At 46.4% G+C, this 72,089-nt stretch overlaps 1 protein-coding gene across 2 annotated transcripts; it reads right to left on the bottom strand.

Annotated features, from left to right (window-relative positions):
* Nucleotides 1-1,380: 1,380 nt before the first annotated feature.
* Nucleotides 1,381-58,952, bottom strand: Dap (death associated protein). 2 transcript variants are annotated; one of them, XM_021651757.2, is made up of 4 exons: nucleotides 58,735-58,923; nucleotides 47,037-47,133; nucleotides 3,621-3,663; nucleotides 1,381-2,480 (listed from the first exon to the last, which is right to left on the bottom strand). In XM_021651757.2, exons 1-4 carry the CDS (start codon nucleotides 58,787-58,789, stop codon nucleotides 2,367-2,369), a joined length of 309 nt encoding a protein of 102 aa, XP_021507432.1. In that variant the 5' UTR covers nucleotides 58,790-58,923; the 3' UTR covers nucleotides 1,381-2,366. The 2 variants fall into 2 exon arrangements, with proteins under 2 accessions (XP_021507432.1, XP_060236381.1); XM_060380398.1 differs by lacking the exons at nucleotides 1,381-2,480; nucleotides 3,621-3,663; nucleotides 47,037-47,133 and adding an exon at nucleotides 56,240-56,512 and having other exon boundaries at nucleotides 58,637-58,952.
* Nucleotides 58,953-72,089: the final 13,137 nt, after the last annotated feature.

A 72,089-nucleotide genomic window follows, 5' to 3' on the forward strand; every position in this document is an offset into this window, starting at 1 on the left:
ATGACTAAAGATATGACCATCTTTTTTACTATTTTCAAAATCATGCAGTACAATATGGCCTTCAACTCATGATCTCCCTTTGTCAGTCTCTCATATGCTGGGATTCTAGGCATGTGCCAACATGCCCAGCTAGGACATGGATCTTTTTTATGTGCTTACTGGCCATTGGTGTATCTTATCAGAGAACCATTTGCTAATGAGACTTTGACATCAACTATGGATATTTAGTTTGTCTTCCCTGACACTAGGACACACCCACTGATGGGTCATAGTGCAAAGCTGAGCCTGGACCCCTGGGAACCCTGGAACTGCAGACATGTGACTGAACCACTGCACTCAGGGCAGAGGGCTCATAGTGTGGGGTCCTAGCACTTCTGTTCCCTTTGTCTTCTCTGTCTGTCAGTTCGGGGGCTAGCTATGAAACCTATAGCAGGTGATGGTCTCTCAGTAGTTTGGTGTGAATTTGGAGGGAGGCTTCTGGCTGTTAGCATGAGGCTGATGTCCTGGGTTAAATAGTAACTCTCCTGACACCCTAAGAAAAGAAATATGCAAGCCCCTACTCTTGGGATCTGTGGGTGTGACCTTAGCTACAAACAGGGGCCCTGGAGATGTGACTGCTGAAGACCTGGACTTGAGAGAACAGTGTTACTGTTTGAACAGAAAATTTTCCCAACAGGCTCCTGCCCCCAGCTAGCAGTGCTGTTCATGCTGTTATAGTATCTACTGACCACATGTGCTTACCAAGAACAGCTCTCTGTTCCCGGATGCAAAACCAAGATCCACATTGATGTACTTTAGGAGTCAAGACACATGAGTACCCACAGTGGCCTCCATAAGTGGCCAGGCTAGCAGAAGAAGGACAGGGTCAGTGGGAGCCATAGAACCAGGAACATCGGCCATGCAAGGGGGTCTTCAGCTCTTGCTCCTCCTTTATCAGCTTCTCAAGTCTTATGTACAGCCATGGGAGAAAAGACATCAGCGGCCTTGATGCTGGGGCTGTAGCCTTAGCAGTTAAGATGATTTTCTCTTCTAGGAAGGTCTGAAACAGGCGAACGTCCTGCATATAGAAAGCTGTTCAGCATTATCCCTCGGCTTACAACTACCGATTCTCTTTTAAGTCCACCTCTGAAGGCTTTACAAAGCACAGAGCCAACTGCTGTACCCAAGCCTGACATGTCAATCAACTACATTCTGCGCTTCCATCTTCTGACAGTTCCAGAGGCAACTACGCTCTGGTTGCTAGATAGCCAATAGCTCAACTCTGTCTGAGAAATCAGTGCTGAGAATATCCATCATGCATGCCTGCTTGGACTTCCACTGAGACAGCCCTAGGAGGCTGTGAAAAGGAATCTCTGAAACATAAGAGAGAGAGAGAGAGACCAAGGCAGAAATGCAGGGGCTTTATTGTAGTCAATATATTTTCAATGTCAAAGATTAAGAAATTCATTCAGGGAGACTTGTCGCATTCAGTGACCTAGATCCACAGACACACACCAGAGCTAGCTCAGAGTACACAGAGCACAGGGCAGTCCCTAGGGTTGCTGAACTAACAGGAACTGTGAATGCTTCAGGATGTGTGAGAAGGTCTACACAGGGGGACCTGCTGTTGCTGGCTCTAAGGTCTCATCCTATATTTGGCTCCATATGACAGAGCAAGGCTGTGGGTTCCACAGTGCTGCAGCCGAGCGAGGGTCTCCACAGCAACCCTTGGTTCACACCATTTCAGTAATTACAAAGGAAGAGATGGACAACTCGGGGTCTGGAGGTTTATGTCTCACTGTTAAGTTCACTGCCGGGATACCAAATTGCTCATAGAATTCGAGGAGCCCATCCCTCCTTTAACGCCATGGTACAGGCCTGGTGAGTAGTCCCAGAAAGGCTGGTGGTGTACACACTGCTCACAGAGCCGCAGTGACGTACAGCTGGTGACACTGCAGGCCACTGGGACAGCCAGGAGCCCCCTCCATGAGCAGCACTCTAGAAGGTTCTACATCTTGCTAATGGAGCCCTTTGGTTTTTCAGAGAGCAGGGACCTGCAGCCATGAACTGGGGGCAATCCAGGGCATCCTAGGGCAGGACGGCAGCACAACTGTTAAGAAGTACACCGTTGTGTTTTGTTTTTCTTCTGGGGGGTACAATGACCCTCCGGTGACACTCAACTAGGACTCTTAGAAACAAATTTCGGGGTTTGAGCTTCTTCTACTTTTAAGTATGGGGGTCTGAGACAACGAAAGCCCACTTTGCTTTGCCTTAAGTTTCTGAACTTAGTAAACTGTGCGGTAAGGTTGAGTTTCTGGTCAGGGAAGCGTCCTGGGAGGCGGCCCGGGTTGCTGCTGCCGCGGAGGGTGCTGGGGTCTGGGCAGCAGTCACTTGCGAGGCTGTTGGATGTGCTGCGTTCTTGGAGAAACGTGTTTGTCTATGGAGGCGTGTGGCTTCTGGTGAGCCACCTGTGCAGCTGCCGGGGGAAAGTCTTTGTCACCCTGGGAGAACAGCAATATAAAAGCTGGTTAGCAGTAAATGAATGGGCTAGAGAGGAAGCCCTCCAGCCCCCAGCCCCACCAGTTTCCTGCAGGGGTTGGGGATGAGCTGACTGTGGAGCAGGGGCTACCACTGTGGCTAGCAAGTCCTGCAGGCCACCAGAACTGGAGCAGATGGTGGCAAGAGCCCACAGGACATGGAACGGTGATGATGCTTGCAGGCTTTGCTTGGAGAAGCTCCTCAGCTGCCGCCTGGCTTCTCAGTGCTGAGTTGGAGGTGGGCAGGTTTTCCCTGCTAGATCTACTTTTGTGTCATCCTTAACTGGGAGCAAGACAGGCAGAATCTAGAGTCTCAAACTGGGATTTGTCAGCACAGCTGTTAGCAGGCCTGGGAACTGGTGGGGAGGAAAAGCACAGAGCGGGGTGGAGGGGGCGGGCAGGAGATGGGGTCAGATGTGACCTGGAGAAAGGAGGGGTCAGTTGGCTTTTTATTCCAGCAGTGGGTTTTGATCTGGGCAAGGGCAGACAAAACCATGTAACTAAGGAGTGAGTCTGGCCTTACACAGGCATTTACTTTTCCTGTACACAGCAGACCTGTCACAGTTTGACCCTAGGCCTTAGACAGCTGTGACAGTTCTGCTAGCAATGTTGTTCCCAACAATGGTGGTTTCTCTAGACAGTGTCACTTGGATCTTGAGAGAAAAAGGCTCCTCAAAGGTACATGGTGAGGCAGAAAACACGAGTACAGTCCAAGGGCCAGCAAACAAAAGCAGCCAGGGAGGATACAGATGGGCACACCCAAAATGTCAGTCACAAATACCGAACTGGTTTTCACCGAGGTCTCCTGGGGTCATACCCCGTATTGCTGTTGGGAAAATGTTTGTGGGTCAGGCCACTTAAGGCCCAGAGCCATAGTCTGGATGAGTGAGGACCAAGTGAGACTGCAGCATGCAGGCAGGAGCTCAGCTGTAGGAGTCACAAATTCCTGGAAGGAAGGATGTCACCGGAAAAGGCCGCCAGCTCCAGACTGGATGGGTGGCACTGGTGCTTACTGATGGCACAGGCAACGAGAATGCACGGTTGTTCCTTTGCCCACTCACCCCTACCTCCACCACCCACTGCCCACGCACGGAGGCCACTTACCCGGGCAATAACACCAGAGATGAACACCGTTGGTTTAGGTGGGCTGGGAACAGAGAGAGAGGAAATGAGGACTTAATGAATGATTCACACAAGGGAAAAATGAGCAAAGGCACTGCAGAGGAGACCAGCATGAGCAGTGGTGGCTCCTGCCGAGGAAAAGGAGAAACAGGGAAGCTGACCTCGTCCCCTGTGGGGCTCAGGAGCTGTGGAGCTCAGGGGGAGGGGGGCTTCTGAAGTTAGTGCAGGAAAAGTGAGAGCAGAAATGGACTGCAGCAAACAGCAGCTGAATTGACCAAAAGCTCTGACTCTTGCTGCTGAGATGAATGAGAGGATGAGTTTATAGGGCTGGAAACAGGCTTCCCTGAAGCAAGGCAGATGCAGCTTCACACAGGGTATTCCTCTATAGGGTTCCTAGAAGACCATGGCTTCTGGCAATTTCTAACTGGAGAGACTCAGAGTCAATGCAAAATTCTGGCCCTGGTCCCCCTCCTCCTGTCCCACCACCAAGTATCACAAAGGCAAAATCCTGAAGAAGCCACTGCCACTTAAAACTAAAAGTTATGCATGTGTTTTCTTGTATGATCTGTGCACCGCTGTGTGTGTGATGCCCTCAGAGGGACGGGAAGAAGGCCACCAGGAACTGGAACGTGTAATGTGAGCCATCATGTGGGTGATGGGAATGAATCCAGGTCCTCTAGAAGAGCAGCCAGTGCTCTTAACTGTCGAGCCATCTCTTCTGAGATGGCTTAAAACATAAAAAAAAAAAAAAAGTGTGTGTGAATGTACATGCGTGTGTGTGTGTGTGTGTGTGTGTGTGTGTGTGTGTGTGTGTATAGGTCAGAGGTCACCTTCAGGTGCAGTGCACTTGTGTTTGTGAGACAGGGCTCCTCTCCAGCCTGGGAACTTGATGTGAGCCAAGGCTAGGTGGCTGGTGAGGGGCACTGTGTGGTTTTTTAACTTTCCTATTACACATATTAAATGTGTAGGTTTTCTTCGTGTTACCATCAATTCTTAACATCTTAATTCATATTCAGCTCCCTGAAACTGTCATCAGTACCGAGAACCAGAATATAGCATCAAAGTAATCCATGTTCATGGAGGGAAGAGGGCAGAGCCCAAATGTGTTCCAGTGCTGTAATCTCACCCCACCACTGCAATGGCTCTCCTTCCCATCTTCCTATGATCTGCTCACACTCTTTTCTTGCTATATTTTTTTCTTACAAGTGTAGACAGAATGTCTTGGAACCTGCTTTCTGAACTGAGAATAGGGTGAGTACATTTCCACATAGGAGATCCTATTGTGTGCACTGATTATTTTGGAGAGGTGCATGGCACACAGTTTAGAACCACCAGGATGAGTTGGAGGTAGAGAGCAAGGCACCTTGAGCTAATGTTCCCAAGACAGCCACACCTGAGTCAAATGATTTTGGGCTCTCTATTTTAAAGGCCATTCATTATCTACTTCCCCACTTATTCTAACATCCTTTGACTTTTATATGAAATCTTTGGAATATGTTAACTAAGCAAGACCACTAGCTTCCACCAACTCTGGAGCCAAGAATGTATTTAGAGAATGTCTGAAACCTACAGCACAAATGTCCCTGTTTTGCTGTGACTCCCTACCTGATATAACTGATAGATGCACCTTTCCACTCACTTCCTCCTTCTTTCCCTACCTACCCCCCCCTTCTCTGTGTATGTTTGTGTGTAAAAGCTTTGGGTGACATTGTTCAAACACTGCCTATTCTTTGTCTATCTGGGATAGGGCCTCCAGCTGGCTTAGAATCTGTTATGTAGGCTTGGCTGGCTGGCCAGTGAGTCCACAGGATCTGCCTGTAATTGTCTCCCCAGCACTGGATTTCAACTGCCCTCTCCCATATCTCGCTTCTGCACTGGGTTCTGGGAGACAGGCTCTCATGCTTGTGAGGCAAGGGCTTTACCAACTGGCCTCTCTCCCCATGCAAATGCACTGACTTAGGACTTTCTCGTGTGGCTGCTTCCATGAAAGAACATACCATTGGAAGCAGTCAGAACTCATGTTCCTGGACCATTCTCACTTCTTCATAGGCAGACTGGGGACAGGAGTAAGGACAAGGTCACAGTCCAGAAAGACTGGGGCAGAACGTGGGACCAAAAGGAGGTCTTTGGATGCAGCTGTGCCTAACACCAAACCTGGATGGCAGAGGTTGAGGAAGTAACCCATGAGCTTCCAACCTGTCTCCCACAGCTCTGCTGCTTGGCTATGCAGGGGTCTTTTGTGTGGGTTAGGCTTTGTGTGAGTGCAGTGAGGGCCTCAGGATTTAGAAAGTACACTATTGCTTATGTCCTAGAGCCTTTGGTAAAAGCAACTGAAATTTCCTCAAGTGATTTCTGTTGCTCCATAACCTGAAGAAACTTCATCTTACTCAATACTGTAGAAACATCCCTGTGTCACTCGGTTTCGCTGAGTGCTTATGGTGGGACTAAATGGATTAGGGTTTTCTCTATTGTACAGTGATTTAATGACAGAGAGGAGTCAGTTTGCTAAGTCCAAACCTCCTCATGAAGGGCCTGTGGATGTGCAGTCTCAGAACATGCTGGCTTCTGGCAGGAGCTGCAGGTAGGGCGCTAGGACCATCTTTTGCATGCAGCCTGGAGAATTCATGGCCTAGGAAAGCTGACCAAACTGTGCTTCTGCCTGTGGGAATCTGGTTCCTGTCTGGCCCGAGAGCCCACAGGATAAGTGAGGGCAGATGGAGAGGGCTTGTAAGACCTGGGGTCTCACAGCTTAGGAGTTCAATCGCGCCCTTCCTAGAAACTCCCCCAGACCAAGACTCGTTGCAAAAGCAAGAGGTTTATTAACCATTGTACAATGGGGTCACCCCTGCCGGTCAGCAAAGAGTGGCACCGGGAGACAAAGGCCTTTAGGTTTTTAAAAGAAAAATTGCGGGAAATTTGAAGTTGCAGTTTTGGCAATTTAGGATTGGATGAGGAAGTTATAAAGTAAGATAATTGGTTAGTCTTAGGTGTTCAAGCTTGGCCAGTCCTGCCAAGTGTGGATGCAGCTGCAATTGAAGGTGGGGGTGGTTAGCTCATCCTTGAAGATTAGGGGCTACAGACTTTTGGCTGGAGGTCAAAAGCTACTCAGAAGAAGTCTAGGTTCATTGCTAAGAAACGCTATCTCAAGGACAAGGGTCTGGTCCTTCTTTTGCTGAGTGAAGGTCATTGCTTGCTTGCCCTTTTTTTAATATCTGTCCTCACAGATAGGGTCACATTCCTTCACTCTCTGGAAAGGTACTAAGAGGCTTTAGCTTAACCTGGACCTAAAACTCAAAACTATAGGCTTTAGAAGACATATAGGTTACAAAGTTAGTCTAACCCTTTCAGGCTGACTCTAGGCTCCCGGCTCATCATCTTGGCACTGATGGCCAGTGAACTGCTGACCCCGTTCACTGGGGCTGCTGGGCTTGGGTGGGGAGATTTGAGGCTACGAGGTGTGTGGTCTGTGGACCCCAGAGCCTGAAGGCTGTGGACTGGATGCCAACATTTTTCAATCACTTGGGAAGAAATATAGAAATGGCCATTATTTTGGGTGTCCTTTTAAATATCCAGAAGCAACCTGAAACAGGGGCAGTTCCAACTGATAATGAATTCCATGTCATCTTTCCCCAGGGCGCAGCTGTGAACACAGAGCACAACTGCTGTAATCTTATATGAGTCAAGGTACCTAAATGCAGGATCACAGCAAACCCAGCCCTTCAGGGAACCCACAAGGAAGTCATCCTGGCAGTGACTCTAAAAGGACTTAAATACGTGACTGAGGTCATCCCACAGCCGCACTACCAGAGCCCTAAAAACAAGAAGCGTAAAACTTTCTACCCCATCTCTGTACTTAGACACACACACACACACACACACACACACACACACACACACACAAACACACACACAGTTGAGAAGCAGAGAGCCTAAAACAGCTAAAATGGCTCGGAACTCTGAATTACTATGTGACAGCTGCTGCCAAAGTCTCCTGGAAGCCAGGTTTACCAGGGGCCTCCCATCAGCACCTGCTCCTGGGAGTCAAGAACAGCTGGTCATACCCCAAGGTTGCCTTGGGTACCATATCTCTACCAGCCTCCACTATTTACATTCTAGTCACAGACTGGGTATTTGCTGAGTCAAGCATGATGGGTGGGTGAGGCTTTGCACTGTGACTGACAGGAGGTGTGAGAATCAGGATAGGAGGAGAGCTATTCTGTGTGACCCTGGCCACAGGGCAGGCTGGAGACAAGTCTTCTTTTCCCAGCTCCCACTTCAGTACCCAATCACTCGTGACCTTCCCAAGGAAACAGTGCCATAATAACCTTAGATGGCTGCAGAGACTGAGGGCTGGAAGGAGACCCCAGCAGAATGACCTCTCTTGTCCCACTCATCACAGGTGACATTGTGGAGACAATGGTTACAGGTTCTGAGGACCCATAGGAGGCCCAAGGACAACACTGTCTTCGGTGGCCAAATCCTAAAAATGTATCTGGCACTGGACAAGTCACCACTGCATCTCACAGGGACAGTGTCCTGGAAAGGATGCTGGACTTTGAGTAAGAACTGTGGTTGTGAGGACTGCTGAGTGCCAGGTGGAAGAGACCCAGCTGCCTGTGGGGAGCAGTGATGAGTGGATGATGGCCAGTGCCCTATACAACACAGCTTCTCAGGTGTGTGTGGGAGGGGAGGGGGTGTTTCTGGAACACTGTACCTGAAACTGGCTAGGGGCAGGAAGAGAAAAAGGAGTATAACATTCCTAACAGTCCTGGCCTCCCTGGGGGACAGATAGCCCAGAGACCCTATGGGAAGAAATTTGAGAGGAAGTAAACATTGCAAACTGGAGAGGTAAATATTAAATTTTTTTACACTGTATTAACATTAAATATTAAAAGTTAGTAAACACTAAAAACATGAAGTAAAAAGTTCAAATATTATCTTTTCAAATTCATTTTGGCCATATGTCTTAAAATGTGCACTCTGGCAAAGGGCTGTGTACTCTGTGACCCTATCACTAGGGAAGCTGAAGCACATATTTTGGGAGTTGGAGTTGAGGCCTTCTGGGTCACATGGTGCGTTCCAGGCCAACCTGGTCCTCGACAAAACACTACACCCGTGTCACACACCCAGTGATGCACTCACATCAAGACACTTTACATTTCCCAGTGCTGCCAGGGCCTCTGGGAGCCACACAATCTGGTGTGCACAGCAATCCTGCCACAGTGGCCAAGGACACATCTGTGGCCACACCAACCCTACCTTGGACATGCAGCCACAGCAGGGCTCAATTTGTTCTGGTGGGGATGGTTATTTGTGGTTGGTGTGACCCACGGTCTATAGTCCCAGCCAAAGGGATACAGATCAGGGAAGCAAGGAACTTCCATCGTGAGCATGTGGCTCAGCTGATTCTGACCCAGCAGCAGGGGACAGTACCAGCCACAGTCTAGACAAGGAACATCCAAATTACCTTGGGGATGGCCATTCCTAAGACTTTGGTCATGCATGAGCTTTCATTTAAGCTACTCTGTCTTCCAGTGTTCAGAATTAATCCATAAATGTAAGAAACAATCAGTCAGCCATTGATGGTCTGCAGAAAGGGCAGTGATCTTGGAAGGTGTTTTGGCCAATCTTGAGGAATAAATTACCAGGCCAGGCATTGTGCCACATACCTATAATCCCACCATTAAGGAGGTGGAGGAAGGGGTTCAAGGTCAGTTTGAAACTCTGCCTAAAACCCAAAACCAAAAAAACAAACATAAACTAAACTAAAAAAATGCAAGTACCAAGATGAGTTAAAAAACAAAAACAAAACAAAACAAAACAAAACAAAACAAAACAAAACAAAACAAAACTGAAACAATGCAAGTACCAAGATAAGTAGGGGAATTCCCCAAGCCCAGAATGGCTGTGGTAGAGATCCCGGTTTTGAGACTCACATAATTGTGTTCAGAGTCCTGCTGTCTGCTTGGGTCCTCTGTGAGAGATGGGAGAGGCTGTGAGGGTTTGCTCTTCAGGAAAGTCCTTCTAAAAGCACAGCCCCAGGCCTTCTAAGGTGGCTTTGACACTAGATAGTTCAGTTTGCCCCTTTGTCCATTTTTGAAGCATCCAGTTTCATGACATTCACCACCCTCTCCACATTCTGCTAGCATCTCCATCTCCTAGGCTGCTTCATCATCGTCTGTCTCCTTCAGAGAATAGGTCGCCTCCTCCACTCTGCCTGGCACTGCCATCTATGGCCTGAGGCTCTTCCCAGGCAGGGTCTGTGGCATTGGCAACTTCCAACAAACTTCCAAAAGTCCTTCCAAGATCACTGCCCTTTCTGAGGACCATCAATGGCTGACTGATTGTTTCTTACATTTATAAAGTAATTCTGAACACTGGAAGACAGAGTGGATTAAATGAAAGTCCATGACCGAGGGACTCTGCAGCATGGTACAGAGCCAAAGTTGAGGGCTTAAGGCATTTGTTCTTCGCATGCCCCACAAGTCTGAGGTTCTACAGCAACTTGAACTACTTTGGTGGTGGTGGTGGTGATGTCCTTTCCTCTGATGGAAGTCTTTCTGGCAGGTACTGTTTGGAAGATTCACCACTGTTTTCTCTCAGGAAACAACTGTCACCCCTGCCCTTCTTTGGCCTCAAGAGTCTCCAGTCTTAAAATCACTCATTAAGATTTCAAGGTCAGGAAGAGGAGGTCATTTCCATTAGAGAGGGGAGTACTTCCTGCCCACTGCTGGAAGCTGCTGCTTTGTCACACTGGGATGGAGCAGCTGCTCAGTGTCCTGCACTCAGGCCACTACTGTTTGACCATTAAGGACAGCATCCAACTCTCAACAGGGTCACCTGAGACACAGGCTCTTCCTCCGTCACTCCCTACACTTTCTCATTGAACATTCTGGCATTTCAAGGCACCTGCAGAAGGCAGGATAAAACACCCACAATGCCCAGGGAGTCACTGACCCTATGGAATACAGATATCAGGAAGGCTTATATCACATATTCCTAACTGCCCTGAATTCTGGGACAGCAATTTCTGAAATTAATTTCAGTATTTTACTGAATTATATACAAAAGGCTACTCTCCCAACATGTCACGAACATTAAAAATTCCTGCTGACTTCATGTGATTTCTGCATGCTTACCGTGCTTCATAAGCTCCCTTGTAATGATCACTCTGAGAGGCTAAAGTGACAAGCTCTTTCCACTGTGGGACTGGTCGGGATCCTGATGCTGCCTGGCCTAACTTTCTTCCCTGAGGAATAAGGTACACTGTGCTGGGCAACCCAGCGTGGTCAGTCCAGAAGTGACAGATTTGGTTCCCACCTACAGATCAGATCATCTGCTCTAAGGTCACTCACCCTCTGGGCACTGTGGCCATTTTATCCTGCTTGACAAATCCTTTTAGGTTCTCCTCCTCATCTGCATTTCAGGGTGGTATGGGGATTTCCCCAGAGCACCACCAGGAACCTCTAACACCTACTGGGTCTGTGCTTGCGTTTGATACTCCTCTAAGCTGCAGAGGGCAGGTAACCCCGGGCAGATGGCTGAGAAAGTGGCAGCAGCTAGCCACCGGCATACAGGATCCCTTTGCTGGCAGCTTGTGCTCAGGGATCGCGGTATTCACTGCCTGCCCAGCCCTGCTTCCTAGCTGGTAATGTGCGGTCCTGCCCTAGCCATCCTCCTTGAATTCTGGGAAACTTCCACACGACTTTGAAAAATGCTAAGCTCTTTGTCACCCCAAAACAGGAATCTGTGTGGCGAGGTTCCTGGACAAGCAGCTTGTCCTTCTGAAGCATCCTGGCAGGACTGGGGTAGGAGAGTCACCATGTGAGAGCATCTGTCCACACGTGTGTCTGCACACATGCACACACGTCAGAGAGAGTGTGAAGCCAGGAAAGCTGACCTACTGAGAGTCAAAATGGTAACACAGGCATTCTAGAGTTCTATTAGCAGAATCTTTTCCATACTGGTAGTTTTGATCAGAGTTCAAGATGCTGAAGTAAATGCTTTCCTCCATTCACATCAACCCGAATACCAGGATTCAAATGGCCTGATGGTTGCATAGCAGGAAGTGCTGGGAGCCAGACTCAGACCCAAGGTTGTCCTGGGCCCATGACCACTCTCAAAAGCCTTAGTTTGGTAAGCCTCATACTTGAGGTATTCTCTTCTGTACATGACATCAGGATTCAGCTTTTTAAGGTAAGCAATGTAAATGCAACCCAAGAGTCCCCTATTTGGCAGAACTTATTCAAATCTATTTAAATATTTGCTGACTTAGAAATTTTTAAGAAACCACCATTTATGTCTCCAATACTTAGCTAGCACACAAAGACCTCATACATGGGTTTATGACTCATCCAACTCTCCCCATGAAATGCACCTTCAGTGTGATGAAGCGGCTGCAGGCTTGTTCTGAGCCCTGGCACTGAGCTTGGGGGCTCTTCCACAGCGCTCCTGGTGTTCTGCTCCAGCTCAATTCATGAGCTTCAAGTGGACTGAAGGCTCCAAAGTGGGCACAGGATCATGGTAGAGAGGACGGCCCTGAGGGGCAGGACAGGAGGAAAGGTGGCTTCCGGTCACCAGATGGTGTTCTCAGAGGGTCTGATCTGGTGGCAGGCCATGGCTTAACCTCTCTGTGGCTTAGTTTCTCATCTCTAACATGGGTCGGCGACACCCTACCTCCTCAGGTGCTTGTGTGTGGGGCAACGCATGCACAGCTGAGCATTTAGTATGCATGCCATTGTCAGCTGCTAAGACGACAAGTGTGAGGACGCCATGTCCCCAACTGCTCCCCATGCATGTTTCCGTGACCAGCTTGGCTGTGTCATCTTCAGATCATCCAGCCAAACAAGAGTTGCACCCTGCTAATACGGGACAAGAATGGCTGCCACAGAAAGCAGAGAAAGACCTCAAATCAAAAGAGTCGTCATCACAGGGCCACAGACTTCACTTGAAGGAGAGCTCTCCAGGCCTCACTCTACTTGCTGTCTTGTCTGACCTGATTTAAACAGTTGCTACTTTAGTTCTTAGCTCACTGAGGTCAAGACACAAATGAAAGTGACATGGTGCCCAAGAGCAGTGAAAAGCTGTAGCTGGGCCCTGGCTTTGGCCTCCCTGAATATGGGGATTGGGGGTGCCAGCCTGGCTCAGGGAAAAGTAGGGGGTTGTCAGCAATGAGCTACCAGCTCTGCTATCTGAGCAGGAAACAGCCTGAAGGACTGTTGCTTGGATGTGACAGGCCAGCTGCATGTGGCAACATCCAGAGAAGGCTCCAGGGGGAGCTGGGAGGAAGTGTCCTGGTATGAAGTGACATCAGCATTCAGAAAAGGATTGTCCCCTAGAATTCAAAGTTGCCTGGTGACTCAGGGGTGCAGTACCAGGGTCTTGATGTTAGTTTCTAGGAAGAGGCTTAGCAGTTGCATGAGCCGGTGCTCCCAAACCTGCAGCAGAGTGCTCCTTTATCTGAAGCACCCATACAAGGAGTGCCAGGCTGCCCTGACACCCGGAAGCCCATTGTGAGCACGGACATCTAGGTAAAAGATGAGAAGACACTGGTGCCAGCTCCACCAGTGGGCACTCCTAGTGCACAACTGACTCTCCCACTCACACCGACTCAAAAGGACATCCTAGTCCTTCAGAGGGGCCTGCCCACACCTCAGCTGAATCAACTGTACCTTCCCACATGCCGGGCAAAGCTGGTGGGAGCAGCTATTGCCTGTGTGGGACCCAAGTGCAGGGAGGGCTCAGTGTCCCAGGCAGGGATTAGAGTGATTCTAAAAGCTTGGAGGGGACACAGCTGTGCTGCTGGGGACTTCGTGTGTGAGTGTGTGTGAGTTTGGTGAGGGTACAGGGCAGAAGTGCTGACCTGAGGATGTTACAGTTGAGCTCTGAGGGTGTGAACATCTGTCAGAGATCTTTGGACTCCACGCTGAGATCAAGAGAACAGTGGCTGGAAAAAGTGGTATGCTGTAGCCTTTGTCAGGATATACGGAAAGAGGCCTGGTGACTGGGGTACGCAAGGGGGGTGTGTGTCCGGTGGTACCTGCTTTAATTGGCTGCCCTCTGCATGGAAGCAGAGTTAAAATAACTTGGGAGCAAATCCTGGAACTTTGTTTTGGACCTGTGGCCGTGAGTGCTCCCAAAGCATCTCGTAGCAGACAGATGGAAGACGAGTCGTTTCTTGCTACTCTTCATCCTTTTCATACCTTCTTTGCCTGGTCTTCTGTTATCGGGGTTATTAATTTCATGGAAGCCTAAATAATCATTAGCATGGCTGGTGAGTGGAGGCTACCATTTCACTCCACTGCACCCAGTCTGGGCTTTATAATGGCATTCTTCAAATCTGCCGGCCGAGGCTGCTTCCCGCCTGCTGCCCAATGTCCCCACCAGATGGCACTGTCGGTCCTCTCAGGGCTGGTGAAGGCTGTGGCCAGGCACAGCAATAGGAAACCCAGTGTATCCTATGGCCAAATGGCTTCTAAGGAACCCCTGACTGTCAGGCAGTCTTAGTGGAGGTGGAACTCAGCCTGAGTGCTTTCACTGTGACTAACCTGAGAGAGAATGACCCAAGCCCTTTGCCATAGGCGCACACGATTGGTCGTGTTTTTTAACAGGACATGGGCAGGTAGCAGGCTTGCACAGACGGGTGTGGTTCATATTCAGTCTGGTCTAAGAGCAGCTGCTTTGCAGTGAGGAGAAGTTTTGTCCTGGAATTGGTCCTAAGTGCCTGTTCCCTCCTTTGACTTCCCAAACCCAGGGCCAGCCTGTTCTCCCAAGTGTTCAGTGGTCCCGAGTGATGTAGCAGCTCCTGCTTGGGGGACTAGCATGGCTCTCTCTAGATGCCTGGCTCACTGGATCTTGAGGGTAAAGCCTTAGTTTGCTTGCTGTACCTAGGAGAAGCTAACACTCCCAGAGCTGAGTGTGGGGTTAGCCTGGCCTCTATTTCATGCCTCCTGGGCACTTAAAACACAGTGTGAGAGCTACCAGTTGCTTCACGAGGGGTTGTGTGTTTGACATTCACTTGACCTCTAGATAGTTCCAGAGAGTTGCTTTAGGGCTCGGACTCTTTACAATCAGAAAATGGCCTCCCTTCTCTTTCCTGTTTTCTCCTCCTTCCCCTCCTTCCAGAGGACAAACATCATCGCTACTCCATGACTGATCTCTCCTCACAGACTCTACATGCCGTTACGATGTTGGTGCCCAAGAATCACAACCTTCCTCCCCCACAGAGGAGAGAGCCCTGGGTACACGAGCCCAGTGTTGCTCTCCTTATATCTACACGGAAGCATGGCGTGCTGAGTGTAAGTGCATGTGGGTTATGGAAACAGAGGTTCTGGGTCCAGCTGGGGAGCCTCCTGGCCTCATTTTCTATCTGTAAGATGAGAATGAGATCCACCTCACACAACAGTTAGGAATTTACACGAACAAACCTGTGGCCATATGCAGCACACACCTGTTCTCAAGCTCACATTTGGTGGCAATAATGGAATTAATTTTGTCTTCTGAACTGCAACTTACGAATTTTTTTAGGGACTGGAGAGATGGCTCAATGGGTGAGGATGAATACTCTAGTAGAAAACCCAAGTTTGGTTCTCAGCACCCACACTGGGTGGCTCACAACCACCTGTAACTCCAGCTTCAGAGGACTCAACCCTCTGGGGGCACACGCATGGACATGCACTTATCCACACACAAAATAAAAGTCTTTACAGAGAGGGATTTCTCCATCTTTCCTTCCTTTCCTGTCTCCTTCCCTCGCTCTTTCCTTGATTAGAGAATTTCAGGGCTTTCTGGGCTCATTTGAGGAGTCTCAGGATGACCCCTGAGCTCTTACTCTTTACCATAAGCTTCACTGGTAGCAGAGGACTGGCAGGAATTGCAAGGAGAAAGCCTCCTCCAGTGCAAAGCCCTATCTGTCCTACTCCCAGCATGCTCTGTATTTCCAACAGGACAAGCTGCCTTCCTTGCTGGTGTTCCACAGAAAACAACTTTTAGGAAGAATGTGGTCCAACACCAAAGGTAGGAACATATTTACAAATAAACCAGATGGGTATGTGTTCTGTGTTCCATCACAAGCCACAGTGGGAGCAAGAAGCTGCAGGGCAGGTGGCTACCCTGGGTAGCTCCAGAGCCACATGGCGAAGGGTTTTGGTTGATGGAAAGCAGCCCCTGCACATGCTGAATCAGGAGTTGGACCTGTCAGTAGTGATGTCTGGAAAGCCTCCTGAACTGGGTGGGAACTGCCTGCATTACTGAGAGCAGCCTGAGAATAATCGGTGTGATCATCAGCCTGTGTATAAAACCATTTGTGCATTAAAAGCTTTACAAGTTACTTGATTTCAGTAAGCAACACATTTAAAGCTATCCCATCTTTGATTCTGAAAGCAGGGATGTTTTTAGGTGCATTCTTTGGAATTTCAATTACGAGGGCGTACCAGGGAATAGTCAATGCTGATTAGGCAGGGCCTGAAAACTCAAGCGTTAATTGTTACATCTGGAAATAAATTTCAGGCTCAAGGGTCATAGTTTACTATGGTATGGTTTCTTGGGGCAGGGTGTTCACAGTGCAAAGGACAAAGTATGTGGTTTTAGACTGAGCTGAACTATGGCTCCTAAAAGGAGAAGAACCTGACCAGACAAGTACAAAGTTCCCACCAGAAAGGACATGATGGCCAAACTCAGAAAAGGCCACCCATCTGCATCTGCTTCCATCTCCAGGGTATCGGTCACCAGGAGGCAGAAGCCAGAAATCAGAGCAGAGAAATGATGGTTTCACCTCCTCACTGTACCTTCTGCCAACCACTAGGCCATGAAGCTATTCATCCAGTAAGAACCAAAGCATGGCCAAGAGGACAAATCACAGCAGGGTCAAAGTCTGGTGCACGCATACACACCCAGTGTTGAGGGCTTCCTTACTTCTTTATTGCTGGATCCACAGGATTATGTATCTGTAACCCCTGTCGTCACTTGAGGTGGAGAGGGATTGGGTGAGCTGAGAATCATCAATCACTTCCTGTGTCTGAGATGACAGATTGGCGGCCTGGGCACACTTCACACATAGAAGATGATTTGATTTCCCCCAGGTTACTCTGAGCTCTGGAAAGGATGCTTGGCTCCTTGTTTCTTAAGGAAAAGGAACCCAAAGACTAGTACCATTGTGCTTGGCTGTGGGTTAGAATGCAGCAATCTTTCCTGTTGGCGTTAGCTTTTTTCAGCCTTTGGGAATGCCTCTCAGACATCTTTTGCCATCTCACTTTGCAACAATAAAGCCCATTTGTGAGATCAACTGTCCCACGGAAAGTACCTGCTAGCATGAAAGTGAGGCAGGTTCCAGAGGACAGGAGCAGCAAGGGAAGCAGAGTGCATTGCCCTTAGCACACAAGGGCAGCAGGCTGCAGGACAAATGTGGCCCTTCTGGTGCTTTACAGAAAGAACTGAACCCACAGTGACCTGGGCAGCTCCTCTGCAGAGCTGAGACATGACTAGGGAGATGGCCATAGCATAAAAAGGGCAATGCTGGACCGACCCCTCCGCATCCAGGAAACATTCAGGTTAAAAGAAAGGTTACTCTTTAAGCAGCTAGAGAGGAATTCATATCTATAATCCCTCTGAGATTTACAACCACCTTTGAGATGAACAGGCATTTTCCTCTCCCACCATGTCTCTGTCTCTCTGTCTTTCCCTTTCTCCCTCTCTCCCTCCCTCCCTCTGGCCCCTGTCTCTCTGTCCTTCCCTTCCTCCCTCCTCTCTCCCTCTCTCCCTCTCTTCCTCTGGCCCATCCATTCTGAGTGAAGAAAATGTAAGCCCAGTGTGGCTGCACTGCAGGAGTTTATGAATTGCCATCACTGTCAGCAATGAGCTGATGACGTTTGCCAACGAGGACAGCAAGAATGAATGATGAAGGATACAGACTAGGTTGAAGCTAAACTTGAGTAGGATGCAGGGAGTGCCAGGGTTGGGGAGAAGGAGGTTCAGGGGAGAAGAGCAGCTCCTGGCTGGGAGCTGTACCATGCACGTGGGGCTCTAGCATGGCCTTGGTGTACTGAGCACAGCAGCCAGCCTGTGGAGACCCCAATGCATCCATAGTCACCGAGCAAATCCTAGTGTCCACCACAGTGTGGACCAAGCAGCAGCAACACAGACAAGGTTGACCTAATGATGCAAAACCTCAGTGCTGGGATCTAAGGGATGTGTGGACTCAGGGCAGACTGATCCACTATGCAAACGGACTCAGGGCTTGTCTCTCAGGGCTGAGGGGCAGGCTTGCTCTACAGAAAGCTAATTCTATAGTTCTGCATTTTGTCATCCTTAAACAGACAGCCTGCCTCAAGTGTTGTGTGGACAGTCAGGGAGAATGTCTGATGGTGGAACTGCCCCTGAAGATGTGGGCCATGTGTCCCCTGATCTGTAGAGGTGGGGGTCTGAATCCCCTGTGCTTGCACTGTATGTATGTCCCAGAAATGAACCTGAAATCCAGGAAGGAGGACTATAAGGAGAGGCGAAAATAGTGAGAACCAGTGTGTGGTGGGATGTGTGAGTGTACGGCTCTGACCTGAAACATTTCTTTTCTTAAAGGAAAAAATTCACATTTATTTTGTGTGTATGTTCTGTGTATTTGTGTATGTACATGTGTGTAAAGATGTGCATGCCATGGCACATACAAGAGGAAAATTTGCAGGAGTTGGTTCTCTCCTTCCACTAGTTTTGTCCCAGGGATCAAACTCAGGTCACCAGGCTTGGTTGCAAGCGCTCTTATCTACTGGGCCGTCTCACCAGCTCAAGAGTCTGGTTTCTGTGATTTGTCTCTCATCTAAAATGAGGCAATGCTCCGAGATGAAAATGCCTGTATCTTTGTTGCTTGTTTCATAAAGGCTGGTGCAAACAGGACAGGAGGACTAACTCCAAACATGGCTTTGTCACACTCAGGAAGGCAGGGGAAGCAAGGCTTCTTATTCCTGTTCAGGGTGTGGTTTGGTGCATTTCTTTGGGACTTGCCTCAATAAGGAACCAACTGGAACAGAAAGAAAACTCCAGCATCCTCATGGCTTGGTAACAGCGCTGAGAGAGGCCTGGGATGGCCACTGGGGCCATGGGTATGAACATTTTTTTGTTAGTGTAGTTTTCAGAAATGACTGCACTGGAGACAGCACTGTATCTATCATCCATCCTTAAGCACTCCCAACCCCTGCTGTCTGCCTGGTGACCAGCAGAGGGAGAGGACACTTTACTCAGGAAAACACTGTGGAATCTTTGGCAGAGCAGCCTCCACAGCACAGTCTGGGTTTTGATGCCTGTCCAGGTGTCATGGCTGACAGCGTCCTCTTTTATTCTCAAAGGCACTCCATGCTAAACACACTGGAGGCCACTCCAAGTTGTGGCACACCTCTAGACTGATCCTCACCTTTACACAGGCTCTTAATATTTCCGTTTTCTTGTGGAACCGATGCTCAGATTCCCTCTGCCCACTCTGACCTTGATACTGGTGAACACCAACATCAAAGGCGGCCACACATGCTACCTCTCCAATATTTTCCCTGACTCCCCAAGGGTAGAGCTCATGCATTGCCAGCTGTGTTTCCACAAGAACCTCCCACTTGACCAAAACGTGACAGAGGTTTCTACATCATGGCTCCCTCTGAAGGTCAAGGACTGTGGGGAGCCTGTTGTCCACCCAGTGCCCAGTATGTTGCCTGGTACATATACCGATGCTCCTCAGACGCTAAGAACATCATCAGAGAGTGACATTAAGCTTAGCACAGGTTTTCAGTGGCACAGAGTGAGCTAAGGAGCTGGGGGTGGCTAACCCCTGCTCACTTCTTAGAAATGTAAGCGGTTACTTATGCAGTGACTGCCTCAGAGGCTTGGGAAAGAGTGACTGGAGATGTGTGACTTTATTTTTGTTGTCTAACAATCTGGCCAAGCTAGACCCCTGGGCAATGGGTGCCACCCTAGAGCCCAAGTTAATGGGTTCTCTGTCCAGCTTCCTCTCAACTTTCTGCCTCCTGCAATGAGCTCAGCCTAAGACGCATTTCTTCAGAGAACTGGAGAATGCAGATGGGACCAGGAGATGAATCTGTAATAAGGACTGAGGTGGGGGCAGCAAAGAAGAGAAGGAGAAAGCGTGTGCCTACTGATGGTCACATTCAAAAGACTGGGTTAAATTTATTAGGAAATAACCCTGTCTCCCTGCCATATGCTAAGTCATGGCACTGGCCAGCAATGGCTGGGTTCCTTCATAGGACTCTTCTTATATGTTCCTAAAAGTCTGGAATGGTTCTGAAAGTCCCAGTAACCAGCATCAAAGTATGGCACAGAAGTTTATCATGTAAGGAAAATGAAGTCTTTATGTTGTGTGATGTCATCCATGATGAGAAACTCAACTCAAGAAGCAGACCACTACATCCAAGGCCTGTTCTCAAGACAAAGACAAGTGAGTGCTAGCCTTGTCTTCAACTGAAAATCTAAATCTGGTGTGCTCTGTCTCCACAGCCAGTCTCTAATGCCAAAGACTCCCTTCTTATCTGAGGATACCTTCCAACTATTGGGATCAGTTACCTGCATGGAAACAGAGACAGCCATTTCCATGGATCTGTTTGTCAGCATAAGGGCGGGAGGGAGGTTCACAGTCTGTGAGGAATGGCTCGCTTGTGAGTGCTGGACCACAATGAGAAGACAGATGTCCCCCAATGGGAGGCTCACTTGTTGAGTCATGGAAGACTCTTTTCTTCTTACATACAGTGCATTCTTCTTTAGGCCCCTCATCTGTCTCATCTTACACAAAATCCAAGTGTAGAATATGGAATGTTTGTGTACTGATCTCCAGCACTTAAGAGAAAAGCCCGGCTGTTTCTAGACTCATCAAATCCCTGGGTGTGGGCAGAGAATACACCTCAGATTCCTGTACAGTATCCTCCTGTTTGCTGTGCAGCAGGTGCTTCCAACAAGGGACCAGTGTGTGGGATTCTATTTTAGAGTTCTGGAAGTGTCATTCTGAGAGAGTAACGTGGTAGAGTTAGCTCTAAAAAGACTCCCCTAACAATTAAAAGCAACAGACCAAAGGAGCCGTACGGGATGAATAAATTATTAAACTACTAGGAAGTTTCTATAAATATGCATTCAATTCAATAATTCATAATGGACGAGTAGAACAAGGCTCTGCTGCCTTTAGCAGCAGCTAGAGTCCTGGAGCATGTGCCAATGGCTTCCTGACAGACAAGCCTGGGTGCAGGAGCGTGAGGAGCCTTCTAGAGAGAAGCCCTTAGCACTCACGCCCTGCCAGCAAGGAGCACTGGAAACTTGAGAGCCCTTTGCTTAACTGAAGGGCAGAGCCTGTCCCTCAAACACTCAGGCCAGGAAAAGGTACATTTAACTCTCAGCTCTCTGCCTCAGTTTCGATCGCAGCTCCAATCTCTTCTACCAGGAACCACTAGGACTTCCAGAACTCTATTTGTCAATAAAAAAAAAAAAAAAAAAAAAAAAAAAAGAGGGAGGGGCAAGATGGCGGAGCCGGGAGGACTCTCATTCTGAGCAGCAGCACAGCAGGATCAGCACAGTGACCAGCAATCAGAACTATCGGCCATAAAACACAGTCATTGTGTTTCCCAGGTGAGAGGATACCCCACGGTGGGGGATTCAATCAGCTTTTAACTCACCCGGCTAAACCGCGGAAGAGATCTCGGTTCCGCCAGACGCTTGGCTGCTGGCCGCCAGCCCCAGCCCCAGCCCAGAGCCACAAGCCAGTGTCTCTGGTCACGGTCCCAGACTGAACCGTGTGCACCACACTATCAGAGACTGGAATTTTCAGTCGAGAGATAACCCCAGGGTACAGGAAACGATTGGGACCAGCCTTAGGTCACCCAGACATCCCCTGGAAAAGACTCGGGCGGGTTCCACGGGCACCCCAGGAGCCAGCCCGGAGCCAGAGCAGGGGACCCAGGTTCCGGCACAGAGCCCTGCCTGCCTGCGCTCCTGATTCGCCACCAGAGATAGAAACGGCGGGTCTGATCTCAGAGCACTCAGCTCACCCCCAACCTGAAAAGGTCCCCGGAAAATTACCCAGCTTAGGGAGGCACTCAGGCTCCCAAAAGCCGCAAAGGCAGACACAGGCAGTTTCTGCGCACCAGACAGCTGGCAGAGACTGAGCCGCCATCACTCAGCTGTGCTCCAGGCACAGGCAGTTTCTGCGGCCAGCCAGCTGGCGGACACTGAGCAGTGTGCACCAGGGCAAAAAAAGACACTGGGAGTCCGTGTCTCCAGAGAATCCATGGGGAAGGAAGGAAACTGTACTGATCTAAATCACCCAATCCTTCCCTAGAAAAAGTCTAGCAGTCTAGTGGGGCCGAGGCGCCAGCACTCAGCTGTGCTCCAGATACAAGCACAAACAGTTGAGGCGCGCCTGATGTCCAACTGGGTCACAGCAGCTGATCAGTAAATTTACAACAAGAAACCCAGAAACAGGGCAGCTGCCCTCAGGACTTCCCTGGGTGAGAGGAGAACCCTCTCGACTAACAAAGACCACAGTTACCACTCAGGTCTATATCCCTGAGGTGAGCAACTCCTGAAAAAACACCAGCCATCCAGGGACTATACCCAAAAAACTGAGAAGACATCCTTCAGGAAAAACCAGCTTTCTGCAAAGGGGATTCTCTCCACCACAGGATCCCCAGGAACCACCAGAAAATAACCCCAAACACCTAAGATAGCACAATGGGTAGAGGCCAGCGTAAAAGCTCAAGCAACAAAAGACAGAGCAATATGGCATCTCCAGAACCCAGTTACCCAGGGGCAAGTAGCCCTGGACACCCCACCATAACTGAAATCCAAGAAGATGACCTAACAAGTATGCTCATGAAGATGATAACAGAGGAAACAAATAAGATTCGTAAAGACATAGAGGAAGATAAACTCAAACAGAATATTGCCATCCGTAAAGAAATAGAGGAAGCTGCAGCCAAACAGTTTATGGCCTTTAGAAAGGAAATGCTTAAAACACTGAATGAAATCATAGAAACAGAGTTGAAGGAACTAAAAGAAAAACAGGAAAGTACAATCAGACAGGTGAAGGAAGTAAACAAAACAACTCAAGACCTGAAGATAGAATTGGAAAAATTAAAGAAAACACAAATGGAAGAAATAATGGAATAAAGGAAGAATCTAGGGAAGAAAACAGGAACTACAGAGGTAAGCATAACCAACAGACTACAAGAGATGGAAGAAAGAATCTCAGGTGTAGAAGATACAATGGAAGAAATCGATGGATCTGTCAAAGAAAATGTTAAATCCGAAAAATTCCTGACATAGACCGTCCAAGAAATGCAAGACAATATGAAAAGACAAAACCTAAGAATAATAGGTATAGAGGAAAAAGAAGACTCCCTTCTCCAAGGCCCAGAAAATATTTTCAACAAAATCATTGAAGAAAATTTCCCCAAGCTAAAGGAGAGGCCAATTAGAATACATGAGGCCTACAGAACACCCAACAAATTTGACCAGAAAAGAAAATCCTCCCGCCACATAATAATCAAAACAGTAAGTATACAGAACAAAGAAAAAATACTAAAAGCTGCAAGGGAAAAAGGCCAAGTAACATATAATGGCAAACCCATTAGAATCACACCTGACTTTTCAACAGAGACTGAAAGCCAGAAGGGCCTGGACGGATATCATGCAGACCCTAAGAGAACACAGATGTCAGCCCAGGCTACTATACCTCGCAAAACTCTCAGTCCTCATAGATGGAGAAAACAAGATATTCAATGACAAAAACAAATTTCAACAATACCTACAAACAAATCCAGCATTACAGAAGACACTGGAAGGGAAAATACAACCCAAGAAAGCTAGCTACATTCAAGAAAACACAGGAAATAAATAACCTCACTTCAGTAAAACAAAAAGCAACCAAGCACACAACCTGATGACCACAGCCAACATCAAAATCAAGAGATCTAACAGCCACTGGTCATTAATCTCTCTCAACATCAATGGACTCAACTCTCCAATAAAAAGACACAGATTAACAGAATGGATACGTAAACAAAACCCAGCAATCTGTTGCATACAAGAAACACACCTAAGACACAAAGATAGACATTACCTGAGGGTAAAGGGTTGGAAGATGACTTTCCAAGCAAACAGACCCAAGAAGCAAGCAGGAGTAGCCATTCTAATATCTGATAAAATAGACTTTCAACCAAAATTAATCAAAAGAGATGGGGAAGGACACTTCATACTCATCAAGGGAAAATTCCACCAGGAAGACATCAAAATCCTGAACATCTATGCCCCAAATACAAGGGCACCCACATTTGTGAAAGAAACATTGATAAAATTTAAAGCACATATAGATCCACACACATTAATAGTGGGAGACTTCAACACCCCACTCTCAACAAAGGACAGGTCAACCAAACAGAAATTAAACAAAGAAACAATGTCTCTGACAGAGGTCATGAATCAAATGGACCTAACAGACATTTACAGAACTTTACACCCAAACACAAAAGAATTTACCTTCTTCTCAGCACCTCATGGAACCTTCTCAAAAATAGACCATATAGTGGGTCACAAAGCAAGCCTCAACAGATACAAGAAGATTGAAATAATCCCATGTATCTTGTCTGATCACCATGGAATAAAGCTGGACCTCAACAATAACAGAAATAGCAAAAAGCCTGCACAGACATGGAAACTGAACAACTTGTTACTAAATGACAGCTGGGTCAGGGAAGAAATAAAGAAAGAAATTAAAGTCTTTCTAGAAATCAATGAAAATGAAGACACAACATACCCGAACTTGTGGGACACAATGAAAGCAGTGCTAAGAGGAAAGTTCATAGCACTAAGTGCCTTCAAGAAGAAATTCGAGACAGCTCATTCAAGCACCCTAATGACTCACTTAAAAACCCTAGTAAAAGAAGAAGCAGACACACCAAGAAGGAGTAGACGGCTGGAAATAATCAAACTCAGGGCTGAAATCAATCAATTGGAAACAAATAAAACGATTCAAAGAATCAATGAAACCAAGAGCTGGTTCTTTGAGAAAATCAACAAGATCGACAAACCCTTAGCCAGGCTAACTAAAAGGCAGAGAGACACCACCCAAATCAACAAAATCAGAAATGAAAAGGGGGATATAACTACAGACACTGAGGAAATCCAAACAATCATTAGGACTTACTTCAAAAGTCTATATGCCACAAAATTTGAAAATCTAAATGAGATGGACAATTTTCTTGATCGATTCTACTTACCAAAGCTGAATCAGGACCAGGTAAATCAATTAAATAGTCCTATATCCCCCAAAGAAATAGAAGCGGTTATCAAAAATCTCCCATCCAAAAAAAGCCCAGGACCAGATGGCTTCAGCGCAGAATTCTACCAGACCTTCAAAGAAGAGCTAACACCAATTCTCTTCAAACTGTTCCACAAAATAGAAACAGAAGGAATATTACCAAATTCATTCTATGAAGCCACAGTCACCTTGGTACCTAAACCTCACAAAGACTCAACAAAGAAAGAGAATTTCCGGTCAATCTCCCTTATGAACATTGATGCAAAAATACTTAATAAAATACTTGCAAACCGAATCCAAGAATACATCAAAGATATTATCCACTATGACCAAGTAGGCTTCATCCCAGGTATGCAGGGGTGGTTCAATATAAGGAAATCCATCAATGTGATCCACCATATTAACAAACTGAAAGAAAAAAACCACATGATAATCTCCCTAGATGCTGAAAAAGCCTTTGACAAAATCCAACATCCATTCATGTTCAAATTATTGGAGAGATCAGGGATACAAGGCACATATCTAAACATAGTAAAGGCGATATACACCAAGCCTATAGCCAACATCAAACTGAACGGAGAGAAACTTAAAGCAATCCCACTGAAATCAGGGACAAGACAAGGCTGCCCACTCTCTCCATATCTCTTCAACATAGTGCTGGAAGTCCTTGCTAGAGCAATAAGACAGTTGAAGGAGATCAAGGGGATACAAATTGGAAAGGAAGAAGTCAAATTATCACTATTTGCAGATGATATGATAGTATACGTGAGTGACCCCAAAAACTCTACCAGGGAACTCCTACAGCTGATAAACACCTTCAGCAAAGTGGCCAGATACAAAATTAACTCAAAAAAATCAGTAGCCCTCCTGTATACAAAAGACAAAAGGGCTGAGGAAGAAATTAGGGAAACAACACCCTTCACAATAGCCACAAATGACATAAGGTACCTCGGAGTAACCCTAACCAAGGAAGTCAAAGACTTGTATGAAAAAAATTTCAAATCTCTGAAGAAAGAATTAGAAGAAGATATGAGAAGATGGAAAGATCTCCCATGCTCATGGCTTGGCAAGATTAACATAGTAAAAATGGCCATCTTACCAAAAGCAATCTACAGATTCAATGCAATGCCCATCAAATTACCAACACAATTCTTTACAGACCTGGAAAGAAAAATTCTCAACTTCATATGGAATAACAAGAAACCCAGAATTGCTAAAATAATCCTCTACAATAAAAGATCTTCCAGAGGTATCTCCATCCCTGATCTTAAGTTGTACTATAGAGCAACAGTTTTAAAAACTGCATGGTACTGGCATAGAAACAGAATGGTGGATCAATGGAACCGAACAGAGGACCCAGAAATAAACCCACACACTTATGGACACCTGATCTTTGACAAAGACGCCAAAACCATACAATGGAAAAAAGATAGCATCTTCAACAAATGGTGCTGGTCTAACTGGATGTCTACATGTAGAAAAATGAAAATAGATCCATACTTGTCACCCTCCACAAAACTGAAGTCCAAGTGGATCAAAGACCTCAACATAAAACAAGACACATTAAATCGGCTTGAAGAAAAAGTGGGAAATACCCTAGAACTCATTGGTACAGGGGAAAACTTCCTGAACAGAACACCAACAGCACAGGCTCTAAGAGCAACAGTCAATAAATGGGACCTCATGAAACTGAAAAGCTTCTGTAAAGCAAAGGACACCGTCATCAAAACAAAGCGACCACCTACAGATTGGGAAAGAATCTTCACCAACCCTTTATCTGACAGAGGACTCATATCCAGTATATATAAAGAACTAAAGAAGCTGAAAAGCAGCAAACCAAGTAATCCACTTAAAAAATGGGGAACAGAGCTAAACGGAGAATTCTCTGTAGAGGAATATCGAATGGCAGAGAAGCACTTAAAGAAATGCTCAACCTCACTAGCCATTAGGGAAATGCAAATCCAAACAACCCTGAGATTTCACCTTACACCCATGAGAATGGCCAAGATCAAAAACTCAAGTGACAACACATGCTGGAGAGGTTGTGGAGAAAGGGGAACCCTTCTCCACTGCTGGTGGGAATGTAAACTTGTACAACCACTCTGGAAATCAATCTGGCGCTTTCTCAGACAACTAGGAATAGCGCTTCCTCAAGATCCAGCCATACCACTACTGGGCATATATCCAAAAGAGGCTCAAGCACACAAAAAGGACATTTGCTCAACCATGTTTGTAGTAGCTTTATTTGTATTAGCCAGAAGCTGGAAACAACCCAGATGCCCCTCAACTGAAGAATGGATGCAGAAATTGTGGTACATCTACACAATGGAATATTACTCAGCAATGAAAAATAAGGAAATCATGAAATTTGCAGGTAAATGGTGGGATCTGGAAAGGATCATCCTGAGTGAGTTGTCCCAGAAGCAAAAAGACACACATGGTATATACTCACTCATATAGACATACAACATAGGACAAACCCACTAAAACCTGTGCATCTAAAAAGAAACTAAGGAAGAGAGAGGACCCTAACTAAAATGTCCAATCCCCATCCGGAAAGGCAAAGAGGATGGACATCAGAAGAAGAAGAAAACAGGAAACAACCTAGGAACCTACCACAGAGGGCCTCTGAAAGCCTCTGCCCTTCAGACTATCAAAGCAGATGCTGAGCCTGATGGGCAACTGTTGGGCAGAGTGAATGGAATTTTATGTAAGAACTGGGAAATAGTAAGAGCTGGAGAGGACAGGGTCTCCACAAAGAGAGCAACAGAACAAGAAAATTTGAACACAGGGAACTTCCCAGAGACTCATACTCCAACCAAGGACTGTTCATGGAGATAACCCAGAACCCCTGCACAGATGTAGCCCAGGGCAGTTCAGAGTCCAATTGGGTTACATAGTAATGGGAAGAGGGACTGCCTCTGACATAATCTGATTGGCCTGCTCTTTGATCACCTCCCTCTGGGGGGGAGCAGCCTTACCAGGCCATAGTAGAGGAAAATTCAGCCACTTTTGATGTGAACTGACAGACTAAGATCAGAAAGGAGAGGAGAACCTCCCCTATTAGTGGACTTGGGGAGTGGCATGCAAGCAGAGGGAGAAGGGAGGGTGGGGTTGGGAGGGGAGGAGGGAGGGGCTTATGGGGGGATGCAGAATGAATAAAGTGTAATTGATGAAAAATTAAAAAAAAAAAGATTTGTTATTACCGTATGGTGTGTTAGGCAGGAATTGTGTGTGGTGCGGTGTGTGTGGGGAGGTCAAAAGACAGCTTTTGGAAAGTGGTTCTCTTTCCACACTATCTGTTGCTTTGGCTGCTCTGTGATTTTCCTGGTTAGCTGGTTCATGAGCCGCTGGGCGATTCTACAGTCTCCATCTCCTTCCTTGCTATAGGAGCACTGCGATTACAGATGTTACTGCACCTGTAATCTTTGGGGGCCCAGTTCTGAGGACTGAACTTAGTTCATTAGGTTTGCACGGTAAGTGTTGTTACTAACTAAGCCATCTCACTGGCCCCTAATTTCTCAACTTTTATAAAGGGAACCCATTCTCTAAGTATGAAGAGCATCCTTGGGGGAAGGACCTTCACAGCACCCCACTTTTAAATTAATTCTTCTACATAAAAACACAGCATTGCCTTAAGGAGGATTAAGGGCCCTGACAGTGACCTCAGTGGCATTTCATCAGCAGATGCATTTCAGCCTGGAAATGTGAAAATGGTGCAGATTTCCAAGCCCTCTATACTGCTCACCAGGCTGTCTGGTGACACTGGCCTTTCTGCTCTCTGTATCCCTTGTGTTTCTGTGTCACTAACAAGACACATTAAAACAGCAGAATGGACCTGGCAGAGACAAGATGGTAAAACTTTTGGGAAGCATAGAGACTCATGGGCTTTCCCCTGGATTGTTTGGAAAACTTAGGGGCAGTCTCACACATGATACGGGCAGTCTCACACATGATACGGCAGTCTCACACATGTTACGGCAGTCTCACACATGTTCTGCATACAGCAACACTGGGCTCTCAATTAAAGCCAGGCAGAGGGGACGGTACAACCTTCTGAGCTGCAGGCCTCAGCTTGCTCTTTTCTACAATGACACCACTGAGTAAAAACACTCTGGCTTGTGGCTTTTTAGTCTTTCACTGATGTCTGTGCCTGTCTGCCATGGTCCCCTGGCCTTCGTGTGTACATAGGCCAGGAACACAGCACTGATCGCATCCTGTACAGATGAAGTGGACCTAGACTTTGTTCACAGGACTCTGTACCTGTTGCATGTACAACCTTAGGATGGTGGCTCAAGACACCTAATTTTGGTCTCTCTGTTCTTGGTGAATTTCTGGGACCCCAGGTCACTAAAGCTTTAGGAATTCTACTTCATTTTCTACCTGTTGCAGACAGATGACAGGGAGACAGACAGACATACAGATGCACACACACACACAAAATAACTAACTAACTAACTAACTAACTAACTAGCTATCTATTTCTACATAAACAGTGATGGAAGAATCAGGATCCAAGTGTACAGGTTTGTCACCAGAACCTGGACTTCTAGCCATAGATTCTCTTCAAAATTTAAACCTGAAATGCAGTAAAGTTGCTGCTGGGCTGTCTGGAACATCCGCAGGCTTTTTGCTGAAGGCTTGGTCCCTAGCTGGCAGTGCTATTTGAGGAGATTCTGGAATCCTGTGACATGTGGAGGCCAGATGGAGGAAGGTCCCTGGGGGCACATCCGGGGGCTTCTCCTTGGGTGGGCCCTCCTTTCTGGCCTTCCTCTCTGCCTCGTGCGCACCCTAAGTAAGTGGTCTCTGTCACATGTTCCTGCCGTGATGACGCTGTGCTTCACCTTGGGCCTAGACTCAATGAGCCAAGGACTATGAATAGAAACTGTGAGCCAAAATAAATAACTCCTCGTTTTGACTTGTTTTCTCTGGCATTTGTCACAGTAATGGAAAAACTGACTGACACACGTATACTGCGGGGCAATCGCAAGGTGGCTTCCTGACAACGGAATGGCTGTGACCACTAGGACGGGTTCTCAGAACCTGTAATCAGACACACCGGATAGCACCGCAGGGTGGTGTGTCCATAACGGGGGGAAAGTTTTCCAACAGACTACAAACTTAGTTCTTTCACTAATTTGGAGTTTGTGTTTGCTGGGGGAAGGGCTCCAGACAAAAGGAGCAAGATGGCAGAATATTAAAACCCCTTAAGAAAACAAGACTTTGGATGGGAGTTAGAAACATTCTATAACAGAAATCAATACACAAATAATTGGTATGTATATTACCAGCACTTCCACTTGTGCATGAGTCATGTTTCCCTTAGACAGGCTTGAACTGCAGTGCAGTCTGAAAGAGAGATCCTGCTGCGTTCTCTGGTCATTAGAAACAGATCAGACTGCCTGCCTTTCAGTAGCAGCATGAGCTGCTGATATACACCTTGCAAATGGCCGTCTGCTGCTGAAACACACACACATGGCCCTCCCGAGGTGGAGATGAGCTGCTTGCTATGGAAGGCAAACAGAGGGCCTGGACCAGGGATGCACAGCTTGTCTATGCCATGTAGCTCTCACCTGGTGTATAAGATCTAGATGTAGCAGACACCCAGACAGGGATATGGCAACAGGGTAAGACACCACGTAGACACCACTCTTGGAGAAGGTCTTGACCTGTCCTGTCACCTCCCAGTGTGATGAGAAGTGATACCGCTGGAAGGTGCTGAGCAGCAGAGCAGCACTCTTGGGTGAGCAGAGGTATGTGGCTTTCTCCGAGGCAAGGGCCTCTCCTTAACCAGGCCCCATGTTACAGTGCACGGTGAATGTCTAAGATGGGTCAGTGGAAGGAGTCTGCTTGATGCCCAGCACCCTCTGACCATGAAACTCTACCAAAGTGCCTGTTAGGACCATATTAAGATGCTGGCTTTGGGTGCTGCTGCACAAAGTGTTCACAGCCTGTCTTGGCTGGAGGCTGGGCTCTCACTGGAGCCTGTGGCCTGGCCAGCGAAAAATGCCTAGGCTGTGGTAAGAGTGAGTCAGGCTGGAAACCTAGGCTGGGCTGTTTGCCAGCTGCTGTACCTTTTTTCTCTCAACTCAAGTGGTCCCAGCCCCTCTCAGGGGAACAACATGAGAGCTGTGGGTAGATGAGTTGGTTACAGCTGACAAGACATCAATGCATACTCACTGCTGAGAATGACTAGTGACCACTACCATAAAATGATGCATCTTTCCACGTGAGAGATTTTTACTTTATTTCATTCCTGACCCAGAAACTCAGGCTCTAAGGGGCGGTATGAGTTTCTACAGTCACGGCGCTGAGGCTAACAACACCTGACCCTTCCTGCCCTAGCTATGCGCCCACCCTGCTGCAGCCTGCCCCATGGTTGGAGAGGATGCTGGACATCAAGAGTAGTCCCTCCAGGCAGCAGGCATGCTCAGCGTGCTCAGAGATGTGGTCCTGGAGCCAGGGAGGCTGCAGTTGTCCTCAGAAATGACCAGAGCTGGGCAAGAGCCAAGCCTTCCGATAGGTGGCCAGTGGAAAAATGACGGGGTCTCAGGGCTGAGTGGCAGGGAACACTCATTACATGGGGGACTCCTCAGTAGGCTCCACATTTTCCTGCTTGAAAATGGAAAAAAGGGAACTCCGACTGGCAGCAACCCACATCCCACCCACGGGGCCCTACTCTACCCTGAGGTGTAGAAGGTCAGTTGAGGTCCCAGGTGACATTTGTTGACCTTGAGACCCACCACAATGTCCTGAGGACCTGGTAAATGTCTTCTTTTTGGTTTTGTGGAGCTGGGGATTGAATCCAGGGCTTTGTGTATGCCAGGCAAACACTCTGTTGACCACTGAGCTACAGCCCTAGCTACTAACACATATTCTTTGAGCATTATTTTATTTTACATGTATGGGAGTTTTGCCTGCATGGATGTCTGGGTACCATGCCTGGAGACTTTGGAGACTAGATGTTTGGTTCCCTGGAACTGGAGTTACAGATAGTTGTGAGCTGCCATGTGGGAATTGAACCTGGGTTCTCTGGAAGAGCAGCAAGTACTTGTAACCACTGAGCCATCTCTCTACCCACCACCCTAAATATTTGTTGAAAATAGCTGTTGAGTCAAAGCTAGGTAAAGAGCACCCTTCTCCTTCTACAATAATGCTCGAACACAAGCATCTCAGAGTGAGTGGGTAAGTTCAGGTCTGGGGAATCAGTCCTCTGACGCCATGGGAAGAGGAGAGTAGGCTGCAATGGGCAGGGAAGATGTCAGCCTAGCTCATCACCTGTGCCCCTAACCATTAGAAGCCTGCCATGGAATTCCAACATGAGCTATTTATCACTTTCTGCATATGTCAACCTGTCACGTGTAATAGTTAATCTGATGATTCTAAATTGGGTCTGACAGCATGTCTCTTGATACATCCTGCCCAGATTTAGCAGAGATAAACAACATTGTTAATTTTTCCAACGAGGGAAGCACACATTGGCCCAGGACTGCTTGGTGTCTATCTCACAGCAACACTGCCCTGGCTAAGTAAGCTTTGTGGCCAGTGTTTGCAAGCGTGATAGCCAATGGCCATGTAATTAGGGCATACCATTTTTATGGGCAAAAAGAGTATGACAGGAAAATACAGAAATCACAAGTCATCCATGAAGAATCAGAGAGAAAATGAGGCTGAATGGGCCCCAAAATGTTAAATCACATCCAGTGTGCAAGGCAAAGTCTTTGAAGTCTGTGGTTTCCAAGACAGACATCTTTTTAATCCAGCTCCTCTCCACCATGGCGACTCTAAGCATTCACTTCTGCAGGAGGGTGGCTGTCAGCTGCCATACTCCACCCAGGATGGATGCCACAGTAATGGCTCACCCCAGAGCCCAGTGACTGAACTCATGCCAGCTCCTTTCTGAGGTTAAGTTTCCCCACCATGCTCTAAGGTCATCAGTGGGGAGGGAGCCCGCAGAGCCCATATGGACGCACATAGCTACAGTGCTAGACAGTGTCCCACATGTCGAGAGCTCCTCTGGATGTGGTTTGCTTCCAGCCACTGCAGCCACGGAGTCCTGACGCTGTAGGGACAGCCACTACTCTGTGTTTCCTGATGGCATGTCAGTGGTGGAGCTAAACAGATAAACATGCCCTGCACAGCTGAGCCAGTTTCCTCCAGCTGCCATGGCCGCCGCTAAGAAGCAGCAAGACCTGAAAGTCTTGGTCTAAGGCAGAATTTGTGAGAAGCCTGACAGAGAGAAAACATTGTTTCTGTAGCTTCTCAGAGACAAAATTATATAATGGTAAAAGCCATGGAAACTTACTTAAACTACATGCATGACTGTGTGCATGCCTGGGCACGCTCACACATCTTCCTCCCTTGTAACTTGATATCAATAGTTTGCTGGCAACGGGGCCTGCATTTCTCTATGACGCCTTATAGCAGAGCCATTCAACGTACAGAACAGCAGCCCTTCACTCTCTACCTGGCCCTCCTACCTGGGGAACTACTTGCTGCTGTTAACCATGTGTTCTGTATGTCCCTGGGGCATTGCAGAAAGGAAGCACCCACAAGGGAAGGAGCACGTGCAGGTTTGACCATTAGAAGACCCAGGTAAACCCAAAAAACAGGAGTTCCTGGGCTGGAGAGATGGCTCAGCAGTTAAGAGCATAAACTGCCCTTCCCAAGGGTCCAAGTTTGGCTCCGCTGGGAGCCGGTGGGTGGCTCATGACCACCTGTAACTCCAGAAGATTTGGTGCCTCTGGCCTCCAGTTACCTGCATTCATATGTACATACTGACACACATGTACACAGCTGAACAAATGAACAAAGGAACAAAAATACCAAACAAAAAAAAAATCCACAAGAGGTCCTGAGCATTTTCAGTAAAGGGAGACTGCAAGCTATAGCCACTAATTAACACAGCCCTTTCCAGAGGGAGATGGTGTCATAGGCTCCAGGCCGGACACTCAGGCGGAAGAACAAATGTGTGGCACCAGGCTCCTATCTCATTAGAAAGCTCCGGATGGCAGTGGCTGTGCATTTTATCACGAGCCTTCATTTTACCCTCATTAGACTGCTGAATCCTACCACCTTCTATGCTGGATACTGAAGAGGGGACCTATCCACCTGGCTCTACTTCTCAGGGACGGTTTGCCAAACTGTGTTTGCCACGTGTCTGGTTGGAAGATGATTGCAGCAATTGGCAATATACAAATGGTGCATTGTTTGGGTGCGAAGAAAACGTAAAGCTACAAAGGCAACCCTGTGAGGAAAGACTAACGCACCACAGGGTGCAGCATCTACTTCCTGTGCTCTGTGCAAACACTGCACAACAATTTTCTGTGAAACCGTAACAGCAAGAGGCTGCAGGGCTGGCTCCAATGTTCACCGCACTTGATGCTCTTGCAGAGGACCTGGGTTTGGTTCCCAGAACTCACATGGAGGTTCATAGCCATCAGTAGCTCCAGTTCTAGTTGATGCAACACTCCCTTCTGACCCCTTCAGGCATCAAGCATCACATGACGCACACGAGCACACATGCAGGCAAACTACTCAGGCACACAGTAAATAAATCCCAACCTCTTTAAGTTAAAAACTTTACAACATGTCTAACCCTGGAGTGGAATAATTTTTAAACATCTGGAAACTAGCCTCCCATGAGAGGTAGCTCTGCAAGGAACAGCCAGCAAGCTTTCTGTAGACCAACTTGTGCTTTCCAATCTCCTTGAGGAACTTCACAATATGGACAGTAACTAATGTGTGCTGAGCTCTGACTGCTTGTAAAAACTACAGACTCTTCTTATTTTTTTTTTTTTTAAATCTCATTTTCTTTCCACCACAAACAGAAGAGAAAAAGACACATGTGAAAATTCTGGGCTCTAGACAAGGAAACAGTTATCAAAGTTTGTGATCTACCCAGGGCCCACCCAGTCATTGGCTAAGACCTCAGAGACAACTGGGGTCTATGGGCCAGAATCCCAGGGAGTTCAAGACTCCTTTTGTTTGCTTAGGACAAAAATGGTCCATGTGTAACTCTGACTCTCATAGACAATGTGGCCCTAAGTTGTTTAATTTAGCACAGGTAGTCGAGGACTGAAGAAGAAATTGTAAGCAAGAGTCAAGTTCAAACTCCAAGGTGAACTGTCTCCCTGGCACACTGCCTGTGAGACAGGAGGGGAGGCTGAGGTGAGGGGGGCCTTCTCTTCCCTGGCTTGGGCTATCCAGGGCTCTCATTCAGGAGGAAGGATCTACACTCACAGGCAAGGTCGGAACTACCCCAAAGACACCTGGGGATTCCAGAGATGCTGGCTGCCTAGCCCCCGTCCCTCCACTCCCGTCCCGACATTTCCATCTAATGGGCTGTGCCTTGCCAGGGCCGGACAGTCTGCCTTTCTCTCCCACCTACAGCCCGTTAAGGAGCAGATTCTGGCCCAGGGAAAACTCTTCATTCTTCAGCTGTTTCTGATTGTGGCCCCGCTGGTATGAGCCCTTCTATAAGTTTTAGTTTTTTTCCACCTAGGATCACCACAGGCTTTAGCGGTGATGAGTCATCAGTTTTTATCCTGACTCAAACTTCCCCCATCTGTGTTTTTCCTTCCTGATTTATTTTCTTCCCAACAGCCTTGGGGATCTCCAGTCTCTGAAATCAGGGTGTCCACCTGTGTACCACTGAGTGCAGTCTGGGAGTAAAGGTCTCAGGTCCTTGACTGGTTGGTTCCTGTGTGGACTGTCATTTCGCACTAGCTGCTGACAGCAAAATTCTTCCACAGAAGCCTATGGCACATGTGCACTCACTGCCCCAGTGCCTAGCAAAGCTCAGTGCTGACATTCAGAGTAGGTGGAAAGCACAGAAGTGCCCCCTTCTGAGATGATCTCGGCTGGAAACCAGTGCTCAGGGATGCAATCTTATTCAAGCCCCCACACCCTCTCCTCAATAACCTGTCCGATGTCCCTAGGAAAAAAGCCAAAGTCACCACAACAGAGGCGATGTGCAACCCCTTCTGCAATTAGACATTTGGAGCCAAATCGTAGTTCTGTCTGTTCTTTCAGTGTGATCTGAGAACATGACATTTGCCTTTCTGGGCTGAACTCCACAACCATAAGATGAAGCCACATCAGCTTCACTGTAGGGTGTGAAGATGAAACAAACAAACAAACAAACAAACAAAAAACAAAACAAACTAGAGTCTGAACATAACATACATTTGCTATTACTTGGTCATGGGACTTTCTGAACAAGGCTTGATTGCTTGTTTAAGATCCACGACCATCTTCTGAACCTCTCATCCTCCAGGGCTCAGGGAGGATGCCATGTAATTATAAATTCAATAGGCTGAATGACATACTTCACAAAACAGATTACAGTTCCGCAGAAAACATTTTCAATGCTACTCTGTGGATGGTTCTCCTGCGTCTGCCTCTTTCTCCCCTCGAGAGACCCTGCAAATCCAGAAGTCCATGAGGAAGTTGTTACAACTGTCTCATGAAGCAGGGTCTGCCTCTCAGAGTGTACACTGCACAACCTGGGGTATGTGTACCCCTGGAGGCTCCCCCAACAAGTGCCCTGGGAGTAAAGGAGAAACACATCGCAGGTCCAGTAGACACATTTAAAAGATTTAAGAGAGAAGAGAGAAAGAGAGGGAGAGAGAACAAGTATCTAAGAGTCTGCCTCTCTTTTCTCTCCACTTCATGGAAAACAACCACCATTTCCAGACAAACAGGAATAAAAGCCAGGCCGGTGATCCTGTAGCAGCAGCCCCTCGAGCCTCAATTCCCACAGTGAGAAGGTGGAGTCCAGAGGACCAGGAGTCATCAGAGCATGCAGTGGGATCCTCCCAGGAGCACCCCCTCCCCCCCTGAAAAGAGGGTGGCTGATGTTCCAGAGGGCTCTGGTGACACTCCTCTCTCTTCTCTGGAGATGGGGATACAGCTCTCCTTGACTGCAGACACCAGCAGCAGTCTCAGGGATGAAGGATAAAGTCTTTCTTCATCTACTCTGGATGTATCTGGGGAGGGACGGTGGCCTAGAATGCCTCGGTAGAAACTGAAGCCGTCTTGGTGGTGTGTCTTATGGCTCTAAGGATCCAGACTGCATAATTGTGAGTATCCATGGAGAACTCACTCTCAGCATGCCAGGACGGCAGGTGGCTGACACAGCAGGATATGACAGAAGCAGATCCAGGAGCTTTTGAGTAGAGTAGCGGCCATGATCAGGACAATGCTATGACAGAGGATAGCACTGGTACTCATGTGAACCCCAACTCTACCACCTTCATCCAAGGAGAGCGGAGGAAAGGCTGTCCAGGAAGGCAGAACTACAGCAATCAGGTATGAGCTGTATGTGGGTGAGGCAGTGGCCTTGTTTTCAGTGAGGAGGGGACTTTCTCCTGACAGGATGTGAGGGACAGAGAGAGCTTCCTGGGAAGCAGGAAGGAGACTCAAGTTCAAGTCATGCTCAATTTGTAGGCAGTCTGGTATGTTTCTGCATTCAGATGGAGACAGCCATCTCCCTAGCCTTGCTTATCTTTTTACTTTTAATGCAAGAGAAGTGTGTCCTTATTTTGTATTTGTTTGCCACTGGCATTTATTTACAAACATTTAGTGTTCTTAATGAATTGTGTTCTTTTGATCCACTGGTAATCTAGCATTCTGACTCATTTTACTGTTTCCACTTGTTTTGACAGTCTGTCCTGGGCTTCCAAAAGATGGCAACACTTCAGAATATGAAAACAGAGGATCCTTAAGGTGCTGAAAAGATTTTAGTTCTACCCAGACAGGTGACTGTCATGGCACCACAACCTTGTACTCCATTTCCCCGAGCTCTGTGGAAACGAGATAGATGCAGGTTCTGGAGGTAAAAGCAGGTGATGGCCACACCGACACACACTCTTCAGAAACCTGGCCAGCCAATCAGTCATGTTTTCCTTTTCTTTGTTGTGTTGATAAGTCTATTCAGCAAAGCATAAGCTAATAAGCCTTCTAGGTTTGAATTAATGGCACACCAAAAGTGGTCCTGTTTGAAAAGTGGATGCCTGACCATGAGCCACAGCAGCAGCGAGGAAGCCTTGGGGAGCCATGTGCTCAGATGGTGGCACTGTGTGAAAAGGGAGGGACAAGGAGAGAACAGGTAGGAGAAGTATCCAGGCTTCACCCAAGTGTCAACAGCACGATTCTGCTCTTCAGAAGGACTGCCAAAGCCGTCCTGTCCCCTTAGCTGGCACTAATCCCCATACTTTCCCATGGAAATTCTGCGACATGGCTCAGCAGGTAAAGGCGCTTGCTGCAAGCCCTGCAACCAAAGACTGAAGCCAGGGACCTACCCTGTGGAAGAAAACTGAGTCTTCCAAGTTGCCCTCTGACCTCCATACATGTTCCATGGCATGAAACACAATACACACACACACACACACACACACACATGCAGACACATTCCTGTTATTGCCATGTGATCACTGTGCCACCTTGTGACTTAGCAAAGGCCATCACCAGATGCAGTGCCCCCAGCTATAAATCTCTAGAACCATTAGCCAAAAACAAAGCATTGCTATATAATCCATCAGTTACAGGAGTCTAGTTACAGAAATGTAGAGTACTAAGACCTTTTAGTGCTTATCAACAATGGTGCGTCAAACATCCACCGGCAGGCTTTGTCTGATCTTTTGTTTTGAATCCCCTTAGGTAAATACCTGGGGGTAGATCTGCTGAGTCATATGGTAGTACTGTTTAGCATCTGAGCCACCAAACCATTGCCACAGAGCAGGGTCCTCTTTGCTGTGATGGGATTATGCATTTATATGGTAAGAAGCATAATGAAACTGACCACTTTTGCCATTTTCAAGCGTACAGATCTGGAGTGCTGAGTGTGTTCACAGCGCAGAGACAAAGTTGGGCCTTTTCCACTCTAAGCATCCAAGACTGCACATTGAACACTCCCTGTTCTCTCCACACTGCTAGGCAACTTCCATTCCACTTCCTAATCTAAAAATAGGACTGCATTGCACCTGCCAGTGGAATCCTGCAGGCTGTGGCCTTTTACTCCTGGCTTCTTTCACTTGGCATGGTACTTCAGGGTCCACTTGTGCTGTGGCAGGAAACACAATTTCTTCCTTTCAAAAGTTTAAATAATATTTGGGTGTATGTTCTAACAGAAGTATTATTTTTGGGTATAAACAGCCATGATAGGTTTTAACAGTAAATGAAGAGAGGGGCTTGCCAACTATATTCTAGGAGCTGTGTCCATAGATGCAGTCACTGTCCTGTGAGAGCTAAGGGACTTTCCTGAATGTGACTTTACTTTCAGTCCTTCAGTCCACAATAATTCACCTTTAATGACTAAACCTCGTCCAATGAATAAACCTAAGCAAAAATAATCAATGAACGCTTTGCCCTGGAGAGCTGAGTGACAACAGAACATGGCCAAGAAGGCTCTTCCCTTCCTCAGGCAACACCTGCCCTGCAAGCTGGAGAAGTCAGCAAGTTTTTAGGCTTCTTAGAAATTCATCTTCAAAGAGTCAGCCAGGTGTTTTTGAGTGCTGTGCAGTTGGACAGTTGAAACCAACAAGCTTATTTAAAAGAGGTAAAAGGTTCAGGTAACTATCTATAGGGCAATAGACTTAACCAAGACTCATTTCCATGTAGTTATTGTTATGCATTTTATTTTGCAAAGCCAAGTGCCGGAGAGTTGATTTAAGCTTGGCTTACATGCTTATGGTGAGCAAACACTCCTGAAACACGGACAACTCTTGGAGTCCCCATAAACAAGAACGAATAGAGAGGCCAACCCTTGCGTGGACATACAAAGAAGCCTCACTTCCTTCTTCCCTCCACGTGCTGAGAAGGTCCCTTCTGGAATGGAGGCTGCAGCTGGCTCTAAAGGCCACAGAGAAACTGACAAACCACTTCTGCTTTCCATATCTGCTATGGAGCCAGATGTTGGATAAATGCTGCCTCAAAGTCCATTACTGGTAGCCTGGCCCCAAGGAAGGCTGAGATTTCATACCTCCTTTCTTTCCCAAGGAGTCCAGCCAGTACCCTGTGATTTATGGATACTCATGTGTTCTGTCACTGTGTGGGGACACTTTGATTCACTGTTATCAAATGCAACCCTCCTGTGCTGCCCACCTGGGGAAGGAAATCAGGCTAGATAAGGGGAGACAGCCAATTCCTGCTGATGCTCTCTGCCACACATAGCCTGCCCTCTGCTCACAAGGGGATTCTGAGTAGAGCATCTTAAATGCAGTTTCAATCTTGTCTCTTGCGCTAAAACTCATGTTCCACGTGTTTGGGAAGAATGGTTTAACTTCAGCTGTGCACAATAATAAGATAGGCACTGGGGCTGTGAACCAATCAGTGAAGAGGTGGGGCCTTGAGATTTAGATGCCTATGGTCAGTCTGAAGAGGGAGATGAACATGGGAATACATTCCATTTAGAACTGTTTGCCTCAGAGAGACAAACCATACTAAGTTAATCAGCCACCGTCTAACACATGGGCTGCTGCACTTGTCTTCAAGTGGACTGTCCATCACTACGCCTCACAGTCCTGGGGGAGGCAGATAGGGTGACCCCTCACAGACCCATGTCCCTCCATCTGTCCTCAGCAGCTTGCAATATATATACAACTGTGTGTGGCTGGTGGTTTGCTGAGGTGAACCTTCTCGCTTCATCCTTGACACATCCTAAGTGACTAGAGGTATGTTCAAATGATGTCTTAGGAATGAGTTTAAACTAGTTTTCAAAAAATGGACAAGTAGCTTACAATGAGGCTAATCTAAATGAGCACTTACAAGCAAAAAGGGAAGATTTACACCTCAGATCATCACCAACGATGTGGCAAATGCCAACAGTCTAATTGGGTTTGACAAGAAGTAGTCTGTCCCCACCAAACCTGAAATTACCCAGAAGGTCATTAGAAATTTAAAACCACATCCTTATTAATGGGAAACTTCACCCCAAGGGTGGTAGGACCTTGAGATATTAGCTAATGATAGAATCAAGTTGCTATTGTTTACTTCACCTTTATCAATTAGGCTGCCATCTATTTTGTAGATATTATATAACTTATAGAATGGAGGTATAGCACTAACCTGTATGTGTGTGTGTAAAGTGTAAAAATGACCCAGGCATTGGGAGACTCTGGCAAGAGGATCTCACGTTTGAATCTAGCCTAGACTACATAGTAAGACCTTTCTGAAACAATCAAACAGAACGAATACAGAAAACATTCTTTAAAATGGATGGAGCATGAGATCAAAGTGTGGGGCCACACCTCCAGCCCAGAGCGTCCATGTGGCCTGAAGACAGGTTGCTTTGGTACTTAACCTGGACACCAGTAAATGCTGGCAGAGGGACTCCTTTGTCATGGGAACTTCATAGAGAGATTATTTTACTGCCACTGCCTTTGGGATATCAGTGGGGCCTGGTGAATTATTTTTCACGAAGCATCTATGTTCAAGTGCTAGACCCCAGTATCTCCGAATGTGGCCCTGTTTGTAAGTAGCATGCAGGTGTAATTTGTTAATCTAAGGTCATGTAACATTAGGTGAGGCCTACTCTACCATGACTAATATCCTTTTGAAAGTGGAACTGGGCAGACTTGTGCTGAGTAGAATCACACAGGGCCTGGAGTTCTGTCAGCATGCTGATGAACTAGCAGAAGCTGAGAGTACTGGGGCAAACCTCTCCCTGGTCCATCAGAAGGGGCATGACTTGCTGACCCTTGACCTCAAGTTTTCAGAACACAAGAGATCACAGTTGCGCATTTAACTTGCCCGCCTGTGGTATGTCACCATTACAGCCTAGGAGACTTAGAAAGACAGCTCCTCAGACAGCTATGAGGTAGTCTTGCAAATAGTAGCCTTGTTGGTGACTCTGGGCGGTACCCCTGGGGTAGACTGAAGACTCACTGAGGCAGAGAGACAGCACACTACACCTCTCTTCTGGATGCCGGTGGATGTAGCTTGACAGGGCTCATGCTACCAGCTGAGCCTGCCACCTGACAAAGGTGCCAGTGCTAGTCCTGCCAACCTTCTGAACAGCCCCAGGCAAAAGGATGACTCTCACCTCAGCATGCTATGCAACTGAAACACACTGCCCCCATTCTATCTGCAGACTTAGAATGATAATGTGCAGCCTCACTCAGGCCACCCTGATGAAGAGTTGACTGTGGGAGCTACCAATCTCCCACTTTCCTTACCTGTGCAGAACTCACTGTGTACTTCCATTTTAGGAACATCTTAGCACCTGAGGCTCTGCTGTGTCACCTCAGTCTACAAAGTGGGGGGGGGCACAGTTAGCCCTCCATAAAGACCTCTCATGTCACACAGGCACTTTGGTGCAGCACAAGGTTCCAGGGCCCACTGCATAGCAACACCTGGGTCAGCCGCTATGTCACTGGGGCCCAAGACAACACTGAGCTTGGTCTGCTGGCACCAGGCCATCTTGGCCTGCTTGTATCTGCATGCATGTCAGGGGAAAAGGACACACTTTCCAAACGTAGCTGGTGACTGGCCTGGACACAGAAGACAACACCCAACTTATGAATGATTTTCACATTAGTCCACCAACCAGAGCCATTAAGGTTTAAACACTCAGATCACAGCTCAAAGTGCCATGCAGGGGGGCCTTGTGACCTAAGTGGCACCCAGCCATGCCATCCTTTGACTCCAGAGTTCTGAGTTCCTGATTTCTTATCCCAACAGACGACTTACTGAGAGAACCATTAAGATGGCAATGGGTTGCAATTTGGCATTTGTTATGGGCTCATTCTAAAGGGGGTATGGTGAAATCTTAAACCTTCAAGTTTTCAAACTATGACAGTATTTGGAAATGGGGTCTTCAAAGAGGTAGTTAAAAGGGAGGTCACCAAGGTGAACCTTTAATGTAGTAAAAAGAGGATATGTGGACAAGGAGATGAATGATGGAAGGAAGTGGAGGGTGAGAGGCAAAGGCAGGCACTGCAGGCACGCCTCTACAGGCTGCAGACTCTCAGACACTGCTGGCCATGGAGAAACTGTCTTCCAGGCTGAACATGGCCAGTGCCACCTTGAAGCAGAGCAGTTGTGATCACTTCCACAAGACCTTAGGAGAGCAGTCTTCCCTGGGGGGGGCGGGGAGCTCAGGAGAGCCCCTGTTCCAATGGAAAGCTCCAGGGCCACGTTTCTCCCAGAGCTACATCTCTGCTCTGCACCTCCACACTCTTGTTGGTTCACATGGCCAGGCCACCGTCACAGCAATGACCTCACTGCTAGTTCCAGTTCTCTGCACTGGTTTTATCATTGCTGTGGCCAAACATTTGCCAGGAACAAACAAAGTGAAGAAAGATTGATTTTGGCGCAGTTTTGAAGGCTCAGTCCATTATGGACTGGAGGGCATGGCAGAACAGAGTGACCTGTATGTATCCTGGCAGCCAGGGGACAGAGAAGGAAAGCCTACAAAACCACCAAGAGATAATACCACGGCCATGGTCCACAGCCCCACTCCACTCCCCGCCTCCGTCGGCACAGACTCCTCCAGCAAAGTGTGCTGCCTGAGCAGAGTGGACACAGACCGGTAAAGCACAGGGTAAACCTCTCTTCCTTTAAAGTTGTTTATGTCACATGCTCTGTCACAGTGACAAGGAGACTAAGGAACACACTGTCTTTCAAAGTTAAAGCACAGCAAATATATTTTCAGGCAGATAAGAGATGAAAGAATTCAGCCCCAAGAGACCTTCTGTTGTGGTCCATTTTCTGTCACTACAATGTAGTAATCTAATTTTAAAGAAAGCCTCAGCTTGTAGTCTAGTCCAAGGTCAGGGGCTGCACCCGGTGACAGTTCCAAGGAGGTGCAGAGCAGGTTGAGGGTATCACACATGTGCCATTCTTCTGTGCCCCTTCTTGTCTGCTCCTGGAATTCTGTCATGGGGGTCCAGGCTATGACCTACCTAAACATGGTCACCTCTTGAGGCCATGCTAGTCTGAGCACCTCTCCACCACCTCAGTGCATCACAGTGGAGGCTGAATGTCAACACGTGAGTGCGTGAGAAGCACACTTGACCAGTGTGCTTTTCCAGACTACCACGCCTTCATTATGGAGGATGCCAGACAGAATGAACATGTGGACACCTGTTCCGTATCTTTAAACCTCTTTCAAGACTACGGACTGTAAACAACAAACATAACTATGCATGAGGAGGCTGCACCGCTGGTGTGCTGGAGGTCCCTCTTCATGGGTCTGTGCTCAGTGATATCATGTTTTTACTTAAAACAGGACGTGTGGGAGCATTTTCCTTACAAAACCAGCAAGTGCTACAAACCAAGGCCTGGTCCTCTGGAGAGGTGTGATTAGGCTGTTCTCAGCATGCTATACCAAGAGTACAGAGAGAACACGTAGAGCACAAGGAGAGGGGGGTGTGAGGACAGAGAACAGCAGGAGCACAGACACAGACACACACACACAGAGGTGGGGGTACTGAGAGTACAAAAAGAATTGCAAAAGCACTAAGAGAAAGCAGTCTTAGCACAGTTAAAGGGTTCTCTATTTTCACAGTTTATTATTTTATGTGTATGAGCATTTCCTTGGTACATGTATGTATATGTACCATGTATGCCTGTTGCCTGTAGAGGCCAGAAAAGCCATCGGGTTCCCTGATGGAGTCATAAATTGTTGTGAGCCTCCATGTGGATGCTGGGAAGAGAACCAGGTTCCCCTATAAGAGCAGCCTGTGCTCTTAACCACTAAGGCATTTCTCTAGCCCCAATTTTCATATATTTTTTTTTTCTGTTCCTTTAAAGGTAACATCTCAAAACAGCCCGGTGGCATAAGACATTATTTTTAAATCTCCAGAAAATTAGAGATTAAGGGAGTAAGGGATGCATAAATTTATTCAAGGAAATAATTGCCAGGGAAGGTTTTGGGATTTTTTTTGGTTTTGGGTCACATTATGATATCCTTGGGGCTCTGAGTGTTCATTTTCTCTGTAATCACTACTCTATCTTTAAGAGGAAGAAGGAAGCCACAGGAAGTGAGTCAGTAAACAGTCTTAAATATCTAGGATGTCTTTAAAAAGGAGTTTGCAAGTGGGGATCTGAGGAGAAAACTGGCATGTGATATGGACAGCACACTTATTTTCATATTCAGAGAACATTTTTATCAAAGCATGGAAAAAAGTAAAAGGTTAGGAATATGGGAATGTGTATGCTCAAACTGCATGCCAAATGGCATTCCCAGGAGGGTGACTACATATTTTATACATTCTGAAAATAAACAGGCCTTTCCATACATGAAGTAAAGCCAGCCCAGTCCCCTGGAGCCTTGAAACTGATAACTTACCATCTCTTTATGGAGAAGGTGCAGAAGTAAGGGAGGATGGGTTTGAGAAGAACAGACTTTCAGAGCTAATTCATCTTAGACAGAGAAGGATCCACACTGCCATCTGTGTTGAGGAGGGGCTCCTGGGCTTCTCAGGCTGAATTCTGGCCATGACACTGACTGGATGAGCATCATTGGGCCAGCCGACCTCCCTAAGCCTTGCTTTCCTCATCCATACAGTGGGCACAGTGACACTAAGTTTTAGGCGGTGTCTACCCTGATGTGAATTAGCCAGCAAGTGTCCAGCCCAAAACAGGAGTTCAGCTGGCCAACGCTGACCTTGAAGAACAAGGGGCCAGCTGCCTGCACTCTGCCACTTATTTGCCAAGTGCCCATGGAAGCTAAGTCTATTCTCTGGATTTAAGGAGGGATCTTCTGGAATGGGGATATCAGCCAACTCTGAAGCAGGGAAAACAACAAGGAGCAGTGAGAATCCTGTGTATTGAGGTGCATGGAATGTTCAGAACAGAGGCTCCTTACACACCACAAGTCAACAATGGTTAGTTAGGTATGGTGGCACACACCTGTAAGAGACAGGGTTGGAGGTCAGCCTGGGCTGTAGCAGTTTATACTGTCACACAGGGCACAAGGCCTGATGGCTGTATTGGTAACACAAGTCAACAGCCTAGTGTCCCAGACTTCTCCAACTCCAGACATGCTCCCATTAGGTCACAGGGTTTAACGCACACTGGTGAATTGCTGAGCCAAAGCAGAAATACCCACAAGGAACATGGCAATCTGACTTCAGGGAAGCACAACAGAAGCTCTTTGCACCTATGCAGACTGCTTGTTTCAAGATCCCAGGCTCTGCACAGGTGGAGAAGACTAAACTTTTGGGTGAAGAAGATGCTCTAACCTAAGGCAGGCACACCCAATCTTTCTCTCACTGCCTTCTTTACCTAACCTTCTCATCTCCTATAGCTGTTGTCCTTCATCTCTTAGGAGAGTCAGAGAGAAACGTAACAGATTGGCTTGTCTTTGCTTCTACACACAGAGATAACTGTCCATCCCTCAAAAGCTAGAGGACAGACCACAGAAAGAAGGGCTCCCCTCTTCCATACCTCCTTTCACCTTCTTGCTATGGCAGAGACATATATGCCACCCCCCCTTTCCTTCTTGCTATGGCAGAGACACCGCCTGCAGCCAAGTTCTGAGCAGAGAACTTTATTTCTTTGTTCTTCCACATGGACGTATTCACAGTTCTGTCTATAGTGACCAGGCTTTGCCAGGGCTACTCACAATGAACCAAACTTTGAGATGAGAAACTTCAAGGAAAACAGGTACTAAACAGAGAGGGGTAACCAGAGTCCAGGAGGGATGTGGCAGAGATGTCACTGAAGGACACATCCAGTTTCCAGGGGGCTTCAGTCTGCAGCCCCAGTGAGAGCTCTTGAGCACAGATGGGCAGTACACACATCTCTGGACTGGGCAGAGACTTGAGCACAAAGGTCCATCAGGCCCAAGAATCTAGTCCCTCCATTCCAGCACTGTGACCTGCCAGGGGAGGTGGAAGCTGTGCCCCACCAGAGTGAAGTGCAGCAGGGTTAGGCTATGCTCCTGCTCAGCATCCGTGACCAAACCAGGGGACAGGGTGCATGGGCAGGCAGGCCGAGGGACAACTTCAGGCACTGTCTCCCTCCCGCCAGCGCAGAACCCTGCCTCTGATAGGAAAAGAAGACACACAGCACGGAACTGGAAGCCCAGGAGTTACGGGAAACACGGAACAGACATTAATAGTTAGCCAAGTGGTCATCTGCCCGGTCTGTGAGAGTCTCACCTGGTGCTTTCCCATTCCTGCTCATCCTTGTCTTTCTCTTCCTTTCCATCTCCGGTATGTGGGTGTTTCTGCACAATCCGCATCCCACCAGCTTTCACTGAAATAAAAACAGAGGCAGGGGTGACCAGGGTGAAGGTGCATCTGCCTGCCTGTGGATCGGGTGCGGCTGATGGGAGGTCACAGTGTTGAATGGACTCCAAGAACAGCGACATTCATTAACGAGGGGACGGAGGTGTGATGTAGAGGAGACCGGACATGATGCTGCCTTCAGTGCTCTCTTGTGTCTTAGAAACTCCCCAAGGTTCCAGCGTTCCCTTCTGATCACCTCTCAAGTACTTTCTAGGAACAGCAGTGTGAGCAGAACATAAGCTGCATGACAACGTGGCTACTAGATCAGGGTCTGTATGTCATATAGCCATAACATGGGCCACTATCTTATTTCTTCAAACATCAGTGGTTTGGATGGCAGTGACACAGCCATGGCTGCCCAGGAAGTACTGGGAATCTGTCTATCTCTGCCTCCCCAGCACTGATTACAGACATGAGTCTTGCCCAGCCTTTAGGTGGGTATCAGCAATCTGAACTCAAATCTTCAGGCTTTCAGAGTCAGTGCTGGGCTAAAATGGCAGTTTTCCCAGCCCCAGAAATCATAAAACACACAGAATTTGGTCACTGGCTCTTTTCCATATTTTCAAGATTCACCCATGTTACCCCATTTATTAGGGCTCCATTCCTTCTTAATACGAAATATTCTCCTCTGCTATACCACATTTTGATTTACCTACTCGCCAGGTGAGGGGTATTGAGGCTGTTGGCAGTTTGAGCCATTATGAGCACTGCAGCTCTGGATAACACTCAAGTAATTTTCTGTGTCTGTGTGTTCATTTCCTTGGAACTGTAAATAAGAATGGGATAGTTGGGTCCCACAGGAACTTTGCGTAACCCAGAGAAACCACCAGGAGTTCACCAGGATGAGACCTCCAATGTCTACCATACTTTAGAAGTACCATAGAAGTAACATGTACCCATACTTGTTACTTCTAATTATAGCTACGACAGTCAGTGTGAAGTGGGATCTCTTTGCTATCTGACCACTGACTTACGGGCTGATGTGACTACTCTGTTTTATAAAGAAGAGGGGTTGGATATGGAGATTCAAGGATGGGAGAAATGAGCATGGGTAATGCCAGGTACACAAAACCAAGTGTGCAAGTGTGAAGGCCAGAGGTGGACCAATGGGTCTTTCGTTTCTCCACCTGTTTTTCTGAGACAGGTGGGTTCTAAGAATTCTATGTCCTCTCCCTAGCACTGGGATTACAGACACCGATTACCTTTTATGTGAATGCCAGGAACCTGAACTCAGATCCCCAGGCTTTTGAAGCAAGCATGGTACCAACTTGGCCATCTCCCCAGCCTCTAATGGGTCCAAGAGAGATTCTATAAGCCTTCTCCGTGCTTATAGAAGCTTTCTGGTGGACTGGAGCATGGAGTCTCCCCAAATGTATCTGACAGCAGGTCCCCCAATAATCCTGGGTATCATTTTTTTTTTTTTTTTTTTTTTTTTTTTTAGTAGCAGTGTGCCACAACATGGTTTGTAAGTGTTGCCTGCACTCATGCAGCCTTACACTGTGGTGTGGAGCTGAAGCTCCTTGAAAGAGCTGAAATGTCTCAAGACCCTTTAGAATGCCCAATGACGCCTGGGTTGAGTGAGCTCTGTGATGCTGCCCAGATGGAGTCTTGCAGGCTGAGAGTTAAAATTATCTTGGTTACGTTCAGTCACTAACAGAGACTTTCAGTCTCTGTATCTGACTTAATGTTCTCAAGACTTTGATAACTTTCAGAACGCTCTCCTAAGCTCAGCAGACTGGCAGCTTCCTCCAGACCTAAAGCTAAGCATGAGGTAAGGTCTGAAACCTACAGGAAGGATTTTCCACATGGACACCACCTACATGACACTCCCATCAATGCATCCATCTGCTGACTGTGGCTACAATGGCTTGTTACCTTTGTCACAGGAGTTATGTCATCTAACTTTAGTCAGTCATCTAAATCTGTGTTCCCTAGACACAGTTATGCCAACTTGGCCCAAGCTAAACTGTTTTCTTGTTTCCTTTAGAATATAATTATTTTCCATCACCAGTACTTGCCAGCACATAGCTCTGAGATGGTGAACCTCCTGAAACAGAGACCTATCTAAATAAGGTCAGAGGTGCCCCAGCATGTTATTTTCTGTTGCACCCAGAGCCCCTCTCTTCCTCCTGAGGATAGCTGTCTACTCCTCTGCCACAACACAGCCTGTATCTCATAAAGTGCAGTAGTCGGCTAGATGGATCTTGGTGGGTCACAAGGAACAGGCAAGTTTACAGTGATGACTGACAGAGAGGAACAGGTGAAGGTTTTCTCAGGTTTGTACTATTGATTTCCCTGGGAAACATGAGCAGCCTTAGGTTGGAAAAGACAAGGACTCTGGCTTTTCATGGCCAGCAGGCAAAAGAGCTGTCCAAAGAAGGCAGAAGAATGGACCAGTAGATTAGAGGCTGTGCTTACCTAGTGTGCCTGCCAGCCTGGGGTTGAAACTAAAACATCGGTATCTAACCCTTTAATGCGATGATGCTGTGTTACTTTGGAAAGAAAATTAGATTCTGTTTAGGAGTGCCCTCAGAAATCTATCTTTTATCTCAACAACTGATTTTTAGTAACTTTATTTCTCTTTAGAGAGCTTACTTAGCGTTGTTTCCATGTCACCAAATCTGTATTTGTCGGGGACTTATTCTCTCCTCATTGCTAATCACGTATTTGTTTCAGGTGCACCTGGCTTACAGTTGCCAGCCCAGCTCTTTTGCCATCTGAGGCCTTTGTATGTCTGTTCTTGCTGCCTGGCACTGTCTTCTGATCTTGTTCCTGGGTGGGAGGCTGTGGATACTGTGCTGTTTCCCCTGGGCTTATTAGGACCCTATGAGATTCTGGTGCAGACGGTATCTCTGCAGAGAGGCCACAGCTGTTTTCATTCAGGTTCTGTCATCCTTCAGATGGATTTCTTAGCATGGGAAGGACCACAGGTGTCATGGTTTGAATGTGGCATGTCCCACTGGGCTGTGTTTGGACCCCTGGCCTCCAGTTGGTGGCTCTGCTTAGCAACAGTGGACCTTTGAGACACGAGGCTGATGGAGAAAAACAGCTCAAGGGGGTGGGGGTGACACTTAAGGTTATAACTCGCTCTAATCCCAGTCCTGCACACCGCTTCTTGATCTACCAAGAAATGAGAAGCCTTCACCACACCCTCCAGTCACCATGAACTGTGGCACGACTCCTTGGTTTCCAGAGACCAAGACTGTTAGCCGAAACTCATCTTTCCTCCTTCAAGTTGCTTCTGGCAGGTACTCTGTCATAGACTGGAAAGGAAACGAGCACAGAATCTAATGTCTATTTCAACCTAACTCCCACTGAAAGCATCCCCATCTTACAAAGTCTCACACTTGTATTCCCATTTGGAGCCTGGGCTGACGAACTCAGCTTCTTGCCATCTCACTGCAGCGCTGCTGGACAAGCCCCTCCCCCAGGGTCTGACCTCTAAGTCTCCAGCTTCATGAGGTGGCCTGGGGTCCCACACTCACACTAAGGTCTTCATTGTTATTGTTATTGCTACTTAGGGATTTCCCTCACCTTGAGTTCAGACTGAGGAAACTAATGAGCACAAAAGAGCCACCATTTGTAGGCAAAATTTAATCTAAGCCTTCCAGTCCCACTTGAAATATTTTCTGTGGTATGTTAAGATAGTTTTCTATTGGAGAATAATGGATGTTTTTGACAAAATGATGAGTCTAAAACTGGCTCATGGGTGGTTTTCAAAATCTACTTCCTTCCTCCTGCCCATGGCCACCAGAAACTGATGAAAGGTGCTGTTACATCATCAAATATATATGGTGAAGTGTTAATAGCCTGAAGTACGTGACTGTATTTGGCATCAGGTACATATGGTCACCAAATAATACAGTGAAGTGTTACTAGCCACAGCTTGAAGACTGCGAAGGTATTTGGCATCGAATTATTAAAGAGGTGAGTTAAAACCGAAGGTGATTCTAATACAAGTGAACATGTGCACTGGAGTGCACGTGCATGGAGAAAAGGTCATATGAGGGACTGTGTCAGATTTAGGGGTGGACGGAAGGGAAGGAAAGGGAGGGAGAGAAAGCAGGCCTGTCAACACCTGGATCTTGAACCTCCAGCCTTCAGAACCACAAGAAAGAAATGCCTCTTGCAGGAACCGCCCGACTGTGGCATTCTGATACAGTAGCAGTGGCAAAGGAATGATCATTGATAAGCGATGTCTTTGGAACATTTCAAATGTGACAGTTCACAGATGTGATGTGTTCCACAAACTGGCTATCCCACGAGGACAAAGAGAACTGTTAATGAATGTCAAGGTGACATCTGAAATGACCACATCTCTGGAGGCTCTCCTGGAACAGCCTGTCCACTCCCCTGCAGAAGCACAAGGTGCCGGAGCTCAGTTACCTGGCATCAGCACTTGCATTTAATTCAGTTTCTAAAAACAATTAACTTCATTAATCCATCTCAGTATGTTTGTGATTAATGCAGCAATGCAAAGTGGCAATGTTAATAATAACTCAAAGCTGAGGCAGATTCATTTTAGCTTGCAATAATGTCAGAAGTTATGACAGCATGTTGCAATGGTTCTATCAGCTTATCTAGAATTCTGTTTGAAAACTAGAAATCTGTAGAATCATTTGCAAATCTAGGTTGTTGGTTTTTTTTTTTTTGAGACACTCGAAAAGGAAGATTCAAGATTTCCTTTTGTGTGTGTTTATTACTGAAATGAAAGATTCACATTTAAAGAGTGACAGATTCCTTTTAGCCTAAGTATATGCTGAGGTTAAGGCATGGATCCTGGGCCTTCAGGTTCAAACCCCAGCTCTCCCCACACTTGTGTGTATGAATGCATATGTGTGCCCAACACTCTGTGCCTCAGGGCCCTCTGTCTGTGAAGAAACAGTGACAATGTTCTTCCCTTCCAGGGACATCTGAGGATAATTGAATTAGCTCCTGAAACATCTCTGGAGAGTCTGGCATACAAGATATGCTCAACTCTACCAAGCAGGGGCTGAAAAAGAGAAGTCAGAGCTCAGAAAGGTCTCACATACTCAAATCCTTTGTGCTGAACATCTCCTTATTGTGGAGGTAACAGAACCCACAGGAAAGGAGACCATTGTGGTACTGACATGTGATTGTTGACAATCATCGGATCTTCATCATGACACCACCACTAGGTAAGGAAGCTTCCGGAGACTCCCAGGTCCTGGGTAATTCTGCCACTTCTGCTTTTTTTTAAATTTTTAACATTTTTATTTATTTTTTATTGTCATGATGTTCTAGGCACCGCCCTCACTGAGCCATTATCATGCTTTAGTCACCCTGTGATAGGGCCTGAGCATGAAGGGTCAGGCTAGTTTCCCCCAGGGGCACAGCCTGCAAGAAGCACAGCTGGGCCAGACAGATCTAGATACCTACATCCTTATTTGCTGGGAACCCTTCCAAGCAGGCATGGAGACACACTATGGACAGGTCCTGATCGTTAGATCACCTATACAAAGGAAGAAAGTTAGAGGTAAAGGCAATCAGTGGAATAACTTCCTTTCCAAATGGAAAGTGGGTAGAGGAAGCCCTCCTTTGTGAGACTGGCTCTGGAAGCAAATGGAGGGGGCCAGTGATTACCCGCCATCCCTGGACCAAGCTCCCCTCAGCTGTTACAAGTATGGAGCACTAAGAGGGACTCACTGGCAGCTACTGCTACGGCTCAGCAGGAGGCTGGAGAAACCTGTAGCAGGGTGGTGGAGCGGGGAGAGAAAGGTGTTCCTGCAGGTGCTGGTACAGCCTCTAATGGGGTGTGGAGACAGCTGTTAATAACGCACACCGGAGTCTCCAAAACCTGGATGTGTGCTATGCAAGGGCCGCTGCCTCTGTTTTCTTGAGAAGAGCTGTTGAAATTTTATCTAAAAGGAGGATTTTGTTTAAAAAAATTAAAAAAAAATAAAAGGTTGATGAAAATTATTTTGAAAAAAAAATTAGATTTTTGAGAAAAATAGTGTCAGTGCATTTGTTTTAAGCAAATGCTTAAAACATCAACAAATGCTTTAGAACATCAACAAATCTATGAGAAATTCATGTTCTTGCTAGCCAGTAAATATACTTAGAAAAAAATTGAAATCCCCTTTTTTGTTCTATGTATTATTATTGCATTATAGAAGATTGTGTGTAATTTATCACATTTATTTAAATGAATGTAATTGTGTATCAAAATCCTACAGTTCAAGCAACTACTTCTAATACATATAGAATATGTATTATGTATATGTATCTAATATATATAGAATATAGAGCTTTTGTAATAACTCTCAATAAATAATCATTCATCAAAAAAAAAACCAACAAAAAACAAAAAACAAAAAAGGAGGCTTAATCTACTCTTAAGGGATGAAGTTTTGCTGGAGAGAACACAAAAAAACAACCTGTGTGGTATCGGCTACAATTGTAAGCCCTCCCTGATGTCCTGACCCTGCACCTCAGGCTGCTGAGGTGCACAGGCAACTCCTCTTTCACTGTCCAGGGCGGACATGAGGTTAAGAGACGGTGTGATCCAGGAAGGCTGTATCTGTCTTCCACACCACCATGTCTGAGTGCAGCCTCACAGCAGCCCTGTGAGTCCGAAGAGAAGCCTGGAGCGAGGAGGCAGGACCCGCTGCCAGGAGGTGCTGGGGAGAAAGCTGTTATTGGAAATCCCAGAGGCGGAGGCTGGTGTTGGCTGATGCTGGACTCTGGACTCTGCTGCAACTGGGTCAAGGCCATTTATCTGGGTCACAGCCAAGAGAACAGAGAAAAGTAACTGGGGTCAGGATAATATCCCCACCCCCCCAGAGCTTACAAATGTGTTCTATGGTAAGGAGAATTAAGGTTGCAGATGGAATCAGAATGCTAATCATCTGAATTTAAGATTACTCTTGATTACCCTGGTGGACCATGTAATCAGAAATGTCTTCAAATGTGAAAAAAGAAAACAGAAGAGTCAGGTAACAGTGAGTATGGGGGCAGACATAGGTAGTCATTGCTGGCACCGAAAATGGAGGAAGAGGCATGTGGGTGAACTCAACTTGAGAAGGTCCAGAAAGAAGGCTCTCCACAGAGCCCCCAGAGGACACCCTCCCTGCTCTCACTGTGACTTTAGCACTGCGATACCTATTTTGGACTTTTCCAGATTGTGCCAGAAGAAAGAACTGAATTATTTTGCATCTACTGAAATAAATAAAAAAGCAAAGTGGCATAACTAAAAAGAGCAAAGTGCACTACCTCCCACTTGACTTTAAATAAACGTGATCATTTGTCTAGTGACTTTCAGGTCATAATGGTTTTGGAACCACTAAGTTTACTGCAATTACCTGTAGTAGCCAGTGACACTAACACAGCAACACTAACATGGCCTCTCATGGGCCGCGCCAGAGACCTGATATGTCTACTCACACTCATCCTCTCAGGCAGCAATCCTGGGTTAGAAAGTGTCTGAGACTACGCTGCTCACTGCCGGTTCAACAGGAGAAAAGGAAAGTTCAATTTCTCCAGCTCATTTGTTATACCTAACAAGATTGTTTTACAAAAGTGAATATTCCCTATGTAAATGAAAGATGTCTGATGTAGGTAGGAATGGCAGACAGCCACCAACCCACATCAGGACACAGGACATTGGCTGAAAAGAAGAGGACAAACACAGAAGGTTTCCCGAAGAGGAAGATAGACAGTGATGTCAAAGAGCAGAGGTAGCATCTACAACTATATTAGAAATACTAGGTCAAGCCTGATGGAAGCTAAGAGAAACTGGCCCCTAAAGGGTCTTCTGCCCCTTGGCATGCTGGGTGTGAAAGCAGAGGGCTCTTGCTCCCTTCAAGCTGTGGTCAATGGCTGGGTTCACTAGCTAAACATGGGAAGCAGCTTACATATATGCAGGATGCTCTCCACAATAAAAGGGAGATTCACTTTCCATTTCTAGCAACAGACCACCGTTGGATAATCCAAAAAGAAAGAAAGTACTTCAGGGTCAATTATCATTCCCAGGCTTTAACGTATCCCAAAGCCATACCTGAATGATTAATGTAATAGAGGTGAATTATCTGTGTTGCTGAAAATAGCAACTGGTCTATTTCCCGCTGTACTTGACATGAACAGTCACATTTATATTTTCATTTGCCTTGGTTCTGTAGTGGATGAAAGAACAACTTTTGGGGGAACCTTAAATAAAATCGGCAACACTCGATGGGATCACATTATGAGACTTAACTTACAGTTTTGGCTCCCCTGGGAAATGGGTGCTTGTGGTGGGGCTATCAGTCTGAAACATATATTTGCCAAGCAAATCTTAATCCAGTTCACGTGAGGACTGGGCTGCTGGGAAGGCCATGGCTGCTCATAGAACTGAAAGCAGCTTCTTAATATCCTGCTACCTTAGTAAGAGCAGTGAAATGAATACCAGGGTGGGCTACCATTAAGACGAACTGGCTTGCTTCTGGGAGACATGTGCACAGTACAATGAAGTGCTGTCTATCACAGGAAGGTCTCTGGGAAGCACAGTCCGTCCAGTCTCCTTTTGAAGACCACCCCAATAAATCTCGCAGCTTGGGTGTGGCATCGGTAAATACTGTCGGGCTGCTGAGGTTCAGGGCAGGCCAGTCCCCAATAATTAGCTCTTGGAGGTTAACAAGTCACCCCAAGTAGCCCTGCCAATGGCACTGCCCACAGTATCTTGACCATGGGCCATGGCAATGAACAGTGCACTTATGTAACGCTGGTATGTGGTAGCACTATCCAGACTTTAGTTTCTGTTTCCTCCATGCTGGATCTCCACCTTTCAGCCGGCTGTGCGAATGATGGAGACAGGAAGGCCGCAGGCATGCTCTTAGGGAGTGAGGTGGGGGCATGTCCTGAAGAAATTTTCCTGAAGTTATTTATTGAGTGTCCGCTGTGTTACAGGCGCTATGCCAGTCACCACCTCTTCCTCCCCCCCTCCAGTGATGTTAGTAAACCTGGAAGCCAGGAGCAGAGTAGGAGACAGTAGGAGGTAGATGCAATGAGGAAGATGGGGGCACTGTAGGGATTAGGGAGTCATTAAAGAGAAAAGACAAGAGAGGACAGCAGAAGAGTCGTGGTGAGAGAATTTTATTATTTCCAATGAAAGATTTAAGCACAAGTGTGTTACACAACTTAAGCAGTTAAGGAAAGCATTCCCAAAGTGTTTAAGCAGTCATTTTTACTTATAAACTGTGTTCTTCGCAGTCCTTTATCATCCTTTACTAGGGGGTGGCCCTTTCTTCTCTTTAAACATGTTTACTCTGTAGCACCACTGCTCCCTGGTCGTGCCAGACAAAAACAGCACATGGTGGCCTTCCTGCCACAGAGGCTGTGCCCAGGATCTTCTGTGGATAGGAAGAAACACGCTCACTTGGGACCCTGCTGAGAACCACAGCCTACTAATGGCACCTTCCCACCTTCCCTCTGGGCTCACAAGTCTTCAGCTGGCCTTGGGACATGAGCATGTGACACTGACAGCTACACACCTGCTGGACTTTTGGGTTAGGTAAGCTAAAGGGCTTGCCTCAAGATCACCTGAGTTTATCTGTTTGATTAACTAGAGGAAAAACACAGGCAATGGAGCAAGAGTCCCAAAGCCTCACTAGTAGCTAGCTAGCCCAGAGAAAGACCATCTGGTCCAGCCTCTAATTTCAGGTGAGGAGACCCAGAGTCTCAGAGAAGCGCAATGGTGTGCCTCAAAACTCTAAACCTGGGGCCCAGGTCCACTGCTACACAGACTCAGACAAGGTGGTTCTCCCTACAGGCACAAACAAGGCATTTCACTTCTAATTCAAAAGCCTCTTTTTAAACCAAAGAAAATCAGACCTCTCAAGTGAAATTTCTCCCATGTGTGCTTTTCTTCCTCTGATCCTCAGATGTCCATATGGATAGTATATACATGGAATTGAATTACTGCTACATTGAGACAATGTCTCAAACAGCACACATTAACGAACTCACCTTGGAACAACCAATAGCATCAGATCATGGTCTCTTCGGGTGACCTGACTGTGGGCCCCACTAAGCCGTGCAGGGCTACAGGCAGGCACACTCAAAACTAGCCCTTTAACAGCAAGGTTTTCCTTAAAGGAAATGTTTTTGGCTTTGTTTTGTTTGCCCTTTTTTAAAGGAATTTTTTTCACATAGCATAGTCTGACTATACTTTTCCTCTCCCCCAAGTCCTCCCCCCACTTCCCTACTCACTGTACTTCATGCTTTTTCTCTTTTTAAACAACAGGGTAAGAAACACACACACACACACACACACACACACACACACACTCCACAACCCACAAAATCAGAAACCAAAATATACAAACAATAGACTAATAAAACAAAAAAATACCCAAAGCAACACGAAACAGGAAGCCTAGAAAAATACCAGAGTTCTTTTTGCATTGGCCATCTACCTAGAGGGCACAGGGCCTACCCTGAAGTGTGGTTTAACATACTCAAGGAGACTGCACTGGAGAAGACTTTTTTCCTTTGCAAGCTGATACCAACTGCAGATAGATTTGGTTATGGGCAGGAACCAGGATCTTAAAGGAAATCTTTCTAAGGGTTGCTTTGCTTGGTTAGAAGTGAGGACCCGGTGCCTTACAAACGCTATCATGGTATCCCACACCAAACACCAAAGGCTGCCATAGCTGTTTCCACCATAGTGGGACTCTTTTCTAACTCCTACCCTAGTGAGGTTGGTTGAGAAGCGCTGTCATGATGAACAGGCTTTGGAATGCAGCCTACTTGAAGGACCTTTCCTCTCCTTCCCCTGTAATGTAACTCCTGTCCTCCAGTGGAGCCAGCAGCTGCAGAATGTCAGTTTTTACTACGGATGGATGACACAGATGTGTCCCCACCATACACAGTCCTCTAAGGTTTGCTGCAAGAAGCCCTGGTTTTATTCCACCAGCATGTGCAGTCAAGCAAGACTTGGAGGAGCTTTACGGAGACTTGGCTGCTGGGACCCGCGGCCTTCCACGGGCATCGCTGCCACCTGAAAGGGCAGTAGAAATGCCAACTCTTTCAGCGTGGCTGCCAGGGAGGAACAAACAGGAACTGAGTGGAGGCGGCTGCTCAAGGCACACAAAGGTTCCTTGCCATTTCCCAAGAAAGGTGGCTCTTCACTGGACTTAACGGCCGTAGCTTAGAAGTTGAGGGTTTGCTTTAAAAACACCGTTTTAACCACTTTCCAGAGAGGGCAGGATGCGAAAAGAAAATGAGTCAAGGAAGTCATGCCGGGTGATTAATGATCAGCATTATTTCCGCTCCTTTTGTCTGTCAGTGTGAAATGCTGTCAGCCCGCTATTAATCATGGTACAACACTGCCTTTTAATTGTTGGGGGCTCCCCCAAACATCTGTGCAACCTTACAGAAACTGCCTACGTTCGAGTTTTGAGTCGTACAACAGGGCTTAGTGCGGGCACTCGCGGCGACTCCCGAGGTGGCTACGTGTCCCGCGCCCCGCTCACCTGCGCGCCTGCGCGTCGCACAGGTTCGGGGCCAGGGGACCCCGATGCTGCCCCGCCCCCAACCGGCGCCCCGAGACAAAGTGCAAAGCAGTCAGTACCGGCGGGCGGGTGTCCGGCTTTAGTCTCCAGCTTTCCTTCTGGAGGCGAAGACATGGCGCCGCTGGCCTTCGGAGGGGCGACGGCAGCGGCGGGGTGGGCGGCTGCGCGCGTTCGAGGTCTAGGGAGGGAAGACGCGAGGAGCGCGCCGCTCGCTCGGGAACGCGCACTACCGCCCAGGGCCGAGGGCGTGGCTCCGGGCGGCTGCGTGGCAGGCCACGCCCCCTGCGGGCCGCCCCGCCTTGCCCCGCCCGTCCGTGTGGAGCATGCGCAGAGGCCAGCGCCACGTACACGTAGGCCGCTCTCGGGTGGGGTAGGATGACTGGGCTAGTGTACATGGTGGGCGCGGTCCGCCGGGAGCTGGAGTGGCGGTGCGGGTGCCCGGCTGAGCTATAACTGAGGGAAAGCGTCACCTGCTGGTAGTTCGAGACCCCAGCGCGGGGATTCGTTAAGAGATGGCAGCTCCTTGCTTGTGGCTCCTTGGCCCACTTTGCCACGCGACTCATCCGGCACCTCTCCAGAATTTGCAGCTCTGCAAGATGAACGGTGGCACGCCCTTCTACCTTTAGAAAAGGGCCCGCCACCATCCCTTCTGGGCTGCGCTTGTGGTTAGGTGCCACACCCCTCTATTTCCTTATCCCCAGAACCTCTTGACTAGTCCCCTCCCTGACCCCACGTTGGCAAATCCGAAGGTCATTGGTCTAGTGCCCTTGATCTCTTAGCAGCACCGGAGATGGCTGTGGATTCCCTTTAGCTATAGGGATGCCATGTCTCTGCCTTGTCCAGTCTTCGAGCCACTCTGGCTGCCATTCAGCTTGGCCAGCTTCCCTGCAGACTTACAAATATTTGCATCTCCCAACCATCATCCTTGGCCCTCTTCTCTCCACTTTCCCTGGGTGCTGTCTACAGTAACCGTGTTTGAGTATGGGTAATTCATAAAAGATATTTATTTAGCTAGCAGTCTCAAGAGGCAGGTGGATTACAGGCTTATGTCAAAAACAAGTTCCTGGTAGAGGAGGTTCCCATGGTTGGAACCCTTTTGGACATCAAATGCAACTTGTAGCACATTCAACCCACCAGGCTCTTTGTGATTGGGCCTGGCAAACTATCAGCTCATGGCTCCTTGGTGCCTTGGCCCATACCGGCGGCTCTGATGCTTCTTTTGTGAGGTAGACCATTTCTTTCGGTCTTGGCTTTCCACCATTTCCATCACTGAGCACTGTCTTTTCCAGATGCTTGCATGATTGGCTCCTTTCTGCAATACAGCCAGCTTGTAAAGTCAACCCACCATGGAACCTGAAAATGCAGCCGGGGCGCTCTTCCCATGTTTGTGCTATTTTTACTCTCTCCATGTCCTTCAACCTCATCTGATAGTCCTTAACTCTCTGCTCACCTACTGTCAATCTCCATGGACTAGAAAATCAGCTCCATGAAAAGAGAAGCCTGGTCTATATTTTTCACTTGTATTCCAGCCCTAAAGCTATGGCAAGCACAGAAGATCCTTACAGTCTTGGAACACAGAAACAATTGATCTTCTACAATGTTGCATTAAGGCTGACCAACAAATGAGGACTCCGAAGAAAATAGGGAAGAGTTTTTTAGTATGTAGATAGCATACCTGTTTGCTTTCACTTGTGTACAAGAGTATGTGCATGAGTGGTGATATGTCCAGGCCAGTCAGTCACAGATACAGGCTAAGTGTTGAGCACCACTCTGGAAACTTTCTATGCAACTATATACTGACTAGCTACTGGAATCGTTGGCTGAGTGATGTTATCTAAATTACATGATGGCTTTTGGAATGAGGCAGGATAATTCATTTTACTAAGGAACCACACACACACACACACACACACACACACACACACACAAACATGGAGGGAAAAAGAAAGAAAAGCATTTTTAGTCTGGTGACTGAGAGCTCAGCTTAGACTCCAGGTTTCTCAGCCCAGCAGCATTTCCTCCTAATGTTGGCTGGCTCCCAAGTAACGTTTTGAGGCATAATTCCCCCTCCTCTTGAAGAAGTACGAGAAGGGGCGCATTCTTTTTGCCATTGTCTGTTTTACAACCGTGGCAACATCACTGAGTCTTTTGGCACTCTGTTTTTCATATCTGCAAGAAAGACATTGGCGGGCTGTGCCTCTTGTGTATGCTAGCTTCCCCTCACTACTGCAAACATCGGCAATAACCCAATAACTGAGAAGAGAAGGTTGGGCTGCAGTGTACTTCAGTTTTATACTGCTTGCCTTGCATGAGTCACATCTTACTTCGACCTCCACCACAGAATTAGTTAAATAAAAGATAATGATAAAGTGTTGGGGTCATAGAATTGGAGGTTCTAGTCTCTTCCTTATTGGCCCCATTGCTTTTGAGTTTGAGGCACAGAGGATTGAATCTGCTCACCTCTGTGGCTGGGAAACAAATGAAAGAGGAAAATCCCAGAGTTCCGCACATCCTTCAAATGAATTCCTTCAGTGACCCAAAAGTCTCCTTCTAGACCACCACCTTTTTTTTTTTTGCTTTTTTTAAAAATTTGTATTAATTACACTTTATTCACTTTGTATCCCCCCATAAGCCCCTTCCTCCTCCCCTCCCTAGTCCACTGATAGGGGAGGTCCTCCTCTCCTTCCTTCTGATCTTAGTCTATCAGATCTCATCAGTAGTGGCTGCATTATCATCTTCTGTGGCCTGGTAAGGCTGCTCCCCCCTCAGGAGGAGGTGATCAAAGAGCAGGCCAATTAGATTATGTCAGAGGCAGTCTCTCTTCCCATTACTACGTAACCCACTTGGACACTAAACTGCCATGGGTTACATCTGTGTAGGGGTTCTAGGTTATCTCCATGCCTGGTACTTGGTTGGAGTATGAGTCTCTGGGAAGACCACTGTGTTGAAATTTCTAGTTCTGTTGCTCTCCTTGTGGAGTTCCTGTCCTCTCCAGATCTTACTATTTTCCACTTCTTACGTAAGATTCCATGCACATTGCCCAACAGTTGGCCATAAGTCTCAGCATCTGCTTTGATAGTCTTCAGGGCAGAGCCCTTCAGAGGCCCTCCGTGGCGGGTTTCTAGCTTGTTTCCTGTTTTCTTCTTCTTCTGAAGTCCTTCCTCTTTGCCTTTCGGGATGGGGATTGAGCATTTTAGTCAGGGTCCTCTCTCTTGATTAGTTTCTTTAGATGTACAGATTTTAGTAGGTTTATCCTATATTACATGTCTATATGAGTGAGTATATACCATGTGTGTCTTTCTGCTTCTGGGACAGCTCACTCAGGATGATCCTTTCCAGGTCCCACCATTTACCTGCAAATTTCATGATTTCCTTATTTTTCATTGCTGAGTAATATTTCATTGTGTAGATGTACCACAATTTCTGCATCCATTCTTCAGTTGAGGAGCATCTGGGCTGTTTCTAGCTTCTGCCTATTACAATTAAGGCTGCTACAAACATGGTTAAGCAAATGTCCTTACTGTGTACTTGAGCTTCTTTTGGATATATGTCTAGGAGTGGTATGGCTGGATCTTGAGGAAGCACTATTCCTAGTTGTCTGAGAAAGCGCCAGATTGATTTCCAGAGTGGTAGTACAAATTTACATTCCCACCAGCAATGGAGGAGGGTTCCCCTTTCTCCACAGCCTCTTCAGCATGTGTTGTCACTCGAGTTTTTTATCTTGGCTATTCTGATGGGAGTAAGGTGAAATCTCAGGGTCATTTTGATTTGTATTTCCCTGATGGCTAATTACGCTGAGCATTTCTTTAAGTGTTTCTCTGCCATTCTATATTCTTCTCCAGAGAATTCTCTGTTTAGCTCTGTTTCCCATTTTTTAATTGGAGTACTTGGTTTGCTGCTTTTCAGCTTCTTTAGTTCTTTATATATACTGGATATGAGTCCTCTGTCAGAAAAACAGTTGGTGAAGATTCTTTCCCAATCTGCAGGCAGTCGTTTTGTTTGGATGATGGTGTCCTTTTCTTTACAGAAGCTTTTCAGTTTCATGAGGTCCCATTTATTGATTGTTGCTCTTAGAGCCTGTACTGTTGGTGTTCTGTTCAGGAAGTTGTCTCCTGTACCAATGAGTTCTAGGGTCTTCCCCACTTTTTCTTCTAACAGATTTAATGTGTCTGGTTTTATGTTGAGGTCTTTGATCCACTTGGACTTCAGTTTTGTGCAGGGTGATAAGTATGGATCTATTTTCATTTTTCTACATGTAGACATCCAGTTAGACCAGCACCATTTGTTGACGATGCTATCTTTTTTCCATTGTATGGTTTTGGCATCTTTGTCAAAGATCAGGTGTCTATAAGTGTGTGGGTTTATTTCTGGGTCTTCTGTTTGGTTCCATTGATCCACCATTCTGTTTCTATGCCAGTACCATGCAGTTTTTATTACTGTTGCTCTATAGTACAGCTTAAGATCAGGGATGGAGATACCTCCAGAAGATCTTTTATTGTAGAGGATTGTTTTAGCAATTCTGGGTTTCTTGTTATTCCATATGAAGTTGTGAATTTTTCTTTCCAGGTCTGTAAAGAATTGTGATGGTAATTTGATGGGAATTGCACTGAATCTGTAGATTGCTTTTGGTAAGATGGCCATTTTTACTATGTTAATCCTGCCAAGCCATGAGCATGGGAGATCTTTCCATCTTCTGATATCTTCTTCTAATTCTTTCTTCAGAGACTTGAAATTTTTTTCATACAAGTCTTTGACCTGCTTGGTTAGGGTTACACCAAGGTGCTTTATGTCATTTGTGGCTATTGTGAAGGGTGTTGTTTCCCTGATTTCTTCCTCAGCCCTTTTGTCTTTTGTATACAGGAGGGCTACTGATTTTTTGAGTTAATTTTGTATCTGGCCACTTTGCTGAAGGTGTTTATCAGCTATAGGAGTTCCCTGGTAGAATTTTTTGGGGTCACTCAGGTATACATCTGCAAATAGTGATAATTTGACTTCTTCCTTTCCAATCTGTATCCCCTTGATCTCCTTCAACTGTCTTATTGCTCTAGCAAGGACTTCCAGCACTATGTTGAAGAGATATGGAGAGAGTGGGCAGCCTTGTCTTGTCCCTGATTTCAGTAGGATTGCTTTAAGTTTCTCTCCGTTTATTTTGATGTTGGCTATAGGCTTGCTGTATATTGCCTTTACTATGTTTAGATATGTGCCTTGTATCCCTGATCTCTCCAATACTTTAAACATGAATGGATGTTGGATTTTGTGAAATGCTTTCTCAGCATCTAAGGAGATTATCATGTGTTTTTTTTTTTTTCTTTCAGTTTGTTAATATGGTGGATCACATTGATGGATTTCCGTATATTGAACCACCCCTGCATACCTGGGATGAAGCCTACTTGGTCATAGTGGATGATATCTTTGATGTGATCTTGTATTTGGTTTGCAAGTATTTTGTTGAGTATTTTTGCATCAATGTTCATAAGGGAGATTGGCCTGAAATTCTCTTTCTTTGTTGAGTCTTTGTGAGGTTTAGGTACCAAGGTGACTGTGGCTTCATAGAATGAGTTTGATAATGTTCCTTCTGTTTCTATTTTGTGGAATAGTTTGAAGAGAACTGGAGTTAGCTCTTCTTTGAAGGACTGGTAGAATTCTGTGCTGAAATTATCTGGTCCTGGGCTTTTTTTGGATGGGAGACTTTTGATGACCACTTCTATTTCCTTGGGGGATATAGGACTATTTAATTGATTTACCTGGTCTTGATTTGGCTTTGGTAAATGGAATCGATCAAGAAAATTGTCCATTTCATTTAGATTTTCAAATATTGTGGCATATAGACTTTTGAAGTAAGTCCTAATGATTGTTTGGATTTCCTCAGTGTCTGTAGTTATGTCCCCCTTTTCATTTCTGATTTTGTTGATTTGGATGACCACACCTTTCAAAGGTTTTCCCACCACCAAATATTGCCAGGCTGGGTGCCAAGTGTTTATCAAAGGCGTTTGTGAGGAACGCTCCAGCTCTAAACCGTAGCAGCTGTTGGCTGTGTGAGGTTTCAGGGCTCAGTGCTGCCACAGCTCTGTATCATGTCAGTTGCTGACTACAGCATCCGGAGCTGCAGCTTCTCGGATGGAGAAGTTGAGACTATGAAGGCTAGAAGGGATCAGGTCTGGGTGGGGAGGCCCGAGAGCACCCTACTCTTCCCATTCTTCAGACTGCTCGGTTGAAAGTAAACCATAATACACTAGAGAATATATTTTTATTTCTGCAATGGATTGTTTTCTTAATCACTGTGTGTAGGAAATACACAAATCGCCTCATGGTGTATTAAAATAACTCTGTGTATCAGTCAGTTCAAAGAACACTGCTTTCTTTCTCCAGGCTCGCCTCTCTTTTCTGTGTTTCTGCTGCTGTCTTATGCATGAGAATTTTTATACTCTTGCCACACAGAATTCTTTCACATTGTTGACTTAGCTCATAAAAAGAGGGTAGCTCTCATTCTTGACTTAGCTTCATAGCATCAAAGGTATTTCTTTATTATGCTTCAGAAGTTATAAATAAAACAGAGTATAATTGATTTGACATCCACACACATAATTCACGAGGGGAAAATTCGACACAGTTTCCAAAAGTCAAAGAAAAATGAGATTGTGGCATATATCGCCCACAGGTGCACATACACCCCCTACCTCCCACAAGTGTGGGCATAGAGACAAGTAATCCTTGAGGGTTTTATTTCGGATTCAACTTACCCACAGTCACAGAGTGATTGAGAAGCCATCTGAGGGATCTTCAGAAGCTATTCAATACCTAATAAAGAATGTGGAGTCAATTTCAGCCCCATACAAACTTATAGTTTAGTAAAAGACATTTGAAGAAAGAAATGACCAACCTGAACCTCGGCAAATATTCCTCTTATCTTTATTTGGAAGTTAGAAAATAGAAGCTATAAAGAAAATGAGAGTCATGGCACTATGAATACTGATTCCCTGCAGAATTTCCAAGTGCGTTGTCAATTATTTATGAAACGATGTGTTTAGTGGAGAAATGAGGGGAAGGGTGTGGATGAATGGCATTTCTAGTTTGTCCTCTGAGCCATGATTTGACCTTGCAGAAGGTCCTTATGTAGTCTGTGATGATTATGATTTTGTATTGGAGGCAACAATACTTATCTTAGGGATTCAAATAGTTATTCAATATTACGGCTTAGCATTTATCTCCTTGTATAAAATTTCTTACAAGGGTATATGAATTGCTGTAAGTATAAAAATAAACATGACAAAGACGTTGAGGATAAAGAGGCTTTCAGCAAGGCAAAAATAATCTCTGGGGAAACCAGAATCTAAAATTGAATAATAAAATATTTTTGTTACTTTGTTTTCAAAGAATCTATCCCAGAGACAGTACTATTAGGACATGACTTTGCCCTTAAAAATACATAAAAGCCCTTCAGAAAGTTCTTTGGCTGTGAGCTCATCATTCTCAGAGGCCATAGATATGAGATGAGCAGCATGAGGGTATGGAGGTCATCATGACCTTTTCAAGCCCACAGGGCTATGCTTGGACTTTTCCTATGGTGGAACAGTCTGGTCTCTCTAGCAGACTAGAAAGAAGAGTCAGTGGAGGAGGCAGACACATTAGGACCTACCTTGACCACACATCAGTTTATGAGCTTCAGGAAAAGCATCCTCTGTGAGGCTCAGTGTCCCAGTCTTAGCAAAGACATAGAAGTGTACCATTGAGAATGTCTCTGGGACATGTGTGGGTTGATGATATAACATACTGGGAATTCTGTGTACACCATAAGGTCTGAATGCAAGCCTATCCAAATCATATTGCTTGTTTAGAGGTTTTAGAGGAAAAAAATGAAGTAGAAGATATTTATAACACAGGACAGAATGTGATGAACTCTCTAGAACAGTAACAGGTTCCAACTGTTTTCTGGGGGTTCCGGGAGAGATGTGGAAAAAGATGTTCAAGGTCAAGAGCAAGGCCAAGGTGAAAAGCAAGGCCTTGAGCCTTTCTTCTTGGCCGGGTGTGGGAGGGTATTTATATAGAGGATACACAGAGCAGAGGCCCAGAAGGGGGATGACAGGGGACTGTGCCCTTGCCACACTTGGAGTGAGGACCTACTGAGCATGCACAGAAAAGTCCCACCCTAACTCTAGGGCAGGGAAGACAGCTGCACCTCTCTGCCCGTGTTTAGTCCCTTGCCATATCCCATCGTGTAACTGTCAGAAAGTGCCACTGTACCCTTGAGACAGTAGGAAACAAATAAGATTTTGCTATACCATAAATATGAGCATCTCGTAGTCCTCTGTATAGGTCTACCTTCTTTCCCCTGCCACCAGATTTCCACAGGACATTTGTGAACTGTTGCCGTAGACCAGTCCTTTGACACTGACTGAAGATTCAGAACAAAGATGAACCTAGGTACTGAGGTGGTGATAAAGCAGTTAAAGCATTTGCTGCCCATGTGTGAAGACTGGAGTTTAGATCACCTCAAAACCTCTGTAAACTGTCTAGTGGGTATACCTGCCCACTGTAATTCCAGTCTCAAAACTAGCTACTTGGGTGCACTCTGGGTTTTTGACCCAGAGACAGTACCTCAATGAATAAGGTAGAAAGATAATGAAGGAGGATTCTGACATTAACCCCAGACACTAGAAACATGCAAAAGCATGCATGCACATACGTGTACACTACAGGCGCACGTGGAAACAGAGGGGAAAAACTTAAAAACAAACAGGCAAGCCCACAAATGTCAGTCCTCAGAGCAGCATCACAAAAGAGGCCGGAGGAATTTCAGCTCCACACTAGCCAGTGAACAAGAGTGCCAGCCGACAGGTGACCCCTACAGCCTTGCCCTCCTCTTCAGCCTCGGAGAGGCAGGACAGCCCCTTCAATAGAAGGCTGCGTGGACTCTGCCGCAACCCCAGATGTTTAACTGTGCACTGCAGCTGCTTCTGGGCCTGCTCTGCACCTTTGTGTGATGGGTGACAGTCTCAGAGCTCTGAGTGTGCTAGTGTACCCCTTAGTTTGTCTCACAGCCCCCCTGAGCGGAAGGACTAGAGGACTCTATCACTGCTCTATGTTGAGTCCTCTTTCAACTGGCCACATGATGTTTGCTTTCAGGAAAGACGGACATGTTATGAGTATATTTTGGAAGAAAACAATGAAACAATGCCCTTTATAAAACCTAAACAGCACAGAAACCCCTGATGAGAAAAGCAAGCTAGCATTCATTAGCCCACCAGCCCACGGAGCTGGCCACTGTGTCCTTTCCAGATCACCAGACAAGAGTGAGAAAAGAGCCTTTCCCGATATCTTATTTTGCAGTGTTTCTTAATTGATGTTGAATGCTTTCCTCGTTAACAGTGGCTGCAGGGTAGGGGAGGAAGACCCTGGGACATTGTCCTCACCCTAGGAAAGGGAGTGCATGCTGTCAGTGTGTCTTGTTACAGGAGATGCTGCCCTTTATCACCCCACTGGTAGACAGGGTTTTTAAAATACGGTAATTTTAAAAGGTGAAAGTTAATGTATTGGTGTGGTCAGCTTTCTTAGTAATCACTGTGAACTGGCTGACATTTTATGTTTCGATATGGTGTCAATGTCCTCAAGACTTCATGTATGTAAATTTTATCTTCATAGAAAGGATGGAGCCTTGACATGAGGTTGCTGTTTAGAGGTGGAACATTCAGGAAGAGGTTGAATTCATTACCATGGAGGCCCCACCATTGTATCTTTGCAGCTGTATAAAGAGGGGAAGAGAACTGAGAAACACACACACATACAAACACACAGGTGTGCTCATTTCTTACCTGTGATGGATGCAATTTCTTACCTGTGATGTTTGTATTGGCCAGAGACCCAACAAAGAAGGTCATCAGTAGGAGTGGCCTCTGGATTTTATATTATAAGCTAAACTATACTAATTATACTCCTCCTCCTCCTCCTCCTCCTCCTCCTCCTCCTCCTCCTCCTCCTCCTCCTTCTTCTTCTTTTAGAGGTAGGGTTTCTTTGTGTAGCCTTGGCTGGCTTGGAACTAGCTTTGTAGATCAGGCTGGCCTTGAACTTACAAATATCTGCTTTCATCTGCCTCCTGAGTGCTGGGATTAAAAACCTGCACCACAACTACCTGACACCTTTTCTTCTTTTTAAAGAAGTCCACCTCCAGATTTCATGATAGTAATGAAAAAACAGATTAATACAATAATATTTTAAATTCTATAATAGTTGCTAAGAGTCTATATTAACAAGCTTATCTCTGGACATAGTTCTGGACAATACTTCAGGGGCTTTCACCATCTTTTGCTTATTCTATGTCTCCTGAGGTAAGAGGTGGCAAAGCAATATTCCTAACAAGGTTAAAGCCCATTTTTCTTGCTGAAATTACTTGGGTTTCTTTCAAAACCATTTTTCTTCTCTGTTGGTGATTTCCCATCATTGATTAATTATTCTCCTCCCACCAGAGTGTCTGTGTGACTCTGCAGGCAGAAGGCTGTAAATAATGACTTCTGTCGCATCCTGCTCCTCAGCGTCTACAGCAAAGCCCGTTTGTGCTTGTTCAATACTAGAAAAAGTTCAAGCTTCGGAAATACAACTGCTGTAAATTCAGATAAGGACACATCTCCACCCAGCCGTTTGGGGTGGAAGAACCCTCTAGGTGCCATTCTGGAGCTTCTTTTTCCTGGCACAAATTAATAAACTACCCTGGTCATAGAAAAGAAAAGATACACTTTCAGTAGCTCGTTGGGAATCTTCCCATCTTCTTTATCATAATGAAGAGCGGTGGGGCATTTGGTGGAAAAATGCTACACTTGTGAGCATTCCATGTAAGGCTGCAGAAATGATACAGCTTAACAAGAGATCACTCAGCCAAAAACACTACAGAATGATGTTCTGAGCCAGTTTCAGGTTTGCCTGTCTACTATTTTTTTTTTCCTATTAGTTAGGGGTGGTGTCGTTCTCATTTTCTTTCCACTATTCATTGCAAAAGAGAACATTCTGAACCCTTATGGGAGTTTTTGCAAAACACAGCAGGGGTTCTTGAGTTTAAAGAAGATACCCACAGCCTCAGCAATGACCAGGGAAGCTCTGGACATGCCAACAAGAGTGTCCTCTTTCTGGTTGTTGACAATGGATGGCACAGTGTGACCCCCCCACCTCCATCTTAAGTGTTAGCTTAATTAAGCTACAGTACCCAGATATTTGGTCATACATGATTCTAAAGGTTTTGTGGAGATAGTTTTTAGATGGGGTGGGAATTTGAATTGGCAAATCTGGAGTAAAGGTGATGAACCTCCATAATGCAGGTGTGTCCAAAAGTAGAAAGCCTGAACAGAAGAAAGACCGACTGCAATCCCACAAACTGACATTTCACAACTCTCTCTGCTGCTTTCCATTGAGGTCTGAGTGTGAAGTGTCTCCCATAGGCTCTGGTGTTTGGATACTTGGTCCATAGCTGCTGGGATTCTTTTGAGAAGTTATGGAATCCTCAAGAAGCAGACTTACAAAGAAGGTTCCAGCGATAGCCTGGACCCATAGCCTAATGCCACTTGATGAAATAACTGCAATAGCCAATATTCCAGAAAGGACACTCTGTTGGTATGCTCGGGGACTTCTGGACTTTTCCTTAGGATGAGGGCTGCAGGGCTTTCCTTCAATTCAGGAGACAGCTGTATCTGCAGACACCCCCATAATTCCACTTCCATGGACTGTAACCTCATAGTGTAGGCAAAAATAAACACTTCCTTCTTTAGGTTGCATCCTATTGGGTATTTTCTCACAGTGATGAAAAAAGTAGCTAATGCAGTGATGCAGTATGTAATGTCCCTCTGGACTGGTATCTGCTTCTCTTTACCCATACAGATTGAGTGTGTGTGTGTGTGTGTGTGTGTGTGTGTATGTGCATATGTGTCTTTTCAGTGTGTATAATATACATACTTATACAGTTCCTGGTCTTGCTTCTCTGGAGAGCCCTGACACATTCCATTTCTCTCTTTTAAATGAGCATTCTAATTCAGAGAGCAGGCAATATCCTCAGGCCATAGCTCACTGGGGATCAGCTACTGTGCTATATGACCTTTCTGGGTGTCAATCAGTAAGCAGAAACAGAACACTCACAACCCAGTGACAAAAGCAGGAGATAAGAACAACCCTGTTACCCTCCAGGAACACAACCCCTGAACCTTGTGTAGCTCCAAGTAGGAAAACAAACCTAAGAGCACTGCATCAGGTCCTAAGCCTGTCCCTTGTGGGGAACTGTTTTAGTTCACAGGTTAATGAAGAGCTATCTCACTTGCTTTAGCTACTTGGCTAATCACTAGAGTATATATCTGTGTAAATTCTTGAGAATCAGAAGATTCTCAGACCTTAGAGTCTAGCTTTTTCTCTTTTCTAACGTGTGAACCTCTCAGAATTAAAACAAAGTTCTCGTAGCTTGTTAAAATATGATGGGAACATGGAGCGCCATAGTGACCCCTTTAACAAAGCAAGCACAAAGGACAGGATTGTCCCCTGGCAGTCCCAGTGCTGTACAACAGCCTTTGGAATGTGCTCATCTCAGACAAGTGAAGCACCATATCAGCCAAGTTGACCAGCCACCTCCATGCCTACGTCCATCAGCTCACACCGTTTCTCCCCCAAGTGGAGCTGTATAGTATTTGTCCTTCTGCAACTAAATTATTTCACTTGAAGCAATCCCCTCAAGATTCACCCAAGTGGCTGCATCTGTACTACAATACTAGCTGGTTCCAACATGTCCAATCCAGCTGCTTTCAAAGAAAGTAGACAAAAGTAATGGTGAAAATTAAAGAAAGGGTGACCATTTGGGGGAAGGTAGAAAGCGTGCATTTCCTCCCACATCTGGGGTATTGGTTTAGGTTCAAATAGAGGGGAGAAATGGGGTAGAAGGTGAGTGTGGTTACATAGTCTTGGTCACTGTGGTCTGGATCTCAGTTCTGGTTGTGCAAGATGGTCTGAAGCTATCTTTATCGCTCAAGAAGATGTACCTTTTTCCAAGAGATGGCTGCTGCTGCTGCTGTTGCCCTGGGTGATCTTGTCTGTGAGACTCTGCTGTCCCTAGAATACTGGGGGAGGTGCATGATGCCCAAGAGGATGAGTGCAGACTTTCAGGAGGAACAGACACTGTAAAAGCTGATGGTGAGATGTCTCAGTCACTCATCTATTTGTGCTTTCAGCTTTGAAGGAGGTTGAACAGGTTAATCTCTAGGTTTTAAAAAGTCTCATGCTTTACTGAGCTAGCCAGGCAACCTGTTATCTAGAGAAGACCCTCAGGGTGGCTAACACACCAACATGCAGGCTTAACCAGAAGTCTGACTCTAAGTTTTAAGACAAAGGAGACAGATGTAAAACAAATGGGAGATTCCAGGCCTTCGTCCTCCATAAGCAATCTCTAGGTTCC

Source organism: Meriones unguiculatus, chromosome 3 (genome assembly GCF_030254825.1).
Source record: "Meriones unguiculatus strain TT.TT164.6M chromosome 3, Bangor_MerUng_6.1, whole genome shotgun sequence".
Classification (NCBI taxonomy): Eukaryota; Metazoa; Chordata; class Mammalia; order Rodentia; family Muridae; genus Meriones; species Meriones unguiculatus.

What these genes read in the sequence shown, in the direction of transcription:
- Dap (XM_021651757.2), bottom strand. Translation starts at nt 58,789, where the DNA reads ATGTCTTCGCCTCCAGAAGGAAAGCTGGAGACTAAAGCCGGACACCCG. An exon ending in AGCCGGACACCCGCCCGCCG is followed by an intron (nt 47,134 to 58,734) that starts GTACTGACTGCT and finishes TTTTTATTTCAG; the next exon opens with TGAAAGCTGGTGGGATGCGG. An exon ending in TCTCTGGTGTTATTGCCCGG is followed by an intron (nt 2,481 to 3,620) that starts GTAAGTGGCCTC and finishes CTGTTCTCCCAG; the next exon opens with GGTGACAAAGACTTTCCCCC.